The sequence below is a fragment of the Silene latifolia genome, chromosome 11 (assembly GCF_048544455.1).
Source record: "Silene latifolia isolate original U9 population chromosome 11, ASM4854445v1, whole genome shotgun sequence".
NCBI lineage: Eukaryota > Viridiplantae > Streptophyta > Magnoliopsida > Caryophyllales > Caryophyllaceae > Silene > Silene latifolia.
The window spans coordinates 180565124-180637212 of NC_133536.1; the positions used below are offsets into that span (position 1 = coordinate 180565124).

The 72089-nt window shown below is 37.5% G+C and overlaps 4 protein-coding genes across 7 annotated transcripts; 1 reads left to right on the forward strand and 3 right to left on the reverse strand.

Annotated features, from left to right (window-relative positions):
- Positions 1-21213: 21213 nt before the first annotated feature.
- Positions 21214-24334, reverse strand: LOC141612126 (mediator of RNA polymerase II transcription subunit 21-like). 2 transcript variants are annotated; one of them, XM_074430842.1, is made up of 5 exons: positions 24183-24333; positions 23804-24088; positions 22346-22423; positions 22209-22260; positions 21214-21594 (listed from the first exon to the last, which is right to left on the reverse strand). In XM_074430842.1, exons 2-5 carry the CDS (start codon positions 24068-24070, stop codon positions 21518-21520), a joined length of 474 nt encoding a protein of 157 aa, XP_074286943.1. In that variant the 5' UTR covers positions 24071-24088; positions 24183-24333; the 3' UTR covers positions 21214-21517. The 2 variants fall into 2 exon arrangements, with proteins under 2 accessions (XP_074286943.1, XP_074286944.1); XM_074430843.1 differs by lacking the exon at positions 22346-22423 and having other exon boundaries at positions 24183-24334.
- Positions 24335-24849: 515 nt separating this feature from the next.
- Positions 24850-38321, reverse strand: LOC141615217 (uncharacterized). 3 transcript variants are annotated; one of them, XM_074433679.1, is made up of 3 exons: positions 37880-38321; positions 37529-37647; positions 24850-26080 (listed from the first exon to the last, which is right to left on the reverse strand). In XM_074433679.1, exon 3 carries the CDS (start codon positions 26077-26079, stop codon positions 25033-25035), a length of 1047 nt encoding a protein of 348 aa, XP_074289780.1. In that variant the 5' UTR covers position 26080; positions 37529-37647; positions 37880-38321; the 3' UTR covers positions 24850-25032. The 3 variants fall into 3 exon arrangements, with proteins under 3 accessions (XP_074289780.1, XP_074289782.1, XP_074289781.1); XM_074433681.1 differs by having other exon boundaries at positions 37540-37647; positions 37880-38123; XM_074433680.1 differs by lacking the exons at positions 37529-37647; positions 37880-38321 and adding an exon at positions 26577-26720.
- Positions 31737-33333, forward strand: LOC141614438 (uncharacterized). Its single transcript, XM_074433185.1, has 3 exons — positions 31737-32051; positions 32621-32761; positions 33151-33333. The coding sequence occupies exons 1-3, from the start codon at positions 31737-31739 to the stop codon at positions 33331-33333; spliced, it is 639 nt and encodes a 212-aa protein (XP_074289286.1).
- Positions 38322-42211: 3890 nt separating the features above from the next.
- On the reverse strand, positions 42212-45387 carry LOC141612125 (mediator of RNA polymerase II transcription subunit 21-like). Its single transcript, XM_074430841.1, has 5 exons — positions 45245-45387; positions 44866-45150; positions 43407-43484; positions 43270-43321; positions 42212-42653 (listed from the first exon to the last, which is right to left on the reverse strand). The coding sequence occupies exons 2-5, from the start codon at positions 45130-45132 to the stop codon at positions 42577-42579; spliced, it is 474 nt and encodes a 157-aa protein (XP_074286942.1). The 5' UTR covers positions 45133-45150; positions 45245-45387; the 3' UTR covers positions 42212-42576.
- Positions 45388-72089: the final 26702 nt, after the last annotated feature.

A 72089-nucleotide genomic window follows, 5' to 3' on the forward strand; every position in this document is an offset into this window, starting at 1 on the left:
AAAGTGAAAGACGGGTCAAATACACTTAAAGAGATGACATTTTTGGGTTCCACCATGTAACTTATTGTTTGTCTTCTGCTTAACGTAGGTGGATATTTGGCCCAACTCAACCTCGTACCACGCTGAGAACCTCAGCCTGCTCTACAAATTGTGCCAAGGTCCACCCATGCATACGTAACATCCTATACCAGAGGAGATACGGTCTTGATTCCAAGCGGCATCGACTTTAATATCCACCAATTGACAAGCTTGATGAAAAATGGAAAACGATCTAATGATAACAAAAGCTTTCCCTGACTTCCTATGCTCGTCATTGATCATGACATCGACCCCAACCAGCTCTGTCAAATGCATAGTAGCACTTCGGCCAACGGAAAGGAATGATTCCTGCAGATTGAAGAGGCAATTATTCCTAGTAACTGAAATGGTCCGAAGCGCGCTTATTAAGGAAATAACCTGGAACTCTCAGAGGAGTTAGTCTTTAATAGTAAATTGAGCCAGTTGATATTCGAGGTTCGAAAGTCGACTAATCATCTCATGATGCGACCATCCCAAGCTGGCAACCCAACCACAATCTTTAAGCAAGAAAGCAATCTTAAGGCCCCTTGTACGGAATTCTTCCACAATAGGCATTGTTTTAACTTGTAGTCTGCTCTTGTCGAAGTCCGATTGCAATTTTCTTCCAATAGAGATTCCAACGGAAGGCTATACCCCGACTTAGTGTTGTAACTACCATTGTAAGAATGGGACCAGTAGAAGGTGTAAGAAGTGATCCGATGGCTCATTGGAATACTAAGGATATGAATATGATTCACCCACCTTGAATCAAAGATCACTTCTATCCTAACCTCCATGATTTTAGAGGTGTCTAGCTTCCAAATCGGTCAATAAAGGGAAATCAATGATCCTAAGATCATTCATTATAGGTTCGGGCTTTTTACCTTCTACCAAATTCGTCTCCAAATTTTAATGGTAGAATGAGGTCTCAGTTTCCAAGAAGAATAATACCATTTGGTGCATTCTCCCTAGTAGTACTGAGTAGTCTCTCATTTCCCAGACCATTTTAGCAGCTACAACCAAATAAAGAAGAGACGTAGGCTTGTAAATCAAGTGCGTGCGAAGTTCATAGCCAAACTAGGGCTAATCATGTCTAATAGAGTTAACTCTTGCATCTACGTTCTGTCCAATTCTTTCGTGTAATTCTAAGATATGATTAGCCCTAGTTACAGCAATAAAACTTAAAAGAGTGATTTGTTTGTGAGAAGCCCTATAATTTTGTTTAGATTAGAGATCGGCAAGTACATAAATTGAAAAGAAGCCTCCTTTAATTACTCCCCTGGATCAGTGAACAAGTACATTAACTATGTAGACTGTAGAGCATCAATTCATGCAATCCAATCCTCGTTTTGGATGGTAGAGCTCTATGAAATTAAGCCAAGCACAAGTAATCTGACCCAATTTTTAAAAACTATTTCAACGCCAATGGAGAATTCATAAAAAAATACCGGAAATAAATCTTTTACTGTCTAACACTGGCTTATAGGACACTGATTGAGATTTACTAGTTCCTTCACATTCCTAACCTCCTCTGATGGCTAATTCTCAGGCCTACTAAAATCAAGCTCCAGGCCATACTTGAGACTACACTACCACACTTTGGCCTAAATAATGGGAATCGTGAAAAGAGAGTCACATAATATACACATAATGACGGTTACAATCCCCTAAATGCTGGGTAAGATCATCTGTCTTCAATAAGGTTTCTTCATGTTTAAACACTTATCTAATGCTTGGTTGAACATTTTCTGCACTTGTTTTAGCTCCTCATCTACACAAAAAAGGGCACCACATTGAAAATTTAAACAGAATTACACCATTTTTCTTCCCTGGTGTTTACTTATTCTCCTCTTATTTTTTTGCACATTCGTGATTCTTCATCGAACTTTGAGTTGTAGAATTGATTTGTATCTATTTGTTCCTAATTTCTGTAGTTGTCTACAAATGTGTTGAATACGGAGTATATCACAAGATCTATCTAGGTTTTTTACTTGTTTGCCCTTCAAATTAGTAGAGATGGTGAGAGAATCAGTCTCAATACCTTTGCTTGTTGTGATGATGGATATTGCATGTGCAAAATGCCAAATGAGACCAAGAGTTCTGCTGTGACACTAGGGCTTCTGAAAGGTTTCTATCACGATCACTTTAGAGACATAGTGAAGGTGTTAGACTCCTACCATCTACATCTATCATATACTTTTATGGTAATGCTGACTGGGGTTTATTTACGCTCCTATTGATCCTTCAAGGCTTCAATCCCCAAAAGCACAGGAATTTGTTTGGATACAATACTAGGAGGGAGGGGAAGAGAGAGAATGGAAAAGACAAGGAGGGGATGGAGAATAAATATGAGATTCCTTAATTTACCCCTTTATTAAGAAAACAAGGGAGATTGTTTGCTTACCTCTCTTTTTCCTCCAAATCCGTCAATCCAAAATCCAAACATGGTGTGAGAAAGAAAAGTGAATGCACAATCTAATGTAGTAGTTCACATACTATTTTTGCTGTGGAAAATGTACACATGTTTCAAACATTCAGACAATTTATAGTGAACTGAAACCTTATCATCTGCAGGATGGCTTTCCACATATGATAGTTGCTCCAAATGTCGGCATTGCTGCTTATCCAAGCTAGAAGGAAACAATAGTATGTCTCGCACTACTCAAATTTAGATCAGCTGCGTCTTTTCCATCGCCATATTTTTTTGACATGCAGATTGCAGATCCATATTAAAATTGGGGATCCAAAGTCCAAACATGGAGCGTGGTCTAATACTCTAATGTATGCAACCTTGCCCATCTGCTGAAAAACACAGGGTGTCTGAGACACGGTGGCCTGTACTGAAAATTATGTAGAAAATTGCATCCATCGAGGGCTAACTCAGAGTCGTAGCATAGTAGTGAAACATTTTGCGTTATTTCAGCATATTTCAAGTCGTTAAGATTGTGAATTTCAGCTCCTATTAGAAATGGAATTTTTTTGGAAGTTATTTAGTTTTCGACCTAAATTATTTGATGCTCTCTTTGTATTGCAGATTAAGTTAAATCTATTCAGTCAACCACTCGCCGTTGAAGATAGTGTACTGCACCTCCCTTACTACTCTAATTGCTTCATGTTCGGGATATGAACTCATAACATCCATTTGACCTTTTGGCGCACACTTCGAGCTTTTCAAACCATCAATAAGAATTACAGAATTTTCCAACGACTCAAAACTGTATCAGGAATGGCGGTATCTTCTACACTAAGAAAAGCACTATAGCATGGGGTGCTGCTGCAAAGGCCACCATTGATGTCCCCTTTGCCTACATTCAGAGGGATATTCCTTTTTTAGCAGTCCCTCTTGCTATAGTGCTTTCCTAGTGTTGCCCGATTGAGCGACGGAGTTTTCACCAGTGCTAACGCCTATAGTTTCCATTCCGAAGTTAACTACGAAGATTTGCGTACCCGTAATGGACCTGGCCACAATAAGGTACGTACATATCTACCGACATACTCTTGATTTCCCTAAAAAACGCTCTTCCATATTTCACATTTTGAGTTTTTTCATAATATACTTTATTGTGTGAAATAATTAGGAGTTCTAATCTATAAATCAGAGAAGTTTCCAAGAGTGTTTTAACTTGTAATGGCTATTTTCAAATCATGCTTTCAAATATACTCCCATGATTCTTCTCAACACATGTCATTTGTGAACTTTTTTTTTTGTGACACCATGTACACCACTAATCTATGACTTTTTCAAACATGGTGTATACCTGTATTAATTACTCGAAACTCAACTAGTACTCTCGGGGTACCCATACTGCCATCGACAACGGTACGCGACTCATCGAAATATTAGTTCCTTAACACAAATATGGATATTCAAAATCATCCCAAAATTTGATATATCCTCTAATCTCCACTGTATTTTGAACCCAACCCAGATCATAATTCTTAATCCCCTGAAAAACCCAGAAATTAATTTTGAAAAAGACGAGGGGAAGTGATAAACTCACCCTCTTAATCATATGTATATTTGGGGTGAAATTAGGGTTTGGAGAAGTAATTGAAGTACCATTTAGAGTTAATGATGTTCTACCAGTATCACTAAAAGAAATATCATGGCCAGTTTTAAATAATTTGCATAGTGCAGTGGATTTGTTGTCTTTTGTGGGTTCAGTTACACCTAATAATTATGGTGATGATGAGAGTTTAAAGTGGAAAGGAGCTTGTTTTTATAAAATAGTGCTAAAATTGAGTTTATTGATGGTAAGAGTGATAGAGAATTTGGTGGTGGATGGAAGGGAGTAAGTATGTTTGCTTTTGAGACAAGTATAGTATGTTTGTTTGTTTGATTTTTTGTTTGATTAATTAAGCTTGTATATGTGTGTATAGATTCTATTTCCCGCTTCGTGTGCTAAGTTATGGAAAATTGTTATGATTCATTTGTAATGTGGTGGTGTTGTGTGAAGCAAAATGTGTGTGTGTGGTAGTTTTGTTGTTGCAATTTGTTTTGCATTTTAGCTTGGAAGCTTGGAAGCATGATTGATGAATTTACAAGCTAAACTTAACGCGAGTTTTCCTATTCAAAGATTGCAGCACTGGTGCTCTTCTGGTCGTAATAGGAGTAAAATCCAAAGGATGCTAATTGAGATGCTAGATTGATGTGCCTTACAGTAGAAAGGGATTTATGAGAATTGGTAGCTTTCTTGCATAGTTTAGAGTTTTAGGTCACCTATTTTTTTGTTATAATGGTTCAATATTAAAATGTCTGGTATAGGTAGCAGATCGTAAGGAAAAAAATGTTGTACTTAGAGTAGATTAAGCGAGGTTAAACTGCTGGAAACTGATATTCTTACGTGCTTGTTTCCTTTGCAGACATCTTCAGCACACAGTTGGACTTGTATGGATTACTAAGTTTTCGCAACTCCATACAGAGTTACCTGGGATTATTACTTTGCCTCCAGTGAGCATAAGCTAATGATTGAATCATGGGAGGAAGCTGCTGAATTGGAATATGTATGGTTTTAAGTTCTTCTGTCTGTTTCCAGTTTTGTTCTTATAAGTTTTAGATTACATAGATACAACAATAATATTTCAATGTGCCACGAAACCTCCCAGCCATGGGAGTAAGGGCGCTACCTCTACAGGGGCCCCCTCCCATTGCTTTAGCCATAAGCAATGGTAGCTCCAGCTCGCAACGAACCCGTGTCTTCGACATGAAAAGACGCGCGTATTACCCCACTGTGTTAGCGAGGACACAAAAAAGAGTGGTCAAAGCACTAACAGAAAAGCCATACCCTTCGGCCGTATCTTACGCAATTAATTTAAAAATGTGAAAAAATCCTGATTCTCTGAATAATAGGAATTTCGTACTTCTGTCGGATCGATTCCCGCGAAAAAGAAGAATTCAGTGATTGGCTCGCAATGCGCCTTCTTCGGATCTTCCTAACTTTCCCTCTGGCTTTGCTGCAGGCTAACCATGGTATAAGGTCTGATACGTTGGTATTAAAATTAAAGTAGTCTCGTCCGCCATTGATCAGGCTTTTTCCCGAAAATCGCGGGCTGGAAGAAAAAGTGTGCATGACTAAAAAGCTAGGTTGGAGTGAGTGAAGTCGTAGTAACGAACGGACCTGTCCCTTCCGATGCAAAAGACTCAGTTCTTTCATCAGGTGCGGTTGGCTTACGCAAAAATTGCAGTAACTAACTTTCACGTCATGACATAAGAAGAGTGCACACAGTTTAGTTAGCCATTTTATCAATTCCAACATACTCCATTACCAATTAGTGAGTCTTAAACTCCATTGGAAAAGGAAATAAAATTTGTATGGAACAGGTAAAGCAACATGGAAATTGGAATATCTGTATTTCTAATGCCATCCGGAATGCTGGGTACACTCCTTTCTATGGTAGATATCTGACCTCTATTTTCCAAACACTGCTTGGGGTCAGCATGCTAACCTAGCTTTTCTCGAGAGTCACATGGTTGCAACCTTTGAGAAGCGCCCTCAACCTTGGCAGGCAACCATAAATCCAAATGATATCCATTCTAGTGACTTTTTAGCTCTTTCAAAAATCCGGGGTCGTGGTGGATGATGCATTTGCTGGTCATACTGTTGTTTGTCTCAAAGTTGATGACATCAATCTTTGGGTCGCTGAATCGGGTAATGAGAATGAGAAGGTATGATATGAATTTACTGAGTTTGTTAGGAGATTTTTTTTTGGGAGTGTATTCACAATTCAATGTGGGATTAAGGCTCTCTAAATGGAATGTATGCTAGAATTCTAGAACGTCCGTCGAATAGTTACAGTAGTTTTACAGTTTGGTTTTCTTCATCTTGATTTGTATGTCATTCCCTATGTCTCCCACTCTCAGCCATTTGTTCACGTATTCACCTTCAGTCAGGATCAACCATTTGTGTACATTTTGTATTTATGTAATTTTTTTGATGTTGAAGGTTCTTACTTCTTAGGGCATTAGCAATAGAGGTTCATGAAGAGATCTGTAGGATGACATGTCCATCATTTTAGAGGTTTGTCAACAAACCTTCTATTGTTGGTGATGAGTGTTGAGGTTCATGGATGAGATGGTTACAAATTAGTAACCAGATTTGTGGAGAGAGAATGTGAGAGGAAAAAAAGTATAGTGGGTCATGATATAAACCTTGAAAAGGTTTATTTGTTGTTGGTAGGAGGATTGTAAGTAAATGAGTTTTGTACATAACTTATGTGGCATGAAAACAAACCTTTTAGAGGTTTGTCTATTGCTAATACCCTTAGTTCTTACCCATGTGTGCTTGCATATAAAGTTTGATCCAAAAGCAAACTTGTACCCATTTGTGTACATTTTGTATTTATTGTTGCTGCTAAAATTGATTATTTAAGACTTCTAACCTTGTTCCTACGAAAATGGGGCTTAATTCACTTGGTTTATATGGAGAAAAGTGGTAGTTGTTAAGGTTTGAGTAATAGCGGTGGCGGTGGCGGTGTTGGTGAAGTACCGTGGTGTGAAAAGTGATTAGCGGTGGTGGTCAGGTGTGACGGTTGAGTAATTGATTGAGGATGAAATTTGAGGTAATCAGCGAACACAGCGTCTTGCTTGTGACGGGCTAATTCCATCACAAGCTGAAGACCTCTCACAAAAAGGGAGAGGGGACAAGGTGGGGGTATCCCCATGTGCTTCCCCACTCACCTCTCATGGGTATTTTAAGAGAGGAAATGATATCCGTCACAAGCTTGTGATGGATATCGCCGTCTTCAATGAGATTTTGTGATCAGCGAAGGAGGGTGACTGTTAAGTGGTGTGGGGCACTGTATACATTTATTTGTTTGTTTTAATAATATTGTAAAAAGCCTTGTATGTGCCACATCGACTCCAAGTAGGCACCATGTCAATTTTAACCAAATATTACAAGTCAAAAATTGAGCAAGTCTATTTTGGAAGGAGAATATCAAAAATTGATTCATATCCTATATTTCGAACCGATTCATATCACTTACTGATGTTATTAAGTTATATACCTGAAAATTGTCCTCCCTCTGTCCCGGTGATTTGTTTTTTTTTTTTTCAATATTGGGGTGTCTCAGCGAGTTATTGTCCTTTCTATTTTAAGAATGAACTTGATGAATAATTTGATCATTCACACTCAATTTGTTCCACTTGCCATATAGTAATTGACCCCTTCCTCTTTCCTTGATTTTTGTGCCAAAATCAAAGGACAACAATTGACCGGGACAAAAGGAGTAATTGGCTTTCTTTTGTGGCTAAAAAATTTCTTATAGTAAGAAATTTAAAATTTTAACAAAGTCAACTTGGATTATTAACAATGAATTATGTTAATACGTATGTAACTATGTATATGGTTACGTTGGTAAGCATGAAAAATTAGGTCTTTGACCGACCACTGCGTGGCATGACTATTGTTCCTCAGGCTTGAGAGTGATAACCTACAAGTTTATATTATCATGGATGTATTATATACATTTTCTATTTTCAAATCATGCACTTAAATTTATTATTTCAGTAAGAAAATGTATGAGCTCATTATGTCTCATATCTATCATTTGCTCTTTTCTATTGTTTTCTTAACGAAAAGTATCAATTAATCAAACGTCATGAGTAGTGATGGATTCAAAGTTTTAAGTCAACGATCATTTGTTTGTCTATTCTATTTTGGGACGTCTCGATATTCGTTTGCGTTTCTATATTAGGAATATTTTTATTGGCAATTGGATCATCCATACTTAATTTGGTCCACTTATCATCTAATAATTGATTCTCTTATCTTTCCTCGATCTTTATGTCAAAATTAAAGCCAAACAAATGACCGGGATGAAGGGAGTATTAACCGCTTGTTATAACCTTACAATCAACCAACGTTAACTCAAATAAATATATCGTATTTGTTGTAAGTATACATTTTTTTTAACGACAGGAGAATGACCTTACAATGTTCTATCAGCAACATCGTAAGCTACTCGACAAGGTAGCACCAGAAACCCGACGGCTAAATCTAGCACTACAAAGCCATAACTAAGACATACATAATAGTTATTTGTTGTAAGTATAACGACACAATACATTGTATCACGAGTTTGGATTCTTTGTGTATTTCCGTGTTTCATTTTGTGTCCTACTAATTATCCATTTAACACATAAGCAGTAACTATTATTAAAAATAAGTGTATAAAATTGTGTCAGAAGATAAAAATAATGAGATATAAAATGGAACACGAAAACAAAACCGATGATCCAGGTTCAAGTAACACCCGCTTAAAACCCATTTTTATTTTTCTCATGTATCAACCCTTAGCTTCAACATAAAGAGCAAATGGTGTGGTAGCTTTTATTTATCATCCTTAATTATGAATTAAAGTATTTGACTTCTTCACTACTCCCCTACTATATAAACACACAAATTTCTTCATTGCCTAATTCATTTCCTAACTAAAGTTTACAAATCCCACCCACCCAACATAATATATATTTCCTCCCCCAAAACATTTGGTACACTTCCTAATTTGTAAGACCATTTTATTATAATCATACAAAAATATGGCCACCTTGGTTATTAGGAGAAATAATAGCTATGGTTACACTAAGATGGAGAAGGAAGACCCAAAAGAGAGAGCTCATAGAGAGGCTCAATTCTTAATTCACAAGACATTGAAGCAAGTACATGAAATCGCGACAAGGCGATCGTTAAGGCCTTGGTGGTTAAGATTGAGAATATGTAAATTGAAGGTTAGAATTGGTAAGAAGTTGATCCGACTTAGGAAGACCATGTTATGTAACATGTCTAAGACTAAAGTTGGTGTATGTAAGAACCTTATGGTTCACCTTAATAGCTTCAAAAGGTTATTTTAATTTATCAATTACCTTTCTTCATCCTTGTTCCCTTGATCAATATACAAATTATGGGGGAGTAGGTATTAGGTTAGTTATGTATTAGTAAGCTTGTTTGCAATGTTCTTCGAGTTGTATCATATTTTCCCTCTTCATCTATTAAAAACATTGTTGAAAGTTCAATAAGGTTACATGCCCGTCTAATAGCATGTTTAAAAGATTTTCAAACATGTAACCCAAATCTAATCATTTGTTTTTATTTGCTAGTCGGATGTCTGTTTGAGTAACATTACGTGCAAAAACTAAAGTTTTCTTATTAGATGAGGCCTTAAATTGCCTTTTAGGCTAAATCTCTCAAATCCATTTAATAGCCCTTATAATGTACTAGTACTTGTATAAACAAAATATATTGTTACCTTCACTTTAGTCAATAAATCACACTTAACTCTTAATAAGCGAGGCAAAACACTTAACATGTTAATTGACTGAACCAAGAGAGCATCACAATATTGTTCCAATGTCTCGATATATTGTTAAAGTGACCTAACCAATTCAAACAAGTGAATATGGGTCGATGGAATGGACGTAATTTTATCTCGTATGACACGAATGAGCAAATTGGCAATAGATGAATTATGGGTTGGTTTGTATTTGTTCATAAACAATGCAACTTGCTAAAAAAAATACTTGCATTATCACACACTGCATGACGAATCAAGTAGGTCAGACGACCATTTTTGTATGAAGATTCAAACAAGTTATATGTGACTATTTTATAATTAGATGTGATCATTTTAAAATGGTTATATTTTTAGGATCATTTTAAATGGTCATATTTGATCATAAGATGATCACATATTCACATGGCTTGTTTAAATACTTCAGACGAAAATAGTCGTTTGAAATGAGAATTTATGTTGATAGTATTAGTGTTAGTTTCAGCTCAAGCGATAATTAGTTTGGTCAATTATGGGATCAGGTGAATGTTGATTACTTTACCGTATCAAGTCCATTTCAATTTCGGATTCATAAAATATAGAATTGATCTCCGTGAGATCACTACACAACTACGATAACCAAAACAATAATATTGTGGTATATAATTAGTTTCACTAAAGACGGGTATATCCGTTTAAAGTGAAAGACGGGTCAAATACACTTAAAGAGATGACATTTTTGGGTTCCACCATGTAACTTATTGTTTGTCTTCTGCTTATTGTGGGTGGATATTTGGCCCAGTTCAACCCCGTACCACACTGAGAACCTCAGCCTGCTCTACAAATTGTGCCAAGGTCCACCCAGGCATACGGAACATCCTATACCAGAGGAGATACGGTCTTAATTCCAAGCGGCATCGACTTTAATATCCAGCAATTGACAAGCTTGATGAAAAATGGAAAACGATCCAATGATAACAAAAGCTTTCCCTGACTTCCTATGCTCGTCATTGATCATGACATCGACCACAACCAGCTCTGTCAAATGCGTAGTAGCACTTCGGCCAACGGAAAGGAAATATTTCTGCCAATTGAAGAGGCAATCATTCCTAGTAACTGAAATGGCCCGAAGCGCGCTCATTAAGGAAATAACCTGGAACTCTCAGAGGAGTTAATCTTTAACAGTAAATTGAGCCAGTTGATATTCGAGGTTCGAAAGTTGACTAATCATCTCATGATGCGCCCATCCCAAGCTGGCAACCCAACCACAATCTTTGAGCAAGAAAGCAATCTTAAGGCCCCTTGTACGAAATTCTTCCACAATAGGCATTGTTTTAACTTGTAGTCTGCTCTTGTCGAAGTCCGATTTTAATTTTCTTCCAATAGAGATTCTGTAACACCCCCATTTATTTAAGGGCCTGAACTAGGACTCCTCAGATAAATGACGGTGTTACCATCTCGGAAACCCGAGGCAGTAGATAACAAAGGAAAGAAACACGGTACTTTATTAAAGTGTTTATAGTGAGATTATAACTGGAATTAAAACAAAGCCTCCAAAAATATGACCAAAAGATACAGTCTGATAAAACTACTAATAAGACTAAGGTGGGCTAGGCACTAAGTCAGTCATCCAAGCTCTCTTCCCGGCCAGCTCCCATCAGTCTCTGAAATACCTGTCAATCTGCTCCCCAATAATCGGATCATCACAGGCGTACACGAATACACAGGGTCAGCCGCGAAGCTGAGTAGGGAAAACAATGAATCAATAAAATATGATATGCATGCTCCTCCGTCACCTCCATCTCCATCTCAACTCATATCTCATATCTCATAGCCCGGACAACCCAGCCATACCGATCCCCGGTAGACTATATATATATATATATCGACCGTAGCCGATCTGCCAGCTCGCAGCTGAGGACACCAGGGCAAGTCCTTCAGAACCCGCCTGGGCCTTATCACAACTCACATCGTATCTCAACATCGTCACTCCTACACCATCCTCCAACTCCAATGCATATGAGATACGATGCCAGTTACTCGATGTTGTGATATCATACTCAATACGATCAATTCAGTCAATCACCTTCCCGTATATGAAACATAACGTAAATCAACAACCACAAATCAAGTCAACACAATTAAACAACAATGATAATAAGTCAAGTGTATTTCCCTACCTCAAAGTGCCAGCAAATCCAATTAAGCAGTTCAAGCAGTCCAGAACATAAAGCAACGAATTTGGTTATCGATCCTTCACGAATCCGTCACCTAAAACAATTATAATATTTATAATTACTAACTACTAAATATAGAAATCTCCCAAAATAGAAACTTTCCCGAAATACAATCCCGACACCAAACTTATGCCCAACTGATAGCTAAATAACCCGATTAGTATTTGACCCAACTTCCCCATATAGAAGGTTACTAAAAATAGAATTTCTTAAAATGGAAACTTTCCCGATATAGTAGCTTTTCATTTTAACAAACCCGACTTGAATTACTTAACTGGCTCGGGAATTAAATTGAATAACCAATATGATAATTAAAAGATTAAACGAATTATTCGATTAAGAAAACCCGAATCAAACATTTGAACAATTCAACAACCCGACTCAAAACCCGTCTTTAATTATTTTAATTAACTCGGGAATTAAACTAATTAATTAAGCATACGACCAATTAACGAAACATAACGATTAAACTATGACAAAACCCGTTTCAAAACTAAAACAACCCGTCCACAACCACCGTCCCTTCACTCGCATCCCCACGCTCACACGCGCCACCTCTCCACCGTGTCAACCACCAGTCCCAACACCCACTCGACCCACCACCAACGACCACCCCCATCAAGGGTCGACTCCGCCGGCGAGACAAACCAGCGCCGCCATTTGGCCTGGTTCACCACCACGCCTCACCAAACACCTCTTGTTCTCTCCTTACCACCAAGCGCCAACACCTCCTACCCGCTAACTCACCACCGACCTGCTCGCCGTCGCCCCACGAACCTGCACACGGTGGCACCGCCTGTCTCGACCTCCCCTAGTCCACGGTGGTGCCACCCCAACCTAGCCATACTAAACCGCCCGAAAACCCCCTGTTTAAACCCGTCTGCTACCCCCTCGCCGCCACCTCTCTCTGCCACTACCACCACCCAAAACCACCATAACCACCACCACTACACTCGTCACTAACCACCCTACCCATATACCCCGACGCCAACCACCCTTATCCCCTCCCTAAGACACGAAACAACAACCAAACAACTCGACGGAAATGCGAAATCAGAGGAAAGGGTTGAACTCTTACATTTTTCGCCACCACCACAGCCACCAGGGCCACCCACAGTCGTCGTCAAACACCCTAAAGCCTTCCTTGCTGTGCCGCTAACACCCATACTCTCTCTCTCTCTCTCTCTCGTTTTGCGTGAAAGCTGATGATTGGTGTTGATGAAGGAGGGAGGCGGGTTGAGGGAGTAGGGTTGTGTAGAGCTAGGGTAAAAAGGTTAAAAGTTTAGGTTAGATGGTAAATGGGTCATGGGTAAACGTGATTGGGTAAGTGGGTAAATGTCATGGGTCCGCGTGGTTGTAAAAGAATTAGCTAACGTGACTTCGTTCAGTTAAACCCGTCTCACTTAACTTAGATCGATACAACGCGAGTCAAGTAAAATAATTAACGTAATTATCGACTCAACAATTAACCCGACTTAAATAGTAATATATAAAATGTATAGTAATTAATATATATATTAATATCCGTTTAATTGATTATATATAAAACACGGGGTATTACAGTCTTCCCCCCTTAAAATGAACTTCGTTCCGAACTTCGCTCCCGTACTTAAACAACATAAGGGTATTGTACATCGTACATACGGACGTCACGCATTTCTAACACGGTTAACACACACTTTTGACACATCAATTAACATAACAAACACGAAATGTTACATTCTGCCCTCCTAAAAGTAAACTTCGTCCCGAAGTTTAACTCGTCTTTACTTAACCCAACTAACTACGACTAATAACTACCTGAGAACACCAATGTATAAAAACTAAATATTCATCTGGGAACACCATCATCTTCCATCTAAATTCCAATCACAGACTCAAGTAACTCAATAACCATGGTCTCACTGGACCGTAAACGTAACTCGGCACAAAGGCCCCACAACTCATAACTCAATACCAGTAGTTTAACTATACTCTTCTTTTACACCTCAACCAACTAACAGAAGTAGGAGTCAAGCATATAGAACTCATTTGCATAGGTACCCCACAACGAAACATCTACTTGGTCAAGACTACCATCTACAAACAAGTGCAATATAAACATTAAGATTTTACAATCCTACCCGACTAGAAACAGGGTTACGTCCTCGTAACCTCTTTTCAATTTCCATATACATATGCAACAAAATCATTATCAACCACATGTGACAGGAAATAACATATGATAAAAGATTGCGCATTAACACTAAGGTCGAAACAAGGTTTTATTATGGAATTAACTGATTGTCAACAAGTAACATTTATTACTAGCTCATGCTTAACTTAAAAACACAACATCAAACTAAAGAACAACAAGAAAGGAACCAAGGTTTACACGGTTTCACCACTAAACAAAATTGATGATCAATTATAGACTATGAACGAGCGAGAGCAAAATCAACAAAACAATTTAAGAACTTCTCACATTGCAAACATATCACAGAAAATAGATCTACCACTACCATCCATCACACTCACAGGATCTTATTGACATGTCCGTACAACCATTTACTCACTCCCTGGTTTAGGTCACGAATTGGGTCGGTGAATTTAAGCAATCAACTACATACTCATAATTCATATTTTAAATTATTAAAATTGTTTGCACGATATCAATTCTGAAAACATATTTCCCAATAAAAGTAACTACATATGATCTATGACAACAACAACATCACGTTCATATCCCACATATGTTTCACATTTTAGCAATCATATCTTTCAATTGTGTCTAGCAACTTAGTATACTCATTTTCAGCAAAACAAAGATATCGTATAAGTAACTTAGACATATACATTTGCCATCATATACTTTGTAGAACACTAGCTATGATAAAAGATTAACAACTTGAACAGCTTCTCTGATTTGTACGGTTTGAATAATTAGGCAACTCGTAGGCTTAATTAAACGTAACTATAACGACTAATCGTTTAAACCAATGCATATCATGTGAATCATCAAGGGGTTATCCTATTATAATTGTCAACATAGTTATCATAACAATCTTTATTATAATATAATTGATAGTAACGACTCGAGAATATAGATATGCCAATTGTCGTGTTATATCAACTAGTTTCCTTTATATCACACCCATATAATTGCAAGAATCACTTTAGCATTTCATGACATTGTAATAACGAACATATTCAATAAGGAATAACAACACTGTTTATTATCATGTTATAGGTGTAGGTCCAACTGAAATAATTTAATGCGATGAAGGTAATAAATATAACTATGGGTACACAACTCATATGAAAGACATTATAACTCAGATGCATCCTACATGTGTGAACATTTAGACATACTCATTACTACCATCCATGTGTAAACATTTGGACATAATTATTATAATTATTCATGCGTGTATATTAGAACAATCAATTAACTTTTAACGCCATCAACTTACCAAGATATAACAATATAGTTTTATATTTACATATATCCGACCACTATGCAAATATGATGCACACACCAGAGACATTACAACATGCCAAATGTATATAAAATATGCAACAACTGGACTCGTATAAAATATTTCACCCTTGATTAAGAATCAATTTAAGCTATTCAATTTCACTCATACTATCATGCCAACAATGTTATCAACTAGACTTTAATTTTATCACTTGTTAAGATACACAACTACCGAACATGCGTGCTACTATCATCATATAAGGACATTACAAATTCACATTACTAAAGCTCATGAATTAACCAAACAATCGTATGAAAATTCAACATAGAACGCACATTTAAATGTTTTGATTCACGTTGTAACTTCCAAAATTCACGAATAAATAACCGTTCGATTAAAACTTGATTCATATTACTTTTATAAAACACGGAGAGTTAAAAACACAGGGGAAAAAGAATTAGGTCTAAAGCACAAGAATTTCATTTTTAAAGAATTTTACAACTCAGTTGGTCCAAACAAACATGTGACAGCACTTGGTCCAAAACTTGGGTCAGTTTGCAAAACCTACCGTTTAATATAGACATATCAAGAATTTTTTGTGGCTTATCAATTTGAAAACATATACGAATCTTCTGATCGATGGAGTTAGAATTATGCAAAATTTATTAATACGATTTAAATGAGGGTTTTTACAAAATCGTTGGTCAAAACATCACTGCACAGAAACTTCCTGGCCACAGCCCACTAAAATATTTATTACTCCCAATCCGTATATCCTATAAGCATGAAACTAACGCCAAATGAACACTAACTCGCGAGGCTATCTCCCATAAAATTTTCATCCATAGGCAATAAACAGAAAGGAAATGACAGTAACGTCAATTAAAGAGTAACATCAAACTAAACGAGTTTAAGCACTATGTCATTCATTTTCTATGTTCCAAACTCTTACAACCATACTATCGATACTAACCAATCCTAACTTAAATCTCACACTGTACTTACGTAAACATCTACCCCATAGAATCCCTTCGCATCTCGATCTACTCCTTACATCTAAATCACGATTGCTATGACTAAAACATGCAATTCAACAGTGTTTCTAATTACTATCGCAATACTATACTAGCATGGCTTCGGGATCACATAACCGCATATTACTAGGCATAATAGTACTATCAACACATCATTCAACATCCAACTAGGTAACTATCATCGACTCGCAATTATTTTCATACTCACGGCTACCACAACACTTCATTGATAATTAACCTGAACTCGAAAATTTTATTTCTCATTTCCACAACATCATATGATCACGTCATCATTCATACAAAATACTTACCGTAGCGTTGTCCTGCAGAAGGGTTAGAATATATGGATCTCAAGGTATACATCAACTCTTTTATGCAATAATAAATGTATCAATCAGTGAACACTTAGGCAATGATATAGGAATTTCATGTTCAACCTCAAGCAACTTTTCTACCCTTTCTCTCATATACACTCAGGGTTTCCGGGTCAAACTGAGAGGGCCGCTGATTCGGTGTGAGGGGGCCCCTAACTCATACCTTACCTTAGTGTGCTCCTAACAGTTCTATCCCGGGGTTCATTTTAATTAGACACACCCTATGTTCATTGGGCTCATTGGTTTAGGCCTGAGGATCGTTCGCTCTGATACCACTTTGTAACACCCCCATTTATTTAAGGGCCTGAACTAGGACTCCTCAGATAAATGACGGTGTTACCATCTCGAAACCCGAGGCAAGAGATAACAAAGGAAAGAAACACAGTACTTTATTAAAGTGTTTATAGTGAGATTACAACTGGAATTAAAACAAAGCCTCCAAAAATATGACCAAAAGATACAGTCTGATAAAACTACTAATAAGACTAAGGTGGGCTAGGCACTAAGTCAGTCATCCAAGCTCTCTTCCCAGCCAGCTCCCATCGGTCTCGAAATACCCGTCAATCTGCTCCCCAATAATCGGATCATCACAGGCGTACACGAATACACAGGGTCAGCCGCGAAGCTGAGTAGGGAAAACAATGAATCAATAAAATATGATATGCATGCTCCTCCGTCACCTCCATCTCCATCTCAACTCATATCTCATATCTCATACCCCGGACAACCCAGCCATACCGATCCCCGGTAGACTATATATATATCGACCATAGCCGATCTGTCAGCTCGCAGCTGAGGACACCAGGGCATGTCCTGCAGAACCCGCATGGGCCTTATCACAACTCACATCGTATCTCAACATCGTCACTCCTACACCATCCTCCAACTCCAATGCATATGAGATGCTCAACATAAATTAATGCAACACAATATATATATATATATATATAAATCACTGAACTGATAAATCATAAAATCATGCCAGTTACTCGATGTTGTGATATCATACTCAATACGATCAATTCAGTCAATCACCTTCCCGTATATGAAACATAACGTAAATCAACAACCACAAATCAAGTCAATACAATTAAACAACAATGATAATAAGTCAAGTGTATTTCCCTACCTCAAAGTGCCAGCAAATCCAATTAAGCAGTTCAAGCAGTCCAGAACATAAAGCAACGAATTTGGTTATCGATCCTTCACGAATCCGTCACCTAAAACAATTATAATATTTATAATTACTAACTACTAAATATAGAAATCTCCCAAAATAGAAGCTTTCCCGAAATACAATCCCGACACCAAACTTATGCCCAACTGATAGCTAAATAACCCGATTAGTATTTGACCCAACTTCCCCAAATAGAAGGTTACTAAAAATAGAATTTCTTAAAATGGAAACTTTCCCGATATAGTAGCTTTTCATTTTAACAAACCCGACATGAATTACTTAACTGGCTCGGGAATTAAATTGAATAACCAATCCCCCCTACTACTAAGAGAATAAAAATTCTCTTAGTTTTCCCTCCAAAAGGCATCTAGCTAATTAAGGTAACAAATTAATTTTTTTTTCATTACATTATTATCTTTTCAATTAATATATTCTTATAATTAAACTCTAATCTTTAAATTAAAATTCATATTTATTACTTATTCATCAAAATCCATAATTTATTATACAATCATTTCCATTTCCATAAATATTATTTTTCATCAGTTACACTTTAAAATTACGCAAACTTCTTCTTATGATTATTGTCATCACTTACACCCTAAAATTACATAACTCTGTTTCTTATATTATCCTTCATCAATATGGTGTATATTTTAAAGGACGTAACAATTTTTATGTATTTTTTTAATTAAAAAAAATATTAGTCTAATTATTCGTAAATCGTCTTTTTAAGTGCGTGGTATATTGTTTTTATCTGTTTTTGTTATAAGGTTTATACGCGTTTTAATTAAATTTTATGTTTTTACATCACTAAATTGTAATTTAATGTCATAAATTAGTTTCATGCAATGATATAGCATTATAGAGTTAATTTTTATAGTAAAGTAAAAATGGTTTAAGACAAAAATAACTTAACTTAAAGTGTCTTTTCATTGTAATAAACTTTTATTTTCTACTTCTTACTAAGATTATATTAGTACATTGTAACATTAAAGGTACAGTTAATTTATGCAATTAATTTAATGAGAATTTCTCTTTATAAAACAAAACTAAAAAATACCGTGCTGTAGCACGGGGATCTACACTAGTATGATAATTAAAAGATTAAACGAATTATTCGATTAAGAAAACCCGAATCAAACATTTGAACAATTCAACAACCCGACTCAAAACCCGTCTTTAATTATTTTAATTAACTCGGGAATTAAATTAATTAATTAAGCATACGACCAATTAACGAAACATAACAATTAAACTATGACAAAACCCGTTTTAAAACTAAAACAACCCATCCACAACCACCGTCCCTTCACTCGCATCCCCACGTTCACACGCGCCACCTCTCCACCGTGTCAACCACCAGTCCCAACACCCACTCTGACCCAGCCACCAACGACCACCCCCACTGGGGTCGACTCCGCCATGAGACAAACCAGCGCCGCCATTTGGCCTGGTTCACCACCACGCCTCACCAAACACCTCCTGTTCTCTCCTTACCACCACCGCAGCCAACACCTCCTACCGCCAACTCACCACCGACCCGCTCGCCGTCGCCCCACGAACCTGCACACGGTGGCACCGCCGTCTCGACCCCCCCTAGTCCACGGTGGTGCCACCCCAACCTAGCCATACTAAACCGCCCGAAAACCCCTGTTTAAACCTCGTCTCCCCCGTCGCCGCCCTCCTCTCTCTGCCACTACCACCACCCAAAACCACCATAACCACCACCACTACACTCGTCACTAACCACCCTACCCATATACCCCGACGCCAACCACCCTTATCCCCTCCCTAAGACACGAAACAACAACCAAACAACTCGACAGAAATGCGAAATCAGAGGAAAGGGTTGAACTCTTACCTTTTTCGCCACCACCACAAACCTACCAGGGCCACCCACGGTCGTCGTCAAACACCCTAAAGCCTTCCTTGTCAAGCCGCCAACACCCATACTCTCTCTCTCTCTCTCTCGTTTTGCGTGAAAGCTGATGATTGGTGTTGATGAAGGAGGGAGGCGGGTTGAGGGAGTAGGGTTGTGTAGAGCTAGGGTAAAAAGGTTAAAAGTTTAGGTTAGATGGTAAATGGGTCATGGGTAAACGTGATTGGGTAAGTGGGTAAATGTCATGGGTCCGCGTGGTTGTAAAAGAATTAGCTAACGTGACTTCGTTCAGTTAAACCCGTCTCACTTAACTTAGATCGATACAACGCGAGTCAAGTAAAATAATTAACGTAATTATCGACTCAACAATTAACCCGACTTAAATAGTAATATATAAAATGTATAGTAATTAATATATATATTAATATCCGTTTAATTGATTATATATAAAACACGGGGTATTACAGATTCCAACGGAAGGCTATACCCCGACTTAGTGTTGTAACTACCATTGTAAGAATGGGACCAGTAGAAGGTGTAACAAGTGATCCGATGGCTCATTAGAATACTAAGGATATGAATATGATTCACCCACCTTGAATCAAAGATCAGTTCTATCCTAACCTCCATGATTTTAGAGGTGTCTAGCTTCTAAATCGGTCAATAAAAGGAAATCAATGATCCTAAGATCATTCATTATAGGTTCGGGCTTTTTTCCTTTTACCAAATTTGTCTCCAAATTTTAATGGTAGAATGAGGTCTCAGTTTCCAAGAAGAAGAATACCATTTGGTGCATTCTCCCTAGTAGTACTGAGTAGTCTCTCATTTCCCAGACCATTTTAGCAGCCACAACCAAATAAAGAAGAGACGTAGGCTTGTAAATAAAGTGCGTGCGAAGTTCATAGTCAAACTAGGGCGAATCATGTCTAATAGAGTTGACTCTTGCATCTACGTTCTATCCAATTCTTTCGTGTAATTCTAAGATATGATTAGCCCTAGTTACAGCAATAAAACTTAAAAGAGTGATTTGTTTGTGAGAAGCCCTATAATTTTGTTTACATTAGAGATCGGAAAGTAGATAAATTGAAAAGAAGCCTCCTCTAATTACTCCCCTGGATCAGTGAACAAGTACATTAACTATGTAGACTGTAGAGCATCAATTCATGCAATTCAATCCTCGTTTTCGATGCTAGAGCTCTATGAAATTAAGCCAAGCACAAGTAATCAGACCCAATTTTTAAAAACTATTTCAACGCGAATGGAGAATTCATAAAAAAATACCGGAAAGAAATCTTTTACTGTCTAACACTGGCTTATAGGACACTGATTGAGATTTACTAGTTCCTTCACATTCCTAACCTCCTCTGATGGCTAATTCTCAGGCCTACTAAAATCAAGCTCCGGGCCATACTTGAGACTACACTACCACACTTTGGCCTAAATAATGGGAATCGTGAAAAAAAAGTCACATAATATACACATAATGACGGTTATAATCTCCTAAATGCTGGGTAAGATCATCTGTCTTCAATACGGGTTCTTCATGTTTAAACACTTATCTGATGCTTGGTTGAACATTTCCTGCACTTGTTTTAGCTCCTCATCTACACAAAAAAGGGCACCACATTGAAAATTTAAACAAGATTATGTCCTAGGTTCCCAGCTAAAACCTTGCAACAGGATACTCAGTTTTCAGAATAATACAGTACTTGGTGAGAGTATGTGCCTTTAAAAAAAAACTAGTATTTGACTACTTGGGCTGGTAAAACACAAAATAAAAGTTTCGAACGGCTGCACACTATAGTAGGTCAATCAACTGATATAACATACAGCCTAGGTTACTCGGCTTATTCATACTAACATATTGTATCCATATCGTACATTAGATACTTCTAATTTATTACGAGTAACATATATATCATATACCTAAGTTAATTTCGGTACCTAATGGCAAGTCTGCAGTTATAAGCAACCAAGCTACTTTCTAGCTTCTATGTAGCATACTAACACCATTGTTGCTATGCATGCATAAGATCTTATCAAAACCGTGACCATATCTGTAGTTCTAGGCTTCTAGCAGCTTAAAAAAGTCGTCAGATTCAGATTTATCTAACATATAGGAATAATATCAAATTTTCATAACTATTTTGACCAAGAAGTTAGACCATTGATGTTTTCAGGAAGAAGAAAAGTAAAAAAAGATTGTCCAAGTGTTTACCAGCAGCTTCCAGTTGCCTTTGCAATTCTTGTCCAACAACATCATTTTCCGCCTGGTGTACTTACGGAGTACCAAGTAAGCAACATGCAGATAATATAGCAGTTCAAAATGAACTAACAACTGTAATACACTAATACTTGAAGCTCTCCTATTCGTTTAAGTTGAGCTTCTTCACCTCCCTCGGTCAGTGGAAGGGCGTTAACCAATGCATCAAACTGAACAGCAAGGCGTGATTAGCTATTTAGTGATATATACACACAAATAAGAAGTTCCAGACTGAAGAGTGCACATGCATAGAGCTACACAACACGCCGCTTTGTGAGTTAAAATAAAAATCCTAGAATTAAACCAGTTAGTACATTTTACCAGTGAATATGCAGGCAACAACTTATGTGAACGCTTGGCAATCACTAATGTCAGTCAGTTGACAATATCTTCGAATATACATGATCCAATTGAAGTAACATAGCTATGACTTCGTGTTCATTGTTCATAAGGGTGACAACAAAATTCAAATTGAAGTTCGACTAAGACACAGACGCTCAGTACCACCCTAAAATAACTAAAAGTAGGAAATGTGGGCGTAAAATCTTTTTTGTTTATGGCTCACCACATTCCGCAGTCAAAGTTGTTGATCCAGTTCTACTTGTAAAAAGTATGGCATAGCATAAAATGTATAAGGCTTTCTTTTGAGATATTTATGCAACCAATCGTTCAACTACTTGAGACTAGAAGAAATAGGGTTTTTGAAATATTTGAACTTTACTACCATAATGTCAGTAAATCAAAGCATTGTACAAATACGACAATCACCAAAGAATTGTACCTTTAGGCATGACTCTGCATAACTACATAATATGATTACCTACATGCATGAAACCTTATCCTAAGCAATCAAAGACCCATAGAGACACATTTTCGAAACTTCCCAAGCCTTAATACCAACCACGTCATTAGTGAGTAGTGACAGCCTTTTAGTGCCCTTAAGCTGAACACAATCTTAGTCTCACCTCTAACTTGTTAATACTGCTAGAAGAGGCACTTTTGATCAATGACACTCATATCATCACCATGACCAACATACTACTAACAATTGTGATGCATTCCTGGGTGTGCACACCATCTTCGTTTCATTCCTAAATCCTAACTTGACAAGCATACTAAAAAGCCAATTTTTGAACATATAAACTCCCATCAGCATTCAACATATTCAACATTCAAATTCTGTTTGATCAGTAGTTCCGGTTGCCACCAACAAAAACATTGCCTTGTTTGTTAACGCACTCTCTTTTCCTACACTCCCAACACCTAACAATTTGTCTAGGCTACTAAAGAGATGTTTCCATAACATTCAAAGTTCCAAACATACCTTTCGCCTGTTCAACCACAACCACATTATCTTACACCGTGCAAAACGCAAAACGATCAATCATATCAAACAATCTTAAGACACTAGAGAAGAACACGATTCCAAACATTTCAAAACTAACACTGGCAGATTATTATCCAATTGATCAACAACTTTCCAATAACACATCTACACAAAATGCGGAAAAAAAAAACACTAGAATCACAAGAAAATAAAGGAGAGAGACCTGTTTGGCAGCCTTAACAAGAGCAGCACTCGCTTTTTTCGGCTCATCAGCGAAATCCTCCTGCGGCGCCGTCGCTTGAGGCGGTTGCTGCGGCTCTGACGGCGGTTGTTGCGCCGGTGGTTGAGAATTATGGTTTAATGGAGTAGGTTCGGGATAATTAGGAGAAAGACGAACAGGAGGAGCATCTCTTTGCAAAGTTCCAAAAGTGTTGAATGCTAAGGACGCTATCAAATTCACTTGTTCTTGCATTTGTGATATTATATCCATCTTTTCTTTTATTATTCACTTTAATTCATGCAAATTTAATCAATCAATTGGATAATTTTCAAGCTAAATTTGAAGTCGTATGAGTAATTTACAAGAGATTGTAAATGATTACCTTAGCTGAGAAGGAGGATTATCGTCTATGGAAGATGAGCGACTTGAGTGCAATGGCGATGACTGAAAGGAAGGAAGGAACGAACGAGGGATAAAATAGCGGAAAATGGTTATTTGAAATTTCCAAAACGATTTCTGGGGATTCGAACTTGCAATCTTTTGTTTTTAGTATCTTCGTCTTGGACCCGTCTAAAAATAAACCCAACTTATAAATGGGATAAAATAGCGGAAAATGCAAATTTAAGGGATATAAAATTAATTTATAAAAGAAACTCATATATTATAAGTAACCAAATTTGATTTTACAATTGCAATTAAAATATTAATTTTATAACCTATGTAGTCTGTCTCGATCAATTCTTTACGTTTTTCTTATTTGAGTGTCTCAGTCATGTAATTTATTTCTATAAATAAACCGACAGATAACCCGTGGGTAGTATTCTACTCCAGCTGTATATCAAGCCGGACCTTACTGCCCGACCAGTTTGACAGTCACTGATTAAGCAGTAACTATTTTTTAACCGCGTTTATTCTAATGGCAGTTTCCTTCCAGGATGAATAAGGAGTAACTAATGTATGAACAAAGGCTACCCTCTGGATTCCATTTGAGAGAACTGGCACAAGTGATTTAAAGTACATATTATGCAGAGAACATTCTATCATCAGTCTTGAAAAAGAAGAGGGTACTTATTAGATTTGAATAATGCATCAGCATAAAAGAATCACTAACTAAATGAACGAGTATCCAATGCCTAAAGTTCAAGAAAAACAAAACGCTACATTGAAAAAACCCTGTTAATAGGGTATGACTGTAGTTCAGTAATTGGCATTTGCAGTGAACTTCTGCTTAATCATTCAGTCTCCATTGCCGTAACCTCGCTTGGTTGTTCAGTCAATAAACTATCACCGTCTCCATTCTCCATACTAATTTGAAATCCAGAACTATCGCAAATTTCCTTCAGAGAAACTTCACATCCATCTTCCTCTTTTAATGGCTGCACATTTGAGCAAGCCACAGTAACTTCGTTTGTCTTCCGCATCTTTAATGGAATCTCAGATAGGTCATCCAGATCTGACCTTCGTGATGAATCTTCCTTCTCTTTCACTTCTATCGGAGGGTCATTTCTGTCTTTCTCCACCTCTAATTTATCTGAAAGGGAAACATTAACATTTACTTCTCCCATTCCAATCTCATTACCATTCTCAGCAGGCTCAATAGATGGTTCCTTTTCAGCTTGTTTCTCTTCGGGTTGATTTAGAACATTTTCAGAAGTTTCCGGGACATCCTCTTTCTCTCTCTCTTCTCTTTTTCCTTCAACAATTCCCGTTGGTTTCTCGAACGCAACAGTTAACTGGTGGTCAACAGTTTCTGTCTTTGTCTCTTTCTGCTCGGCATCATATATAGTAGGCGAGTGTGGTAGTACCCTTCCTACAGGCGAATGAGATTGAGGAGTAAATGAGGTAGGTATTGGTATATCCCGTCTCGTGTACATCTTAGCATTCGGGGCAATATCATTCTCAGGAGTGACAGGAACAACACAGCCTTCCTTAAACACTACACCTCTCATGTACATGTCACTGTCCCCTACTCTCACTCTCAGGAAGTATCCTGCATCAAAGGCACACTCCAGAACACCTGTCACAACCTGGCCCACCATCTCATCATTGTTATAATCATCATCTGTCGACAGTGACAAGTCAGCGTCTACTTGGATCGTGTCGTTGCCTTTAAAAGCACCAGATGAATTTCCTAGTGTGCAGGAAACAGACCTTAAGATCGGTCTGCTAGCAAGGGATGGTTTCTCTATTGCTGGAGTTTCGTCTTTACGTGGGCGCCCACGCCTTCTCTTCACTGGTGGATCTGATGCTGATGCAGCTTGATTCATCAACTGGCTCATTCTGGTAACAAAGAAATTTAACGTTTAACATGTGATGACCAACAACAACAATAATAAAAGCGTTGATATTCAAAATGATTTTGGGGTCGACTAACAAGAATTCCAAGAGATCGTTTTTAAGTATCATGACATTGTGGCACATAAACTGGTCTCCCCTCTTGATCAGTATATAGTAGTTTTCTAACTAAAACAATTTAAGTAGGTATACAAATTCCAAGAAACAAATAAAAACAATCACTTGCCCATGTAATCTTGATTAATGTATTTCTTACAAACAACAGAAATGTTAAAAAAATAATTGGGATGAACGGAGTATATGTCGTAACTTGTAATAAATCACACATCACAGTCAATTTCTCATCATGGGATTGTATACGTACATTACCTATCAGAAGTTTTCAAGATCAATAGGTGGGTGAACTATTATTATTATTCATAACACATGTAAAAAAGGGAGATTAAAAAACATAAATTAGAAGGGTTAAATCTTGAATTACCTGATAAATTCCACGGTTTATTTTAATCTACTATGATGATGATGTTGCTGTAAAGATTGGTATTTACAGTAAGGAAAGATTCACAAAAAAGAAAGTTACTGTCAGGGGACGAGGCGAAATGTAACGCCGTGTATTGAACAGCCCTTTTGTTGTTTTATGAGTAACTATTTTGTCCTTTGATTTTCCAGTGGGTAAATCATAGTAAAAGATGAATCAATTAATTGCTTAATGAGGTTGATTAAGATTTTGGCGTAGTTCAATAGGCATTTAGCTACTTTGAATTGTTATTTTCAGACATGGTAAATGGGTTAACTTGGTGGGGTTTGGATCGGGTTACTTGAGTCAGATGTGCAAAAACTAAAGCCCACAAAACAAGTTGTCAGCAAAAAAGACAATAGCTTCGAGTAATGCACAAGGAAATTTAGGGCTGTGTATCAGTCCACAATCGGACCAGTTCGGAACTGAAATCGATAAAATTTATGGATCGGTAATAGACCTGGTAAATGGGTCAATTGGGTCAGGTTCGAGTCAGGTCAGTTCGGGTTTTTCATTGATTTCGGGTCAATTCGGGTCAGGCCGGGTCATTTCGGGTTTGTTTCGGGTCAAACGGGTCGGGTCAATTTACAGGTCAAGAAAGTTCGGGACATGTTCAGGCCGGGTCGGGTTTTCGGGTCACATTCGAGTGATGTATTTCGGGTCAGCCTTTTCGGGTCGGGTTAATTGAGTCGGGTTGCTTTTGCCAAGTCTAATATTCGGTACCAGACTAGATTATAAAAATTTTGGTTCAAGACCGTACCGGATCGGTTGGACCGGAATACTACATGCCTACTTTTTCAAATTTCGGTCCAAAAATTCTAGTCCATTGGACCAAATTAAAATATAATTTTAGGAAAGAAAATCAAATTCGAATCTTTTCGGTCCACACCGATCCTGGACCGATCGGGCCGAAAACCAAACTCACAAAAAATGTTCGATTGGAGACTGGGCCGAAATTTTTAATTTTGGAAATTGCACACCCGTAGAAGCTACAAGGCATGACATGAAAATGACTGGACATGGAATTGTGGTAGGGTTTTGCGTGTCTTTGTATATATAGCAACCTCAATGTAATAATACATGATTAGAGAAGAGGAAAGAAATACCGCATAATCTGCCGCAAAAGACAACTCTAGGTTATGGACCAGGCTTTTGATGATCATTGGGTTGTCTTTTGCGGCTGATTCTGTTGTATTTCTTTTCTCTGATGGTGTATTACATTGAGGTTGCGCAATCCAGGTTGATTCTGTTATTTACAATTGAAAACTATCGAGTTTTAGGTAAACTTTGATTATTTTTTTTTCCAGTTTATCTTATTCATTGAGTAATTCGCCTCAATGTAAATCCTGGCTCCGCCATCGTATAAGCTGTGATGATATTCTTTAAGTTGGTAATAACCAATTTCAACGGTTTATAGCTACTCATGAGAATGGAGTCTCGTTGTAAAGTTGTTTGTTTGAGGAGTAATATTTGGTTCAAAATTTCAGTAATTCTTAGTAGATGCTAAACTTTTATCCTCTGATTCGTATTTTGCTGTTGATTTTCTGACTCTTTTTATTTATTTATTTATTTATTTTTCTTGATTAACCCAACTTGAATAACTCCACACTCTGATTCCATTAATATTTAACAAAATCACTTTACAGATATGTTGATATCGTGAATGGAGTTGGTTTCACCCAGGTGCAAATTATGCACAATATACTTCTATGGAGTTTTAGAAGTTCAAAATTGTCCCCTGATCCGACTCCCATGTATCAAAAAGTGTTTTTGCTTTGCACCCTGAATGTATTGATATAATATAAGCTTACTTGATTGTCCTTTGTATTAGCATTACCGTTAAAAACGCTTAATTCATACTACCAAGTGTCTATGGTCAATTGAGATCCTTGTACAAGAAAGTGGTAGACCTGGTTCTTTCAAAGTAATATCATTTGTTATAGATGTTATTTTTTGGAACCCATCCTACTTTCTGTGATAATAGTCAACTGCCACATTAGTGACGAAAGAGAACACGGAAACTTTGACAATGGATCCTATCGCAGTTTCGGCTCAAAACAAACCTTTGAAGCTAACTAGCCTATACCCTGTAGTATAGGAAGTATTATCCTAAAAGTTTTTTTTTTCTCGTTCATTTGCGGGATGAGACTCTTTAAACTTGCATGATAAATTATGGTTATTATGAGTATTTCCCTTTTGTATAGTACCTTTTCACTATCACTTAAGCTCGTGCTTCAGTGAAAAAATGAACTTATATCCATAGGACCTGATAAAGAGCTTTTTCATGCTGCTGCATTCGGTGAACTACTTGCCCTACTCCCACGTGCATATAAAACTTGTCGGAGTTGCAGTGCCAGAGCAAAGGTCAGTGACTTGAATTACCTCCACAACAACCTTTGGCTAATCATTGCCTCTGAAATGAACAATTGGCTAATCATTGCCTCTGAAATGAACAATTTTTTGAGAGTGGTCAACAGGAACGTCTAGCTCTGTACACTAACTCTGCTTCTGGACCTAGACCAGGAGATAGGAGCTCTTTCCAGAAGTGAGGTTGTAGTTGGGGCTAACTATCTACCGCCCCAAAAGACGTATCACATGGAAGGATATATGAATGAGATTGGGAAAGTTTCCCTTTGAGATGCTTCTAGACTTCTAGTCATTGTCAAGTATCGAAAGATTTTTGTTGTTGCTTGCCAATCAAGTTATCAAACTATTAGTAATTGTGGCTGAAATGCATCAAGATAAATTTACCATCCCTTCTACTTAGTGAAGCGGACATTCTGTCATCTTTTTCTTCAGCTGCTCAATTGATTTTTACTCAAAACGTTTCAACAGCTTTTATTCCTTCACCATGTATCCAGTGTGGAAAATTGCGGACAACATGCAGTTGATCATGTTAAGATTGTTAGTCTCTTATTCCTTCACCATGACGGGTTGTATATGGCTGAAGTAACAGAATTACACCATTTTTCTTCCCTGGTGTTTACTTATTCGCCTCTTATTTTTCTGCACATTCGTGATTCTTCATCGAACTTTGAGTTGTAGAATTGATTTGTATCTATTTGTTCCTAATTTCTGTAGCTGTCTACAAATGTGTTGAATACGGAGTATATCACAAGATCTATCTGGGTTTTTTACTTGTTTGCCCTACAAATTAGTAGAGATGGTGAGAGAATCAGTCTCAATACCTTTGCTTGTTGTGATGAGGGAGATTGCATGTGCAAAATGCCAAACGAGACCAGGAGTTCTGCTGTGACACTAGGTCTGAAAGGTTTCTATCACGATCACTTTAGAGACATAGTGAAGGTGTTAGACTCCTACTATCTACATCTATCATATACTTTTCTGGTAATGCTGACTGGGGTTTATTTACGCTCCTATTGATCCTTCAAGGCTTCAATCCCCAAAAAACACAGGAATTTGTTTGGATACAATACTAGGAGGGAGGGGGAGAGAGGGAATGGAAAGGACAAGGAGGGGATGGAGAATAAATTGGAGATTCCTTCATTTACCCCTTTATTAAGAAAACAAGGGAGATTGTTTGCTTACCTCTCTTTTCCCTCCAAATCCCTCAATCCAAAATCCAAACATGGTGTGACAAAGAAAAGTGAATGCACAATCTAATGTAGTAGTTCACATACTATTTTTGCTGTGGAAAATGTACATATGTTTCAAACATTCAGACAATTTATAGTGAACTGAAACCTTATCATCTGCAGGATGGCTTTCCACATCTGATAGTTGCTCCAAATGCCGGCATTGCTGCTTATCCAAGCTAAAAGGAAACAATAGTATGTCTCGCACTACTCAAATTTAGATCAGCTGCGTCTTTTCCATCGCCATATTTTTTTGACATGCAGATTGCAGATCCATATTAAAATTGGGGATCCAAAGTCCAAACATAGAGCGTGATCTAATACTCTAATGTATGCAACCTTGCCCATCTGCTGAAAAACACAGGGTGTCTTAGACACGGTGGCCCGTACTGAAAATTGTGTAGAAAATTGCATCCATCGAGGGCTAACTCAGAGTCGTAGCAAAGTAGTAGTGAAACATTTTGCGTTATGTCAGCATATTTCAAGTCGTTAAGATTGTGAATTTGAGCTCCTATTGGAAATGGAAATTTTCTGGAAGTTATTCAGTTTTCGACCTAAATTGTTTGATGCTCTCTTTGTATTGCAGTTAAGTTAAATCCATTCAGGCAACCACTCGCCGTTGAAGATAGTGTACTGCACCTCCCTTGCTATTCTAATTGCTTCATGTTCGGGATATGAACTCATAACATCCATTTGACCTTTTGGCGCACACTTCGAGCTTTTCAAACCATCAATAAGAATTACAGAATTTTCCAACGGCTCAAAACTGTATCAGGAATGGCGGTATCTTCTACACTAGGAAAAGCACTATAGCATGGGGTGCTGCTGCAAAGGCCACCATTGATGTCCCCTTTGCCTACATTCAGAGGGATATTACTTTGTAGCAGTCATTCTTGCTATAGTGTTTTCCTAGTGTTGCCCGATTGAGCGACGGAGTTTTCACCAGTGCTAACGCCTATAGTTTCCATTCCGAAGTTAACTACGAAGATTTGCGTACCCGTAGTGGACCTGGCCAGAATAAGGTACGTACATATCTACCGACATACTCTTGATTGCCCTCAAAAACGCTCTTCCATGTTTCACATTTTGAGTTTTTTCATAATATACTTTATTGTGTGAAATAATTAGGAGTTCTAATCTATAAATCAGAGAAGTTTCCAAGAGTGTTTTAACTTGTAATGGCTATTTTCAAATCATGCTTTCAAATATACTCCCATGATTCTTCTCAACACATGTCATTTGTGAACTTTTTTTTTTGTGACACCATGTACACCACTAATCTATGACTTTTTCAAACATGGTGTGTACCTGTATCAATTACTCGAAACTCAACTAGTACTCTCGGGGTACCCATACTGCCATCGACCACGGTACGCGACTCATCGAAATATTAGTTCCTTAACACAAATATGGATATTCAAAATCATCACAAAATTTGATATATCCTCTAATCTCCATTGTATTCTGAACCCAACCCAGATCATAATTCTTAATCCCCTGAAAAACCCAGAAATTAATTTTGAAAAAGATGAGGGGAAGTGATAAACTCACCCTCATAATCATATGTATATTAGGGGTGAAATTAGGGTTTGGAGAAGCAATTGAAGTACCATGTAGAGTTAATGATGTTCTACCAGTATCACTAAAAGAAATATCATGGCCAGTTTTAAATAATTTGCATTGTGCATTGGATTTGTTGCCTTTTGTGGGTTTAGTTACACCTAATATTGATGGTGATGATGATAGTTTAAACTGGAAAGGAGCTTGTTTTTATGAAAATAGTGCTAAAATTGAGTTTATTGATGGTGGGGGTGATAGAGAATTTGGTGGTGGATGGAAGGGAGTAAGTATGTTTGCTTTTGAGACAAGTATAGTATGTTTATTTGTTTGATTGTTTGTTTGATTAATTAAGCTTGTATATGTGTGTGTAGATTCTATTTCCTGCTTTGTGTGCTTAGTTATGGAAAATTGTTATGATTCATTTGTAATGTGGTGGTGTTGTGGGAAGCAAAATGTGTGTGTGTGTGTGTGTGGTAGTTTGGGTGTTTCAATTTGTTTTGCATTTTAGCTTGGAAGCTTGGAAGCATGATTGATGATTTTACAAGCTAAACTTAACGCGAGTTTTCCTATTCAAAGATTGCAGCACTGGTGCTCTTCTGGTCGTAATAGGAGTAAATTCCAAAGGAAGCTAATTGAGATGCTGGATTGATGTGCCTTACAGTAGAAAGGGATTTATGAGAATTTGTAGCTTTCTTGCATAGTTTAGAGTTTTAGGTCACCTATTTTTTCGTTACAATGGTTCAATATGAAAATGTCTGGTATAGGTACGGAAAAAAATGTTGTACTTGGAGTAGATTAAGCGAGGTTAAACTGCTGGAAACTGATATTCTTAAGTGCTTGGTTCCTTTGCAGACATCTTCAGCACACAGCTGGACCTGTATGGATCACTACATTTTCGCAACTCCATACAGCGTTACCTGGGATTATTACTTTGCCTCCAGTGAGCATAAGCTAATGATTGAGTCATGGGAGGAAGCTGCTGAATTGGAATATGTATGGTTTTAAGTTCTTCTGTCTGTGTCCAGTTTTGTTCTTATAAGGTTTAGATTACATAGATACAACAATAATATTTCAATGTGCCACGAGACCTCCCAGCCATGGAGCCATGTTGAGGTAGGAGAGATGCAGGTTCAATACGACCTATAGTAAAAACTACGCAAAAATTGCAATAACTAACTTTCACGTCATGACATAAGAAGAGTGCACACAGTTTAGTTAGCCATTTTATCAATTTCAACATACTCCATTACCAATTAGTGAGTCTTAAGCTCCATTAGAAAAGGAAATAAAATTTGTATGGAACAGGTAAAGCAACATGGAAATTGGAATATCTGTATTTCTAATGTCATCCGGAATGCTGGGTACACTCCTTTCTATGGTAGATATCTGACTTCTATTTTCCAAACACTGCTTGGGGTCAGCATGCTAACCTAGATTTTCTCGAGAATCACATGGGTGCAACCTTTGAGAAGCGCCCTCAACCTTGGCAGGCAACAATAAATCCAAATGATGTCCATTCTGGTGACTTTTTATCTCTTTCAAAAATCCGGGGTCGTGGTGGATGATGCATTTGCTGGTCATACTGCTGTTTGTCTCAAAGTTGATGACATCAATATTTGGGTCGCTGAATCGGGTAATGAGAATGAGAAGGTATGATCTGAATTTACTGAGTTTGTTAGGAGATTTTTTTTTTGGGAGTGTATCCACAATTTAATGTGGGATTAAGGCTCTCTAAATGGAATGTATGCTAGAATGCTAGAACGTCCGACGAATAGTTACAGTAGTTTTACAGTTTGGTTTTCTTCATCTTGATTTGTATGCCATTCCCTTTGTCTCACACTCTCAGCATTTGTTTACGTATTCACCTTCAGTCAGGATCAACCATTTGTGTACATTTTGTATTTATGTAATTTTTTTGATGTTGAAGGTTCTTACTTCTTAGGGCATTAGCAATAGAGGTTCATGAAGAGGTCTGTAGGATGACATGTCCATCATTTTAGAGGTTTGTCAACAAACCTTCAATTGTTGGTGATGAGTGTTGAGGTTCATGGATGAGAGGGGTTACAAATCAGTAACCAGGTTTGTGGAGAGAGAATGTGAGAGGAAAAAAAGTATAGTGGGCCATGATATAACCTTGAAAAGGTTTATTTGTTGTTGGTAGGAGGTTTGTAAGTAAATGAGTTTGTACATAACTTATGTGGCATGAAAACAAACCTTTTAGAGGTTTGTCTATTGCTTATACCCTTAGTTATTACCCATGTGTGCTTGCATATAAAGTTTGATCCAAAAGCAAACTTCTACCCATTTGTGTACATTTTGTATTTATTGTTGCTGCTAAAATTGATTATTTAAGACTTCTAACCTTGTTCCTACGAAAATGGGGCTTAATTCACTTGGTTTATATGGAGAAAAGTGGTAGTTGTTAAGGTTTGAGTAATAGCGGTGGCGGTGGCGGTGGCGGTGAAGTACTGTGGTTTGAAAAGTGCTTAGCGGTGGTGGTCAGGTGTGACGGTTGACTAATTGATTGAGAATGAAATTTGAGATAATCAGCGAACAAAGCGTCTTGCTTGTGACAGGCTAATTCCGTCACAAGCTGAAGACCTCTCACAAAAAGGGAGAGGGGACAAGGTGGGGGTATCCCCATGTGCTTCCCCACTCACCTCTCATGGGTATTTTGTGAGAGGAAATGATATCCGTCACAAGCTTGTGATGGATATCGCCGTCTTCAATGAAATTTTGTGATCAGCGAAGGAGGGTAACTGTTAAGTGGTGTGGGGAATTGTATACATTTATTTGTTTGCTTTAATAATATTGTAAAAAGCCATATATGTGCCACATCGACTCCAAGTAGGCACCATGTCAATTTTAACCTAATATTACATGTCAAAAATTGAGCAAGTCTATTTTGGAAGGAGAATATCAAAAATTGATTCATATCCTACATTTCGAACCGATTCATATCACTTACTGATGTTATTAATTTATATACCTGAAAATTGTCCTCCCTCTGTCCCGGTCATTTGTTTTTTTTTCAATATTGCGGTGTCTCAGTGAGTTATTGTCCTTTCTATTTTAAGAATGAACTTGATGAATAATTTGATCATTCACACTCAATTTGTTCCACTTGCCATATAGTAATTGACCCCTTCCTCTTTCCTTGATTTTTGTGCCAAAATTAAAGGACAACAATTGACCGGGACAGAAGGAGTAATTGGCTTTTTCTTTTGTGGCTAAAAATTTTCTTATAGTAAGAAATTTAAAATTTTAACAAAGTCAACTTGGATTATTAACAATGAATTATGTTAATACGTATGTAACTATGTATATGGTTACGTTGGTAAGCATGAAAAATTAGGTCTTTGACCGACCACTGCGTGGCATGACTATTGTTCCTCAGGCTTGAGAATGACAACCTATAAGTTTATATTATCATGGATGTATTATATACATTTTCTATTTTCAAATCATGCACTTAAATTTATTATTTCAGTTAGAAAATGTATGAGCTCATTATGGCTCATATCTATCATTTGCTCTTTTCTATTGTTTTCTTAACGAAAAGTATCAATTAATCAAACGTCATGAGTAGTGATGGAGCCAAAGTTTTAAGCCAACGATCATTTGTTTGTCTATTCTATTTTGGGACGTCTCGGTATTCGTTTGCCCCTTTCTATATTAGGAATATTTTTATTGGCAATTGGTTCATCCATACTTAATTTAGTCCAGTTATCATCTAATAACTAGTTTTTGAACCCGTGCCCGTACGGGCGATCTTCAAAATTGTATTATAGATAATGCTTATATTATAATTGTATTTTTCATAATTTGTTTATAAATAAAAAAGAATTCATGTATGTGCCTTTAATCGAGTATAAACAAATGACTATTTGTATATCCAACATCATATGATAAATAATATTTATATTATAAATGAATTGAATCGACTTGAACTCAACTGAACTCGTAAGGCCTGACTGACCATTACACCTCTTCTAATTACTTAAACCTTCATACTATAATAGTCAACTCCTCAGGGACCCAAATCTGATTTTCTCCTCCTCCAAGTTTCTCAACATACCCCCATAAAAGCCATAAATACCTAACAATGATCGGACAACTTCCAGCCAACCCCAACGCGTCCGTGACCCACCAATGACCATCCAGTCATGACATGTGTCCACCAGCCACCAGTCATGACTCACGACTCACGACCCACCATTAACTGCTCATCACGTATAACTCCCACAAGTCCACAACTCGGCTCTCATTTCTCCCTTTTCAATTTTCGAGTTTCCTCTCCCTTTGTGGGTGGTGCGTGAGTCGTGAGCCGAGTTTACGTCGTTGTGGTTTATTTTGTTTTAAAATCTCGAAGTTGGCAATTAACCCCCTAAGAGCAATAGCAATAGTAGTTCTTAACATTGGGGTTATCACTAAGAACCTTGTTTTTAAAGTTCTTTTATTGTATTGAAAAGTTGTTCTTATTTTTAAGAATAAAGTTCGAAAATAAGAACCAAGTTTTTAAATATGAGAACGTGTATAACCAATAAATTAGCTTTGTAAAATGTGAAAAACACTTCAACATTGTCCATTTTTAAGTAAATTTCATTTAAGAACTTTTATATTAAGTTCTTCCGTTGTAAACAAAAGTTCTTAAGTATTGAAATTGACGTAATATGACATGGCATAGAAAGAACTTTATACTCCCTCCGTCCCGGTCATTTGTTGTCCTTTTCTATTTTGGGGTGTCTCAGTCATTTGTTGTCCTTTCTATTTTAGGAATGCATTTGATGAACAATTTGTTTATTCACACTCAATTTGGTCCACATGTCATTTAGTAATTGACTCTATCCTTTTTTCTTGGTCGTTGTGCCAAAACAAAAGGACAACAAATGACCGGGACAGAGGAAGTATAAAGTTCTTCTACTGCTATTGCTCTAACATTGAACAATGGTGAAATTAGGCTTTGTATGTTTCATTTATACCAATTAAGGCCCATAAATTTAAACTAAAAGTCAAATACAACCCAGTTTTTTTATTTCTCATTAACTATCACAAAAATTTATTTTATATTGATACTATACAAAAATTGTCGATTACTTACAAGGAAAAACATACTTTCACGGTTTTACTAACAAAATTGGGAACAAAAATTATACCTTCATAGTTACAAAAGCACGGTACAATCGTATCAAATCTAGCTCGGTTGGCAAGACCCATCGTCCCACTCACAAATAAATCTTAAATCATTTTGTGTAAAAAAAGTAAAGCATGCATGTAGTTTGTTTCATTTACGGCTTTTACGATTGTAAGTATAGATGGCGAATATTTTATGCAAGCTTTTATTTATATAAGAATTATAGCTTAACTTCTTGGTCCTCATACGCATAAACATAACTTCAACCTGTCTATCAATAAATCAAATATAAAAGGGAAAAAATAATACCTCGGTGTTATATCTATGCATCTAACCTCCCTATAGTATGAAAAAAAAACTGATTTTAATGTGAAAATTCTTCATGTTATATTAAAACTCATAACTTGTATGGAATAAATATGAGTCCATCAACATATACCGAGACTATACAACACTTTATATTGTACTTCTGACCATAGACAGTAACATTTTATATTCAACCTCCCATCCTTCTTGGTCTTCCAATTTAGTTTCATAAAATGAGATTTTCTTTAAATTATTTGTTCTAAAATGTTCTAAAATATGCATTGTATTTCATTAATCTAAAAAATTACGGATACACATACCTTGTACATACATTTCTTTTGGTTGGCTTGTCTTTGAATGATTCAAACTTTCATCCAAAAGCTTCGACTTTAACCAACGTCTTACTATACTCTGTTAACCGTGATACGTCTCCGTTAAACTGAGAACAATTATGGAAAATGTCAAATGTCACGATAATGATTAAAAATAATAATTAATCACTTATTGCCAAAAAAGCGAAAAAGAAATATTAATATTTGTATTAAGTCATGTTTTGTCACGTAAATTTACTTTGATTACAAATTAATGCATGAGAATGTGTAATTGAATAAAGAAGATCATAGAAAATGTACTTGAAAAACAATTGTATAAAACAAAAGAGATTGGTGGACCTTCTCTTGTCACGAGGGCCATTAAACACTTCCTTTGACATCTTGAAATCAAGTATGAAATGAACTTTGCTTGTTTAAAAAAAAAAAAATCAACCAAATTTATGGAACATTAACGAAGATTTTTGTGTTGATATAATAATAACTTCCTCCTATAATGATAACCCAATCTCAGTTATTATGGCAATTTTTGATTTGATATTTTTTTTTTGAAGAAGAAGAAGATTTGATATTATTAATTATTGAATATTAATTATGGCAATTTTTCAATTTAATATTATTGATTTGATTTGATAAAGTTGTTTATTTATTATTTTATTATGGTTTTGAATCCGAAATAAGTGGCTGATTTGTAGCTTTTAGAAAGTTGACTTATTTAGGCAAAGATGGCATATTTTGTGCCTAAACTCTTTTCTTTTTCTGTTATTTTGTGCCATTTAACTATGGATATTGATTTAATTGCTTTTTTTTTTTAAAGTCAATCAATCGAGGATTTTGATAGTTGATTTAAGATGACACGTGACATGTTATTAGGCTATTGACACGTGGCATTTTATTAGGCTGCTGGTTTCAGCTTTAATATAATATATGATTGATTCTCTCATCTTTCCTCGATCTTTATGTCAAAATTAAAGCCAAACAAATGACCGGGATGAAGGGAGTATTAACCGCTTGTTATAACCTTACAATCAACCAACGTTAACTTAAATAAATATATCGTATTTGTTGTAAGTATACATTTTTTTTTTAACGACCGGAGAATGACCTTACAATGTTCTATCAGCAACATCGTAACCTACTCGACAAGGTAGCACCAGAAACCCGACGGCTAAATCTAGCACTACAAAGCCATAACTAAGACATACATAATAGTTATTTGTTGTAAGTATAACGACACAATACATTGTATCACGAGTTTGGATTCTCTGTGTATTTCCGTGTTTCATTTTGTGTCCTACTAATTATCCATTTAACACATAAGCAGTAACTATTATTAAAAATAAGTGTATAAAATTGCGTCAGAAGATAAAAATAATGAGATATAAAATGGAACACGAAAACAAACCGATGATCCAGGTTCAAGTAACACCCGCTTAAAACCCATTTTTATTTTTCTCATGTATCAACCCTTAGCTTCAACATAAAGAGCACATGGTGTGGTAGCTTTTATTTATCATCCTTAATTATGAATTAAAGTATTTGACTTTTTCACTACTCCCCTACTATATAAACACACAAATTTCTTCATTGTCTAATTCATTTCCCAACTAAAGTTTACAAATCCCACCCACCCAACATAATATATATTTCCTCCCCCAAAACATTTGGTACACTTCCTATATTTGTAAGACCATATTATTATAATCATACAAAAATTTAGCCATCTTGGTTATTAGGAGAAATAATAGCTATGGTTACACTAAGATGGAGAAGGAAAACCCAAAAGAGAGAGCTCATAGAGAGGCTCAATTCTTAATTCACAAGATATTGAAGCAAGTCGATGACATCGCGACAAGGCGATCGTTAAGGCCTTGGTGGTTAAGATTGAGAATATGTAAATTGAAGGTTAGAATTGGTAAGAAGTTGATCCGACTTAGGAAGACCATGTTATGTAACATGTCTAAGACTAAGGTTGGTGTATGTAAGAACCATATGGTTCACCTTAATAGCTTCAAAAGGTTATTTTAATTTATCAATTACCTTTTTCCATCCTTGTTCCCTTGATCAATATACAAATTATGGAGAGTATCAAAAGCACTGTTTTGTTGCATTTTTGTTCAATATCGTATAGATTAAGTTAATAACTACTCCCTCTGTCCCAATAAATAGTTTACATTTACTTTATTTTGTGAGGAGAAAATAAAGGAAATATAAACTATTATCTGAAAATGGAGGAGTAGGTAGTAGGTTAGTTATGTATTAGTAAGCTTGTTTGCAATGTTCTTCGAGTTGTATCATATTTTCCCTCTTCATCTATTAAAAACGTTGTTGAAAGTTCAATAAGGTTACAGGCCCGTCTAATAGCATGTTTAAAAGATTTTCAAACATGTAACCCAAATCTAATCATTCGTTTTTATTTGCTAGTCGGATGTCTGTTTGAGTAACATTACGTGCAAAAACTAAAGTTTTCTTATTTGATGAGGCCTTAAATTGCCTGTTAGGCTAAATCTCTCAAATCCATTTAATAGCCCTTATAATGTACTAGTACTTGTATAAACAAAATATATTGTTACCTTCATTTTAGTCAATAAATCACACTTAACTCTTAATAAGCGAGGCAAAACACTTAACATGTTAATTGACTGAACCAAGAGAGCATCACAATATTGTTCCAATGTCTCGATATATTGTTAAAGTGACCTAACCAATTCAAACGAGTGAATATGGGTCAATGGGATGGACGTAATTTTATCTCGTATGACACGAATGAGCAAATTCGCAATAGATGAATTGTGGGTTGGTTTGTATTTGTTCATAAACAATGCAACTTGCTAAAAAAAATACTTGCATTATCACACACTGCATGACGAATCAAGTAGGTCAGACGACCATTTTTGTATGAAGATTCAAACAGGTTATATGTGACTATTTTATAATTAGATGTGATCATTTAAAAATGGTTACATTTTTAGGATCATTTTAAATGGTCATATTTGATCATAAGATGATCACATATTCACATGGCTTGTTTAAAGACTTCAGACGAGAATAGTCGTTTGAAATGAGAATTTATGTTGATAGTATTAGTGTCAGTTTCAGCTCAAGCGGTAATTAGTTGGTCAATTATGGGATCAGGTGAATGTTGATTACTTTACCGTATCAAGTCCATTTCAATTTCGGATTCATAAAATATAGAATTGATCTCCGTGAGATAACTACACAACTACGATAACCACAATAATAATATCGTGGTATATAATTAGTTTCACTAAAGACGGGTATATCCGTTTAAAGTGAAAGACGGGTCAAATACACTTAAAGAGATGACATTTTTGGGTTCCACCATGTAACTTATTGCTTGTCTTCTGCTTAACGTGGGTGGATATTTGGCCCAGTTCAACCCCTTACCACACTGAGAACCTCAGCCTGCTCTACAAATTGTGCCAAGGTCCACCCAGGCATACGTAACATCCTATACCAGAGGAGATACGGTCTTAATTCCAAGCGGCATCGACTTTAATATCCACCAATTGACAAGCTTGATTAAAAATGGAAAACGATCCAATGATAACAAAATCTTTCCCTGACTTCCTATGCTCGTCATTGATCATGACATCGACCACAACCAACTCTGTCAAATGCGTAGTAGCACTTCGGCCAACGGAAAGGAATGATTCCTACCAATTGAAGAGGCAATCATTCCGAGTAACTGAAATGGTCTGAAGCGCGCTCATTAAGGAAATAACCTGGAACTCTCAAAGGAGTTAGTCTTTAACAATAAGTTGAGCCAGTTGATATTCGAGGTTTAAAAGTCGACTAATCATCTCATGATGCGACCATCCCAAGCTGGCAATCCAACCACAATCTTTGAGCAAGAAAGCAATCTTAAGGCCCCTTGTACAAAATTCTTCAACAATAGGCATTGTTAAAACTTGTAGTCTGCTCTTGTCGAAGTCCGATTGCAATTTTCTTCCAATAGAGATTCCAACGGAAGGCTATACCCCGACTTAGTGTTGTAACTACCATTGTAAGAATGGGACCAGTAGAAGGTGTAAGAAGTGATCCGATGGCTCATTGGAATACTAAGGATATGAATATGATTCACCCACCTTGAATCAAAGATCACTTCTATCCTAACCTCCATGATTTTAGAGGTGTCTAGCTTCCAAATCGGTCAATAAAGGGAAATCAATGATCCTAAGATCATTCATTATAGGTTCGGGCTTTTTTCCTTCTACCAAATTCGTCTCCAAATTTTAATGGTAGAATGAGGTCTCAGTTTCCCAGAAGAATAATACCATTTGGTGCATTCTCCCTAGTAGTACTGAGTAGTCTCTCATTTCCCAGACCATTTTAGCAGCCACAACCAAATAAAGAAGAGACGTAGGCTTGTAAATCAAGTGCGTGCGAAGTTCATAGTCAAACTAGGGCTAATTATGTCTAATAGAGTTGACTCTTGTATCTACGTTCTGTCCAATTCTTTCTTGTAATTCTAAGATATGATTAGCCCTAGTTACAGCAATAAAACTTAAAAGAGTGATTTGTTTGTGAGAAGCCCTATAATTTTGGTTACATTAGAGATAGACAAGTAGATAAATTGAAAAGAAGCCTCCTCTAATTACTTCCCTGGATCAGTGAACAAGTACATTAACTATGTAGACTGTAGAGCATCAATTCATGCAATTCAATCCTCGTTTTCGATGCTAGAGCTCTATGAAATTAAGCAAGCACAAGTAATCTGACCCAATTTTTAAAAACTATTACAACCCCAATGGAGAATTCATAAAAAAATACCGGAAAGAAATCTTTTACTGTCTAACACTGGCTTATAGACACTGATTGAGATTTACTAGTTCCTTCACATTCCTAACCTCCTCTGGTGGCTAATTCTCAGGCCTACTAAAATCAAGCTCCGGGCCATACATGAGACTACACTACCACACTTTGGCCTAAATAATGGGAATCGTGAAAAGAGAGTCACATAATATACACATAATGACGGTTACAATCTCCTAAATGCTGGGTAAGATCATTTGTCTTCAATACGGCTTCTTCATGTTTAAACACTTATCTGATGCTTGGTTGAACATTTCCTTCACTTGTTTTAGCTCCTCATCTACACAAAAAAGGGCACCACATTGAAAATTTAAATTGGATTATGTCCTAGGCTCCCAGCTAAAACCTTGCAATAGGATATTCAGTTTTCAGAATAATACAGTACTTGGTGAGAGTATGTGCCTTTAAAAAAAAAAAACTCATATGTGACTACTTGGGCTTATAAAACACAAAATAAAAGTTTCGAACGGCTGCACACTATAGTAGGTCAATCAACTGATATAACATACAGCCTAGGTTACTCGGCCTATTCATACTAAGATATTGTATCCATATCGTACATTAGATACTTCTAATTTATTACGAGTAACATATATATCATATACCTAAGTTAATTTCGGTACCTAATGGCAAGTCTGCAGTTATAAGCAACCAAGCTGCTTTCTAGCTTCTATGTAGCATACTAACACCATTATTGCTATGCATGCATAAGATCTTATGAAACCGTGACCATATCTGTAGTTCTAGGCTTCTAGCAGCTTAAAAAAGTTGTCAGATTCAGATTTATCTAACCTATAGGAATAACATCAAATTTACATAACTATTTTGACCAAGAAGTTAGACCATTGATGTTTTCAGGAAGAAGAAAAGTAAAAAAAGATTGTCCAAGTGTTTACCAGCAGCTTTCAGTTGCCTTTCCAATTCTTGTCCAATAGCATCATTTTTCGCCTGGTGTACTTACGGACTACCAAGTAAGCAACATGCAGATAGTGTAGCAGTTCAAAATGAGCTAACAACTGTAATACACTAATACCTGAAGCTCTGCTATTCGTTTAAGTTGAGCTTCTTCACCTCCCTCGGTCAGTGGAAGGGCGTTAACCAATGCATCAAACTGAACAGCATGGTGTGATTAGCTATTTAGTGATATATACACACAAATAAGAAGTCCCAGACTGAAGAGTGCACATGCATAGAGCTACACAACACCCCGCTTTCTGAGTTAAAATAAAAATCCTAGAATTAAACCAGTTAGTACATTTTACCAGTGAATATGCATGCAGCAACTTATGTGAACGCTTGGCAATCACTAATGTCAGTCAGTTGAGAATATCTACGAATATAACATGATCCAATTGAAGTAACATAGCTATGACTTCGTGTTCATTGTTCATAAGGGTGACAGCAAAATTCAAATTGAAGTTCGACTAAGATACAGACGCTCAGTACCACCCTAAAATAACTAAAAGTAGGAAATTTGGGCGTAAAATCTTTTTTGTTTATGGCTCACCACATTCCGCAGTCAAAGTCGTTGATCCAGTTCTACTTGTAAAAAGTATGGCATAGCATAAAATGTATAAGGCTTTCTTTTGAGATATTTATGCAACCAATCGTTCAACTACTTGAGACTAGAAGAAATAGGGTTTTTGAAATATTTGAACTTTACTACCATAATGTCAGTAAATCAAAGCATTGTACAAATACGACAATCACCAAAGAATTGTACCTTTAGGCATGACTCTGCATAACTACATAATATGATTACCTACATGCATGAAACCTTATCCTAAGCAATCAAAGACCCATAGAGACACATTTTCGAAACTTCCCAAGCCTTAATACCAACCACGTCATTAGTGAGTAGTGACAGCCTTTTAGTGCCCTTAAGCTGAACACAATCTTAGTCTCACCTCTAACTTGTTAATACTGCTAGAAGAGGCACTTTTGATCAATGACACTCATATCATCACCATGACCAACATACTACTAACAATTGTGATGCATTCCTGGGTGTGCACACCATCTTCGTTTCATTCCTAAATCCTAACTTGACAAGCATACTAAAAAGCCAATTTTTGAACATATAAACTCCCATCAGCATTCAACATATTCAACATTCAAATTCTGTTTGATCAGTAGTTCCGGTTGCCACCAACAAAAACATTGCCTTGTTTGTTAACGCACTCTCTTTTCCTACACTCCCAACACCTAACAATTTGTCTAGGCTACTAAAGAGATGTTTCCATAACATTCAAAGTTCCAAACATACCTTTCGCCTGTTCAACCACAACCACATTATCTTACACCGTGCAAAACGCAAAACGATCAATCATATCAAACAATCTTAAGACACTAGAGAAGAACACGATTCCAAACATTTCAAAACTAACACTGGCAGATTATTATCCAATTGATCAACAACTTTCCAATAACACATCTACACAAAATGCGGAAAAAAAAAACACTAGAATCACAAGAAAATAAAGGAGAGAGACCTGTTTGGCAGCCTTAACAAGAGCAGCACTCGCTTTTTTCGGCTCATCAGCGAAATCCTCCTGCGGCGCCGTCGCTTGAGGCGGTTGCTGCGGCTCTGACGGCGGTTGTTGCGCCGGTGGTTGAGAATTATGGTTTAATGGAGTAGGTTCGGGATAATTAGGAGAAAGACGAACAGGAGGAGCATCTCTTTGCAAAGTTCCAAAAGTGTTGAATGCTAAGGACGCTATCAAATTCACTTGTTCTTGCATTTGTGATATTATATCCATCTTTTCTTTTATTATTCACTTTAATTCATGCAAATTTAATCAATCAATTGGATAATTTTCAAGCTAAATTTGAAGTCGTATGAGTAATTTACAAGAGATTGTAAATGATTACCTTAGCTGAGAAGGAGGATTATCGTCTATGGAAGATGGGCGATTTGAGTGCAATGGCGATGACTGAAAGGAAGGAAGGAACGAACGAGGGATAGAATAGCGGAAAATGGTTATTTGAAATTTCCAAAACGATTTATGGGGATTCGAACTTGCAATCTTTTGTTTTTAGTATCTTCGTCTTGGACCCATCTAAAAATAAACCCAACTTATAAATGGGATAAAATAGCGGAAAATGCAAATTTAAGGGATATAAAATTAATTTATAAAAGAAACTCATATATTATAAGTAACCAAATTTGATTTTACAATTGCAATTAAAATATTAATTTTATAACCTATGTAGTCTGTCTTGATCAATTCTTTACGTTTTTCTTATTTGAGTGTCTCAGTCATGTAATTCATTTCTATAAATAAACCGACAGATAACCCGAGGGTAGTATTCTACCCCAGCTGTATATCAAGCTGGACCTTACTGCCCGACCAGTTTGACAGTCACTGATTAAGCAGTAACTATTTTTTAACCGCGTGTATTCTAATGGCAGTTTCCTTCCAGGATGAATAAGGAGTAACTACTGTATGAACAAAGGCTACCCTCTGGATTCCATTTGAGAGAACTGGCACAAGTGATTTAAAGTATAGATTATGCAGAGAACATTCTATCATCAGTCTTGAAAAGAAGAGGGTACTTATTAGATTTGAATAATGCATCAGCATAAAAGAATCACTAACTAAATGAACGAGTATCCAATGCCTAAAGTTCAAGAAAAACAAAACGCTACATCGAAAAACCCCTGTTAATAGGGTATGACTGTAGTTCAGTAATTGGCATTTGTAGTGAACTTCTGCTTAATCATTCAGTCTCCATTGCAGTAACCTCGCTTGGTTGTTCAGTCAATAAACTATCACCGTCTCCATTCTCCATGCTAATTTGAAATCCATAATTGTCGCAAATTTCCTTCAGAGAAACTTCACATCCATCTTCCTCTTTTAATGGCTGCACATTTGAGCAAGCCACAGTAACTTCGTCTGTCTTCTGCATCTTTAATGGAATCTCATATAGGTCATCCAGATCCGCCCTTCGTGATGAATCTTCCTTCTCTTTCACTTCTGTCGGAGGGTCATTTCTATCTTTCTCCACCTCTAATTTATCTGAAAGGGAAACATTAACATTTACTTCTCCCATTCCAATCTCATTACCATTCTCAACAGGCTCAATAGATGGTTCCTTTTCAGCTTATTTCTCTTCGGGTTGATTTAGAACATTTTCAGAAGCTTCCGGGACATCCTCTTTCTCTCTCTCTCTTCTCTGTGTCCTTCAACAATTCTCGTTGGTTTCTCGTACGCAATAGTTAACTGGTGGTCAACAGTTTCTGTCTTTGCTTTCTGCTCGACATCATATGTAGTAGGCGAGTGCGGTAGTACCCTTCCTACAGGCGAATGAGATTGAGGAGTAAATGAGGTGGGTATTGGTATGTCCCGTCTCGTGTACATCTTAGCATTCGGGGCAATATCATTCTCAAGAGTGACAGGAACAACACAGCCTTCTTTAAACACTACACCTCTCATGTAAATGTCACTGTCCCCTACTCTCACTCTCAGGAAGTATCCTGCATCAAAGGCACACTCTAGAACACCTGTCACAACCTGGCCCGCCATCTCATCATTTTTATAATCATCATCTGTCGACAGTGACAAGTCATCGTCTACTTGGACCGTGTCCTTGCCTTTAGATGCACCAGATGAATTTCCTGGTGTGCAGGAAACAGACCTTAAGATCGGTCTGCTAGGAAGGGATGGTTTCTCTATTGCGGAGTTTCGTCTTTACGTGGGCGCCCACGCCTTCTCTTCACTGGTGGATCTGATGCTGATGCAGCTTGATTCATCAACTGGCTCATTCTGGTAACAAAGAAATTTAACGTTTAACATGTGATGACCAACAACAACAATAATAAAAGCGTTGATATTCAAAATGATTTTGGGGTCAACTAACAAGAATTCGAAGAGATCGTTTTTAAGTATCATGACATTGTGGCACATAAACTGGTCTCCCCTCTTGATCAGTATATAGTAGTTTTCTAACTAAAACAATTTAAGTAGGTATACAAATTCCAAGAAACAAATAAAAACAATTACTTCCCCATGTAATCTTGATTAAAGTATTTCTTACAAACAACAGAAATGTTAAACAAATAATTGGGATGAACGGAGTATATGTCGTAACTTGTAATAAATCACACATCATAGTCAATTTCTCATCATGGGATTGTATACGTACATTAACTATCAGAAGTTTTCAAGATCAATAGGTGGGTGAACTATTATTATTATTCATAACACATGTAAAAAAGAGAGATTAAAAAACATAAATTAGAAGGGTTAAATCTTGAATTACCTGATAAATTCCACGGTTTATTTTAATCTACTATAATGATGATGTTGCTGTAAAGATTGGTATTTATAGTGAGGAAAGATTCATAAAAAAGAAAGTTACTGTCAGGAGACGAGGCGAAATATAACGCCGTGAATTGAACAGCCCTTTTGTTGTTTTATGAGTAATTATTTTGTCCTTTGATTTTCCAGTGGGTAAATCATAGTAAAAGATGAATCAATTAATTACTTAATGAGATTGATTAAGATTTTGGGGTAGTTCAATAGGCATTTAGCTACTTTGAATTGTTATTTTTAGACATGGTAAATGGGTTAACTTGGTGGGGTTTGGATCGGGTTACTTGAGTCAGATGTGCAAAAACTAAAGCCCACAAAACAAGTTGTCAGCAAAAAAAAGATAATAGCTTCGAGTAATGCACAAGGAAATTTAGGGATGTGTATCGGTCCACAATCGGACCAGTTCGGAACTGAAATCGATAAAATTTATGGATTAGTAATAGACCTGGTAAATGGGTCAATTGGGTCAGGTTCGAGTCAAGTCAGTTCGGGTTTTTCATTGATTTCGGGTCAATTCGGGTCGGGCCGGGTCATTTCGGGTCAAACGGGTCAGGTCAATTTACGGGTCAAGAAAGTTCGGGACATGTTCGGGCCGGATCGGGTTTTTGGGTCACATTCGAGTTATGTATTTTGGGTCAATTTCGGGTTTCGGGTCAGCCGTTTCGGGTCGGGTCAATTGAGTCGGGTTGCTTTTGCCAGTTCTAATATTCGGTACCAGACTAGATTACAAAATTTTTGGTTCAAGACCGTACCGGATCGGTTGGACCGGAATACTACATGCCTACTTTTTCAAATTTCGGTCCAAAAATTCTAGTCCATTGGACCAAATTAAAATATAATTTTAGGAAAGAAAATAAAATTCGAATCTTTTCGGTCCACACCAATCCTGGACCGATCGGGCCGAAAACCAAAATCACAAAAAATGTTCGATTGGAGACTGGGCCGAAATTTTTAATTTTGGAAATTGCACACCCGTAGAAGCTACAAGGCATGACGTGAAAATGATTGGACATGGAATTCTGGTAGGGTTTTGCGTGTCTTTGTATATATAGCAACCTCAATGTAATAGTACATGATTAGAGAAGAGGAAAGATATACCGCATAATCTGCCGCAAAAGACAACTTTAGGTTATGGATCAGGCTTTTGATGATCATTGGGTTGTCTTTTGCGGCTGATTCTGTTGTATTTGTTTTCTCTGATGGTGTATTACATTGAGGTTGCGCAATCCAGGTTGATTCTGTTATTTACAATTGAAAACTATCGAGTTTTAGGTAAACTTTCATTTTTTTTTTCCAGTTTATCTTATTCGTTGAGTAATTCGCCTCAATGTAAATCCTGGCTCCGCCATCGTATAAGCTGTGATGATATTCTTTAAGTTGGTAATAACCAATTTCAACGGTTTATAGCTACTCACGAGAATGGAGTCTCGTTGTAAAGTTGTTTGTTTGAGGAGTAATATTTGGTTCAAAATTTTATTAATTCTTAGTAGATGCTAAACTTTTATCCTCTGGTTTGTATTTTGCTGTTGATTTTCTGGCTCTTTTTATTTATTTATTTATTTATTTTTCTTGATTAACCCAACTTGAATAACGCCACACTCTGATTCCATTAATATTTAACAAAATCACTTTACTGATATGTTGATATCGTGAATGGAGTTGGTTTCACCCAGGTACAAATTATGCACAATATATTTCTATGGAGCTTTAGAAGTTCAAAATTGTCCCCTGATCCGACTCCCATGTATCAAAAAGTGCTTTTGCTTTGCACCCTGAATGTATTGATATAATATAAGCTTACTTGATTGTCCTTTGTATTAGCATTAGCGTTAGAAACGCTTAATTCATACTACCAAGTGTCTATGGTCAGTTGAGATCCTTGTACAAGAAAGTGGTAGACCTGGTTCTTTCAAAGTAATATCATTTGTTAAAGATATGATTTTTTGGAACCCATCCTACTTTCTGTGATAATAGTCAACTGCCACATTAGTGAGAAAAGAGAACACGAAAACTTTGACAATGGATCCTATCGCAGTTTCGGCTCAAAACAAACCTTTGAAGCCAACTAGCCGATACCCTATAGTATAGGAAGTATTATCCTACAAGTTTTTTTTTCTCGTTCATTTGCGGGATGAGACTCTTTAAACTTGCATGATAAATTATGGTTATTATGAGTATTTTCCTTTTGTATAATACCTTTTCACTGTCATTTAAGCTCATGCTTCAGTGAAATAATGAACTTATATCCATAGGACCTGATAAAGAGCTTTTCCATGCTGCTGCATTCGGTGAACTACTTGCCCTACTCCCACGTGCATATAAAACTTGTCGGAGCTGCAGTGCCAGAGCAAAGGTCAGTGACTTGAATTACCTCCACAACAACCTTTGGCTAATCATTGCCTCTGAAATGAACAATTGGCTAATCATTGCCTCTGAAATGAACAATTTGTTGAGAGTGGTGAACAGGAACGTCTAGCTCTGTACACTAACTCTGCTTCTGGACCTAGACCAGGAGGTAGGAGCTCTTTCCAGAAGTGAGGTTGTAGTTAGGGCTAACTATCTACCGCCCCAAAAACGGGACGGGAAAGGGTTTAGAGTTTTATTAGGCGGACCGCTACTGCGGATCCCCCTAATCAAACCCTAAACCCTTTCCCTTGCTTCTCATTTGAAGGCAGCAAGACAAAAAGACACCCTAGAGGGGCCGAATGAACCGATTTTTGGGGGGCCGGGTATCCTAAAACGGGACGGGAAAGGGTTTAGGGTTAGATTAGGGGGACCGCTACCGCGGATCCGCCTAATCCAACCCTAAACCCTTTCCTTTGCTTCTCATTCGAAGGCGGCAAGACAAAAAGTCACCCTAGAGGGGCCGAGTAAACCCTTTTTTGGAGGGTCGGGTATCCTAAAACGGGACGGGAAAGGGTTTAGGGTTTGATTAGGTGGACCGCTACCATGGATCCGCCTAATCCAACCCTAAACCCTTTCCCTTGCTTCTCATTTGAAGGCGGCAAGATAAAAAGACACCCTTGAAGGGCCGAGTGAACCCTTTTTTGGGGGGCCGGGTATCCTAAAACGGGACGGGAAAGGGTTTAGGGTTTGATTAGGCGGACCGCTACCGCGGATCCACCTAATCCAACCCTAAACCCTTTTCCTTGCTTCTCATTTGAAGGCGGCAAGACAAAAAGACACCCTAGAGGGGCCGAGTGAACCCTTTTTTGGGGGGTCGGTTATCCTAAAACGGGACGGGAAAGGGTTTAGGGTTGGGTTAGGTGGACCACTACCGCGGATCCGCCTAATCCAACCCTAAACCCTTTCACGTGCTTCTCATTCGAAGGCGACAAGACAAAAACAACACCCTAGAGGGGCCAAGTAAACCCTTTTTTGGGGGGCCGGGTTCATTTTTACAAATGTATAATAGAAATGCTATGTAAATTTATTATTATTTGTAATTCTGGAGTTTCCTCAAGACGGTGCCATTCGGAAAAGTGTTCCGATCAAGACGGTGTTACCTTGGGAAGCGTGCCACTTGAAATTCAAGGACCAATGGAGTTGGTTTCCGAATTTGTAAATACAATATTAGTTTTTCTCTTCTAGGAAGGCCATACTAGGAAATTTATTTATTGCTTTGCATTTTTTCATTATATGTTGCATGCATTGCCTAATCTCCATAAACTAAACATGCATATCATATCGAGTATTCGACCGTGTCAATTATAATTATCGTTAGTTCACTTAAAAGTGATAGATAATAAATTGACTCGACCTCACACATTTTAAAGAATGAGACTTAGCCTAACCAAATAGTAGGAACTCATGAATCTCAATTTCATAAGGGTACAATACGATTTTTCGGGGTAGTTTCAATTGACGTTGGGTAAGTGGGGTAATAAATAGTTATTACACTTCGAAATTTGGTTGATCTCAACGGAAGTATTAGCGACCGTAGCCGCAATAGGTCCGGGCTAAAGATGAACTTAACGTAATTTCATCGACCGAGAGTTCCAAGTGTAGAATCGGTTAAAGAGTTAACCCACCAAGTCATATTAAAAAGGTTGTAGAAGGCCCGTTGTTTCACTATCGAGTTAGTAAGGATTTGGATCTCGGAATCGTTTATATAATTGGGTGGAGGTCATTATATAAATGCTAAAACATGCTAAAATATTTTCATATATTAACGATTAATGTTTCGTTTCCCACTATTTCGTTGTTTTATGTTGTTCTTTATCATTTCTCCTATTAATATACGATATCAATTAGATTGTAACACGAGTCTCCGCTAAACCACTATTACTAACGACAAATAGAATCTCTTTCTAAATCCTCAAATGAACTGTATCATAGGTAATGGACTAGCTCCATAGGAATCGTTCTATTCTATAGAACTCCATAGGAGTTGTCCTATGTCATATAAGATTAACATCTTAAATTCCTTACATACCTATAAATAATTTCTTATGAAGAAGTATGATTAGAAGTGATAATTAGTCAAAATATGTTTTGATAATTTCTTCTTTGCATTCATGGTTCAACAATCTTATTGCTCAAACTAAACACTTGTCATCAAGCACTTAAGTTATTAAGAACATGACAATGTTAAATTGGTAAATTGATTTGTTAGAAATTTTGATTAACCAAATACCACAATAGAGTTAACGCTTGTGAAGGATTAACTAGGAATTTATATGAAGATAAGTCTTCATCAAGAAGAAATTCTTAAAGTCAGTGAGAGCAATAAGAAGTAAGTATCTATCTTAATTGTAAAGGATAGAACTAGGCTCGAAAGAGAAGGTGATAGACACAAAAATAGATACAAACCCCAATAAGTAAAGATCAAGGAAGTTGGTTGTGTGACCCCAACATATTCCTTCTTGAATATCTACGACATTGACATTGCATTCTTGCCAAATACCACATCATTAGTATTTGATACAAATTTGTGGATTTCATCATATTTGGAATTATCGTGTGACGACTAGCATGAATGTTTTAGTATACTCATTTTAGTTTTGTATTTAGAAGTGTACCTCACTAATTGTATAAAAACAAAGGGGTTTCACTATTATGCAATTAAAACAAGCGTTGTGCCCTTACATACCATGATTAAGTTTATGGCGAGACCATATAAATCAAGGTAATTATATTTAAACTAGGAATAAAATGTCATATATACAAGACTCAAGTTGGTGACCGCAATCATTTCTCAATTCTTGATTGAAATCACATTTAGAAACTAGTTTTTACTAGTCTCCCAAACCATTTGATTGGGAATCTTTTGGTGTGTACGAATCTTGTATTCAAAGCAAGTTAATTCATGACTTTTTCTGGAAAAGGATTATGAATAGAGCAAGATATTCACCTTATTTACACTTTGAAGTGTATGGTCGAATACAATTTCAATCAGACAAGGTTATTACTTCTTCATCTCTTTTACCAACGAATTAGGTAGATACTTGATATCCACTTAATGAGGCAAGAAGAAAAATTCGTTGAATAAGTTCAATGAATGTTTAAAAAGTATCAAAACCTACATATTATAAAACCAAAGTATTAGTACTTTGTTCAAATGGGGAACAATAAAGTGATGACTTTTATCTGCGCCAAAAAGAGTGTGATATGGTATCACAAGTTCACTTTCATTACGATATGATTGGATCTTTACAATATAGTTGGAAGTAGTTTCTGTTATAAAATTTGTCGGGCATTTAAATTTTTCACTAAAACAAAACATGGTTAAAGCAATCATCTACTTTTCATATGAGATATGGTTAGGCATGGTCCCTAAATTTTAGCTTGTTTCGATAGTAAAAATGTGCTCTCTCTTCCTACATGATCACGAGAACAATGGGTTTGTGGCTCGTGATGCTGTCTATTAAAGAAAAGAAGATTATTTCTTAAAGACAGAGTGGGAGAAAATGTAATACTACGGTTTTACGAGTCTTTGGGTACTCTATCGAGTGGGGCTTACTCTGTCGAGTAAGTATGTTTGAGTAACGAAACAGTAGTCTGCCTGTAGGGTACTCGATCGAGTAGCCTTGGCACTCGATCGAGTAAGTGGCACTCGATCGAGTACGAGACTTACTCGATCGAGTAAGTCGGTATTTGGGTGATATTTGTCGGGTTTTGTTAATAAGGCGGATTAATATTTAATAACCTTTCGTCATCTTCCTATACACTTTTGCAAACCTAATCTACTGATAAAGAGAGAATTCATCCTACGTTGCTTTGTTCTTCCGCTTTATTGACAAATTCCGGAGCTAGAGGAGTCGGTTTCATTCGTTCTTGATATCATTGTGATCCTTGCGTCAAGGGTAAGTCTTACGTATCATTTATATAGCATTTGGGTAGTTTTGGTTAAACCCAAATTTGGGAATTGGGGGTTTTATAATTATATTGTTGTGGTAGTGATTGTATGAATATGTGTATAGGAGGAGCGTTCGCAGAAGAAAGATTTTGAGATAGCTGCTAGATCGTCTGAATAGTGATTGCATTCCAGGTAGGGTTTCCCTACCCAGTATTAGTTACATGATGTGTGTGGTGATTGTGCCGTAGTTAGTGATTGTTGATTGATTCAGACGATTGTGATTTCATATTGTTGATTGTTTCAGACGGTTGTTGATTTTGTGTTGTGGTTACTGTTTATCTATCTGTGTTCTTCGGGGTGCGTCCTTGGCTGAGTGGAGTCACTTGCGGGAGTGGCTTCACGCCCTTGATTCGCCTCCTGTGGAACCCGCCACATGAGGGATGTGCACATTAAGGAACATGGGTTTATCGCTCGATGAGATGAGCGGGGCTTAGGTGGGAACGGCTGCGGTCCCCCACTGGCGGTGTGGAGTACCTGTTGCGATGGGTACTCTAGCAGGGCTACACACTTTAGTGTGTAGTCAGTTGTGTGGAGATTGATGATGGAGACTGGGGATTGATGTGTTGATTGAGCTGCTTGGTATTGCTTCATGTTGGTTTGTATCGTGTAATTAGTACTGACCCCGTTTAAATGTTTTAAAAACTGTGGTGATCCATTCGGGGGTGGTGAGCAGTTATTGAGCAGGTATAATATGACGCATATGGGATAGCTGGGATGAGTCATCACGTGGCAGTTAGAAGTCTTCCGTGTGTCGACGATGTTTTACACTTTGATAGTTTTAGCGCGATGAGACCGTCCGAGAATCTTGTATTTCAGTTTAACAGTTTTGGTTTTGATCATGTAATCAATTTAAACTATATTGTTATTTAAATTATGTTTCTTCATTGTCATTTGATTATCATTGCCTCGGGTAACCGAGATGGTGACATCCTTATACCTAAGTGGTCCTGGTAAGGCACTTGGAGTATGGGGGTGTCACAAAGTGGTATCAGAGCGATGATCCTGAAACCTGTAACCAATGAATCTAAGGAACCTAGGGAGTCTAATTAAAATGAACCCGGGGTAGAAGTTGTAGGAGCTAATGCAAAGACTTGGGAGACGTCCTAAAGTCGCGAACTCGCCCTACAATTTTGAACCGGTCACCATGGGATATGAGTCGGGATCTCTATTTGTTTATCTTGTGAATTGTGTATCTTTGTAGTAAAGTGTGGTATAAATTGGTTGATGTATGTATGTGGAGAATGGGGAATGTGTAGAGAAAGATGATAATGAAGTGATGTTATACATTATTGATTGAAAGCATGATAGTTGTTTTACGATATGGCATTATAGAAATACGGAAAGAAAATTTGTTTGATTTGAGTTATACATAGAGTTATGCATACATATATGTTGTTGGTAGTGCTGTACGAGTTTATATAGCTAAAAGTTTGAGTGAGAGCATGAATAATTGGTGGAAAAAGATGATAATTGTTGCATGATAATATGATTTTTGATAAAGCATGTTGTATGATGGAAGATATTTTATAATGTTGTTATGCTAGTAACATGTGAATAGGAGACTTGATGTTATATATTTGTGATTTTGTTTACGTAAAGTTATAGAATAAAAACATGTAGGTAATACATGCTTGGTAAATTGAATGATGCATGTGCATAATGGATGTTGTTGCTTGGCTTTTGAAGATAGTAACATGTGGTTAAGGATACTGGTTTTATGAGCATCGAGTTGTTTTTGTTTACCATGTTGTCGTTTAAGTTGTTTGGAAGTAAACTCAAGTAGTTGTGTTTTCGATTATAGAGAGGTTGTCTTTAAATTGTTATAACTTGTGATAAATAAATGATTTTAACGTGATTCCAATTGGAGGTGATAGCTTGTTATTTTACGATTCTAACGATAGGTCACAAGCCAAAAACGACCAAGAAACGAGTGAGTTATGACCGTTTTACGAAAACTGGACAGTGCTGAGAAATGCGTAGGGTACTTGATCGAGTGGCCCTCACTCGATCGAGTGCACCTTGGTACTCGATCGAGTATCCCTTACTCGATCGAGTAGTCCTGGTAATTTGTTTTACGTGCTTCTGACCTTCACCTACTCGATCGAGTAAGTCACGTACTCGATCGAGTGACCTGTACTCGATCTAGTGACCCCTATTTTGGGTCATATGCCTATCTTTTGACGTCGTTGCATATTATGTTTAATTCAAAGGTGTCATTTTGCTTCTTTATGCATTGTTTTACATGTATGTTGGTCCTGATGCGTAAGTTACCCAATCTTATGGTGTAATGAGTGGCACTTATGGTGAGTATGAGTTCGGTTGTAACACCCCGTAATTTCGGACCGTTATTATATTGCGAAAGTAATTTATTAATCAAGTTGAATTTAATATAAATGTATTTGAAGTAATAATAATTCAACGAAATGTAATTCTATTATATTTTGAAGTAAATTAATTAATTTGTTAGTTTCGAAATGTTTAAAAATAGTTTAAACCATGTAAAAACCTTTTATTTCGAAATAAGGGCATATCGGGAAAAATGGCAATTCTTTTGAAAATTGGGCAAACGATTTTGGAAATGGGTCATATGAGTACTCAATATTCTTGTAAACTCGTGTTTAAGAATTTTGGCAATGTCGGAATTTGCAATTGACAAACGGTTCTAATTATTGTCGAAACGAGCCAAAACCGACTAATAAAATTTCGCCGAAAACCCGTCTTCTCTCCCCTTCCCACGGCTCACCTCCCCTTCCTCCTTCCCTTTGGATTTTTCTTTTGCCACTTCATTCTCCTTGAACTTTCTAACATGTTCTAAACCTAAAAACACCATTTTTATATCAAACCTAAGCTTTCTCCGCTAATTTTCATCGTAATTTACTCGTTTCTACTCCAAATTTCATAAGGATTACATATTTGGAATCCTCTCTTCATTTCCAACATCCTAGTATGTTCTAAATTCATTTTCCCTAAATTTATTTTGTCCACCATTTTTAGGGTTTTGATTATTAGTGCTTATAATTGTGTTTTTATTGTTTATTTAGGTGAAGATTTAGAAGACGAGTTTGGAGACTCGTATATAGTTGAAGATAGTGGCTAGTTGGCATATTAGGGTTTGGTGTTCAAGGTGCTAATTGCTCATTTTGTTGCTAAAGGTAACATATTTCGAGTTACTCGACGAATTAATGTCACATTCTTTGCTTTTTTTGTATGATTTTGTGAATGTTATTTGAGTGGTTTATTTCACATGAAAATATGTGTTAAATTCATGTCTTTTGTATGTTTAAGTTCACATATTAGTATGGAAATGAAATGGGAATGATTAATTGATGCTTAAAACGATGTTAAAATGAACAAAATTGGAGAAACGGAGGGTTGGGGGTGGCGGCCCGGCGAGCCGGCAGCCGTGCGTGCGAGCCCACGGCAGGCCCGGGTTGGCCCGGGTCGGCCCGTTGCTTGTTTTCGCGATTTTTCATGCGTTGTTCGTCGTTTCGGGTGTATTAATGTTATATTTAGTATAAGTAACATATGGGTAGTTTTATGAAAAAAATAATGTTAGTAGTAAATATAATGTTGATGGTAAAGTTATGCTTATATTGGTAGTTGGCACATGTTAGGATAGGTTATGATATGAAATTGTAATGAATAGGCTTAAAATGTATTCTATAGCGATAATTGTAATGTTTGGGTGATTATGCCGAAAACTGAGCCCTTAGTCCCTTTGACTCAATCGATGTCGATCAATTGTGTGATTGGTCACCATGATTGAACCCGCACTGCCGCAGGTGGGGTTGCGGGTAAAAATTCGGTTGGATGAAATTATAGTGTGAATTGGATAACTGGCCTTACTCTTGTTTTAGGCCATTTGTTATGTTTTACTCTTGTTTTAGGCCATTTGTTATGTTTTTATTTCACATATGTTGTTGGTTGATTTGAATGGTTTCTTATGTTGTAGAAACGGCCCTAGATTCCCTGAAACCTTTAATATTGTTAATATTGCTTGAAATGGAATTTGGTATTGAATACTTCTTGCAGGTTGTTTTGTTTGTCATAGATAGGCCTTTATAGTCTTTGACGAGTATATGTTCACTGCTTAATAGCCTTTGTGTTCCTGACTTGGTGGGATTATATCCAAGTTGGGGCATGACCTCGTTACTTATTTTGAGGGTAAGTGGTCAGCTTAAGTACTAGCCAACCCTTTGGTGGACTCCTTAGGGTACTCACTTTGTTTTAGAAAAATTGTGGGTCTTGGGTGCGGTGGTGTGTATCTGCATGTCTAGGTCTGCGCAGATTTAGGACTAGGGTTGTGTTGTGTCTTGGCCATGTTTTGATAGAACCTCTGAGCCAAGATAACGGTTCGATTACCTTCCCTACCTCGTGGTATAGACTCGAGTTACAGAGTGACTATTGACGGTGCTAAGAACTTATGCCTGTCTTTGATATATTGCCCTTTCTTGTATGGTGATTTTATGAATTGTAATAGGTGAGATGCAAGCCGGTTACAATTGATAAAGTTTGGATTACTGCTTGTTATATGTTTCACATGATAGTTAATTTGGTCAGTTTAGTGTTCATATGTTAGAATATTCGATAATTAGTTTATTTATGATGTTGTTTACATGTTATATTACATGTTACATTAAATATGACAATTCGTGGCTGGGAGGACTCGAAGTTACTCCCCACTGAATTATGGCTTTCGTGTTTGTATAAAATGCGATTGACAGGTTGATGATGATTAGATGGGGTACACGGACGAGCTAGTGAGCAAAAGAACCTTGGACTTAGTTTGGTTATATTTTGTAGTAAACCTTTAAACATTTGGTTGTGTTTATATTTTGAAGGGACATATGTCTCCCTCTCTTACTTTGGTTTGTATCACGTTATTCTCGTGACTTTAGTTATGTTATGTAAATTAGTATGTTAGTATTTGCAGGTTTTGGCACTCTTCATTTGGAAATGTTTGTGAATGGTTTAGAAAAGTTTTTAAAATTACAGGTTTTATCTAGTTGAACCAATTACAAACATATCCTGTCAGTTTTTCTGTAGAATTTACGTGTTTATTTAACGCTAAAAATGAGGGTGTCACAGTTGGTATCAGAGCTTGTTGCTCCCGACGCACGTTTGTGCACCCCACTTAAAATCACTTGACTTTTAAATAATAAACTTGAGAGATGGGTAGGACGGGTAGGTTTAGGATTTTATGTGGTAGCCTGTTTGTGATTGCTAATTGTTAGGTACTAATTAAATTTTCTCTTTTACAAGATGGCTCCGCCAAGAAGAGTTGATGATGCTATTTTACAAGCTCTTACTCTAATTCTCCAAAACCAACAAAATCAGCAGAATCAACAAGCTCCTTCTCCTCCCCCGCCTCTTGAGGGTACTCCAGGCACCTATACTTGGGTGGCTAACCAATTAACCCGAAACAACACTCCCACTTATGGTGGAGAAATTGATCCAGTTGCTCTTGCGGGGTGGTTTCGAGAGTTAGAGAAAAGCTTTTCGTTGTATGATGTCCAGAAGGAACATAAGGTGAAGCTGGCATCTCACTTCCTAGTACGAGAAGCGATCGATGGTGGTCTATGATCGGGCCTACCGTTTCATCTGAACCGGGTTTTGACTGGGAACGTTTCAAGGAATTAGTGGAGGCCCGATTCTATCCGCAAGAACTTAAACAGCAGAAGTTGAAGGAATTCATGGAATTAAAGCAAGGAAGCCTTCCTGTTCTCGTGCCTTCACCGATAAATACAACGAGTTGGCTCATTATGCTACTAGATTGGTGAAGGATGACAATGAAAAAGCTTTCTTTTATCTTGAAAAGCTCTCTCCTAAAATCAAAAGCATGGTCCGACGGGACTCCACCAGCTTTGTTTCAATTTACAATGATGCTTTATGGGCTGAGAATTCCCTGAAAGACATTGAAAATGAAGCTCGTGCAACCAGTTCCAGTCTTGGCAAGAGGCCTTTATATCCATCTTCTAGGCCCTATACTCCTTCACCCAGTTCACCTCTTCTCCCTCGACTCAAACAAGAGGAGATTTGTTCCTCTTTGTGCAAGTTAACCGGGGTGGTCAATCTTCGACTTTTAACAACAATAAAGGTGCTAAAGACCGAGTGTGTTATAATCGCAAGAAACCAAAGACATCCTGGTAAATGCTTCGTTGATCCTATCATATGCTTTTCTTGCAACAAACCGGGCCACAAGGCTAATGTTTGCCCGGAGAAGAAGGTGACGGCTCCTACTACTCCTGCTGCCCCAGAGAGGCCGAAAGGCCGGATTTTTGTCATGAGCCGAGCGCCGAGGCACACCCCGATAACATTACTGGTACATTTTCTATTTTTGATGTTCCTTGTTTGGTACTATTTGATACGGGTGCCTCTTTATCTTTTATTTCAATGAAACTCTCCGATAAGTTATCACTTGAATCATCACATGAAGAAAGCACATCTATATCCTTACCCTCTGGTGATGTCTTCTCCTGTTCTAAAATCTATCCGAGAGTTCCTATTTCTATCGCGGGATCAATATTTCCAGCAAATCTTTTCCGATTTCCGCTTGAAGAATTTGATGTCATCTTGGGCATGGATTGGTTACATACTTATCATGCTCGATTTGAATGTCGGGACCAGAAAATAATTCTTACAAGCCCTTCAGGTCACCGTGTGTCTTATCAAGTGGTTAAAAGACAAACCGGTGCTAAATTAATTTCTGCTATGAAGTTTGTCAATGCGATGAAAAAGGGTCATCAAGCCTTCTTGTGTATGGTGACTCCTTCAGATTCTTCCTCTTTGCCTTCTAAAGAGAACGTTCCGGTGGTATGTGAATTTCCCGATGTTTTTCCTGATGAGCTACCGGGAATTCCTCCTGGAAGGGAAGTCGAATTTACTATTGATCTTATTCCTGGTACCGGCCCTATTGCTAAAGCTCCTTATAGGCTAGCACCGTCTGAAATGAAAGAGCTGAAGACTCAGCTGGATGATTTGATTGCCAAAGGTTTTATCCGACCTAGCTCTTCACCTTGGGGTGCTCCTGTTCTCTTTGTAAGGAAGAAGGATGGATCTATGCGGTTATGCATAGATTATCGTGAACTTAACCGGGTTACTATCAAGAATAAATATCCTCTTCCTAGAATTGATGTTCTTTTCGACCAACTACGAGGTGCTTCCACTTTTTCTAAAATTGACCTTCGTTCGGGCTATCATCAGATTCCAGTCCGAGAAGCTGACATTCCTAAAACCGCTTTCAGTACGAGATATGGTCATTTCGAGTTTACGGTGATGCCATTCGGATTGACCAATGCTCCAGCAGTATTCATGGATCAGATGAACCGTACTTTCAGAGAACACCTTGACAAATGCGTTGTGGTGTTCATTGATGACATCTTGATCTATTCTAAATCTGAAGAAGAACATGCCAAACACCTTCGTGCTATTTTGGAGATTTTGCGCCGTGAAAAATGGTATGCTAAATTCTCTAAATGTGAATTCTTGTTATCTAAAGTGACCTTCCTTGGGCATGTTATTTCGAAAGAGGGCGTTATGGTAGATCCTGCCAAAATCGAAGCCGTTGTTAATTGGAAAAGTCCGACCAATGTTTCTGAAATCCGTAGTTTCCTTGGCTTGGCGGGTTACTATCGGCGGTTTGTGAAGGATTTTTCAAAGATTGCTAGGCCGATGACTCAGTTGCTGAAGAAAGAGTCTAAATTTGTGTGGTCTGAGGGGTGTGAAAATGCTTTCCAGGAATTGAAAAAGAGATTGACTACCGCTCCGGTGTTGACCTTACCTGACGAAGGAGTGGACTTTGATGTTTATTGTGATGCTTCTAAGCATGGTATAGGTTGTGTCTTGATGCAAAAAGGGAAAGTCATTGCATAGCCTCTCGACAGCTTAGAGTTCATGAAGTTAACTACCCGACTCATGACCTTGAATTAGCTGCGGTGGTGCATGCTTTGAAGATTTGGAGACACTACCTCATTGGAGTTCATTGCAACATCTACACCGACCACAAAAGTCTGAAATACCTCTGATACGTGCATTCTATATAGTCTTTTTAGCCTATTTCATGCACGTATTTCTATGCTTTTATCGTAGTTTTTGCTACGAAATGCCCCGAATATGCTACTTTGGTGTATTTTGTCTTATTTGCAGGAATGGACCATAAAGTAGTAGATTCAAGCCTTTTACCATCCTTTTAGCATGCATTTGGAGGAAGAGTGAATTTGGAGCGAGAATGTAGCTATTTTGGGATGCGCAAAGAAGTAAAATAGCTAGGCGAGCAAAGGAAGAACTTCAAATTGCTAGTGCTTACTTTGGAGAGCCATATCTCGAGTTCTACAACCGATATTCAGGTGATTCCAATTGGAGATGAAAGTTTGTCCTCTTAGCTTTCCAACGCCACCGGAATCGCCCTGTTTGACCAAGTAACGAAGAAATGGCAGCCGTTTGAAGTTCAGTGCGCAAAGCAGGAAATGCGCGCTGGAAAGTACTCGATCGAGTACAATTAGGGTCGATCGAGTACTAGCTACAGCGAGAACAATAGTGTCGAGTACAATTAGATTTATCTTATGTTTATCTTATATCTAATTAATAATAAGGATACTACTTAGTATAAATAAGAGTAGTTTAGACCTAATAACACATCATTCATTCTCTGGAGTCAGTAGAGGGGACGGACGACGCTTCTTCTTTTCTCTCTATTTTTCAGAACTTGACTGTAACTCTCTTCCTTAACCTTAATATTTTTGTTTTCAATCCTTAATCTCTCTAGTAATCTCTGCTTTATTTCTTCTCTTTGATTAGCATCTCTAATTAGTTATTAGCTTATGTTAGTTAGTTTCCCCATTAACTACAATATGTCATCTACTCTATTTAATTCTCCTGTTATTGTTATTATTAGCATTAATATGAGTAGCTAATTCCCCTACGCTAAGACTATAGGGGATCCATAATTATGAAGGGAGAGTAATCGATTTATCGGGTTAATGCCAGTACTGTCTTTGTTGGTTAAATGCTACAATTAATTGTATCTTTCTAATTGAGTCGACGCAATTAGATCTATAATTCTTAGTGATCCTTGACCTGGACCGAAAGGTTGGAAAAGGCGAGACTAGTAGCGAACAATAGAGTATTGCAGTGAGGGCGAAAGTTAAGCTGTTTACACTTTAGGGTGAATTAAGGACCGAAAGGTGACGTTCGTTACCCCTTAGACCATATTTGCATTGACCTGAGACCTAGATTACTTGACCGGATGATTATGGTGAACCGTCTGTCTTAGCCAGTCTTTCTCTATCTGTTTTAATCCCTTTCTCTTATTCTCTTTTCCTTACTCTTTTAGTTTAGAAATTCACATTTAAAACCCCCACTTTGTGACATTCAGACAGACCAAGTTGAACAGATAATTAGCAAAATAGCCTCCCTGTGGAGATCGACCCTACTTACTGCTAGCTTCTGTTAGTTGTTTTTAGGTTTATTTTTGGTACAGAAACGACCGTATCAAATTTTGGCGCCGTTGCCGGGGAGGCGACGCTTTTTAACTGTTTAAATTTTGTCTGTTTTTCCGCCTCAAGGGAAGACTGAGTACCTTGAGGCCGCTCTTATCTTTTTCTTTAGTGTTGTTTTGATAGGTCTTACAGGTCTATTAGACAGATTTTAGAAAGAGATTGTCGAAGGGAAGGCTTGAGTACCTTCGACCCTTTTGCCAAGATGACGTCCGTCTCTCGACTTATTGCTCAGTTTGAAGCTCAAACTGAAAGATCTACTAATTGGGAGAGGAAAGAATCTTGGGGTTGTGGTAATCACTATGAAGCTGCTCCTCCACCGAGGCCTAGACCACAACCGTTGCTGCAACAAGGCTACCCACCGCCTTGTTATTCTTTCTCACCGCAACCAATTCCTCCACTTGCTAGGAATGATGAGGCTGAAGAAGTTAAGTCACTGATATTGGCACTTGCACTACAGTGTCATAATTCTAGTGCGGAATTTGATAGCAGTATGAAGAAGCTAGAGGCTCGGTGTGATCAATTAATTACCGAGCAAGAGCAATGTGAGACAAAGTATGCTATCAACACCGACACCATTCCGTCTCATGAAGAACCCGTGTCACCCAATGTTGAGAATGATTTCTATGACTCGGACGACGAATTCCTATCGTACTTCAAGAGCCAATGCGCAGATTTAAGCCCTGTACAAGAGGAATCACTCGATCGAGTGACCAACATTGGTCGATCGAGTGATTTTCCAGGAGAAACTGGTCGATCGAGCAACAATTCTGCTCGATCGAGTGAAGACGAAGGGGAAGTAGTTCGATCGACCAATAGACATGCTCGATCAACCCCAGAAGCTGCGGAAACTGTTAAATCGTCACCAACGCCTATTCCAAGTGACGATACAAAGGAACGTACGGTTGAATCCTATTCTGTTCGAGTTCCTTTATCAAAATCGTCGCTACCATACCGTGACTGCAATTTCTTGGACCGTATCCGAGATCTTAATGTCGCTGATCATTACAATGCAGTGATTGCTCAGGTACCCTCTTATTCTGAATTTTTTGATCAAATTGATTGGTCTAAGAGGGATGTTAGTAATGTTAAGACGGTAATGAATGTTTCTATGACTGAAGAGTGCAGCGCACTTCTTCGAAATGGGACTCCACCCAAATTGTCTGGCCCAGGTCGTTTTTCTATACCATGTTCAATAGGGACCCATTCGTTTGATAATGCTTTATGTGACCTCGATTCTAGTGTCAACATTTTACCTTTGTCTCTTGCCTTGAAATTGGGTTTGACTAAGTTTACACGCGCTAGAACGACTGTTCACTAGCCGATCATTCTTATGTTCGGGTCAAAGGAGCTTTACATGAGGTACCTGTTAGGATCGGGAATTTCTTTATTCCCGTAGATTTTATTGTCTTAAATATACCCGAGGACCGTGACATTCCCGTTATTTTGGGAAGACCATTTTTGTGCATCACTTGGCGCAATTATCGATGTCGGGGTTGGGACACTTACCTTTCGTGTCGGAGGGGAGGACTTGGTGTTTACTAAGCCTGATGACCCTAGGGAACCCATACACATCACGCCATGTGATGATGTCCCTCATGAAGAGTCCTTTGATATACCGTCCGATAGTCCTTTCCGAGTCACATATTGTTGCTGCCGTTATGACACCTCCGCCCCATTCTGGGAGCAAATTGGAGGAACATTTGTTTGTTTCTCTTTCTACAGGTCGCGACGAGTTCAAAGACCAGGGAGGTGAGATGGGTGCTCCTAGTTTGAAATCCGGAACTGCCTGGATAGACGACCCAGGAGGAGGTGTTGATAAAGCTACACCGTCTAGGAAAAAGTCACGTGATGAGGTGATAGATTGGGACCCGGATCTTTGTGGGAAGTCATTTTGTTCTTACATTGCCAAGTCAGTGGAGACCGGATGTCCGTTTGACGATTCTTTGAAGCTACCGCGTCCGGTCGAGGCCTAGTGGTGGACCAATGATTTATGGTGTTGGGTGAGAAGAAGAAGGTCGAGCCGGGACTGATCAAGCTAGCGCTACCCGGAGGCAACCCTTGCGATTTTATTCTGCATTTTATTTAATTTCAGTTGAATTCTACTCGTTCGAGTTACTCGATCGAGTAACTTTCTACTCGATCGAGTAAAAAAAAAAAAAAAAAAAAAAAAAAAATTTAAAAAAAAAAAAAAAATTTCCTCGATCGACCGCTATTTTGCTCGATCGACCACAATTCTCTTCGATCGAGCTGATTTTGGGTGCCCTTTCACGTGTTGACTTGGATTAGCTTCCTGAGACGGTTTTCCGGGCCTTTAGCAACCTCCCATGTTCATGGTCGGTTTGGGGAGGTCCCTTATTCGCGCATTTTGTGAGTTTTTCCGTATTTACTCTCTTTCTCCTTTAGTTTGCATTTTCCTTTCCATGTTTTGGTACAATGGGGGCATTGTACGGTTTGGGTTGGGGAGGTTATGCATCCATATCTGTGTCTGCATGTTTTCATTGCATTTCAGTATCACATTTAATTTATGTTTGCATTGTTGTTTATTTTCGTTAAAATTCAAAAAAATTCAATAAAAATTTGAAAAATTGTTGAAAATTTGGAAAATTTCATGTTTATTTTAGCATATAGGTTGAGTCGGAACGGTAGATTTCCGTGATGAAATTGCACTTTAACTTGTCTTTTTACTTGAGCCTTGCACTTTATTGACAGTTATTAGCCGAGTCTTGCGTATATCTACGAGTTTTTGTTCAATATAGCTGACCGTGTAGACTTGACCTGATAAATTGGCAACCTACTCTACAATTTCTGAGTTTTAGAGCCTTATAACTGGTGACATTCATGACCGGTTCATGTAGGAATTGAGAGTAGTACTCCTTGCATAGCATGTTCATTATTTTTGCACTTTTATGACATTCGATTTCTTGTCAAATGCATACATTCGGGTTTGTGGTCGGCGTCACATGCAGGGAGGTGCTTATAAATCTTCCCCTTTTCTTATATTTTTCACCCATTTAGCTCCACTTAAGCCAAATCTTACCTTTTTGACCCATTAGCTACATCCAAAACTGAGCCTGCCTAGTCAAGCTAGTCTAGTTTGTCTTTTGTGGTATATTTTATCGTCTGCAGTTTGGCCGTGTGTATTTTATTGGAGTTGGTGGAAATAAAGGAAGGAGAAAAGAAAAAGAAAAAAAAAAAAAAGAATTGAAAAAGAAAAAAGTGAAAAACGTGAAAAGAAGAAAAAAAAACACATGATGAAAAATGAAAAAATCAAAGAATCACGTGTACAGTGATGAGAAACCAGGATGAAAAGTTGAAGAATTGAGCTGGTTTGTTTTTGAGTCCGTATGTGTTCACTTTTATATTGTGACGGTCTCACTTCTCCGTTTTATTCCATATTTTTGAGGAGATGGTGTAAATGGGTGGTGAGTTGTGTGCCAAATGAAGGGCACTTGTGTTTATTTTACAGTCAGTTGAGATTCAGATGGTCTTACATGGCCTTGTTTAGGAACTAGCTTGACGCTTTTACCTCCACATTTCCATAACATGTTTTGCCCTTTCTCACCTGAACCTCACTGTTCCCAAATTATTTGTAAGCCCTCGGCTGTGACGGACATTATTGGTTGGAGTATGTGCATTAGTACTTGAATTGTCTTTCATTTTTGTTGCATGCATGCTATGTAGGTCGCAGTTAGGTGAGTGACTGTCCTTCCTTCTCTCTTTTACATATAAACATTCACCCTTTGCTTCATGAGAGAAGAGTGACCACGAGAGAGTCCGATTTTGTTGGTCTTGCAAGGTCGATAGGTTGGCTATATTTCTGAACAGCTTATAATTCGTTTGCGTATTGACTGCTTAGCTTAAACTGTTAATCTTTGTTGCATTAAATTGGTTCAAGTAGACAAGCTAAGCTAGCTCTGAGTTATCACTTCCGTTCCATTAGTTGCATTTTAGTTTACTCGAGGACGAGTAAAGGTTTGGTTTGGGGAGATTTGATACGTGCATTCTATATAGTCTTTTTAGCCTATTTCATGCACGTATTTCTATGCTTTTATCGTAGTTTTTGCTACGAAATGCCCCGAATATGCTACTTTGGTGTATTTTGTCTTATTTGCAGGAATGGACCATAAAGTAGTAGATTCAAGCCTTTTACCATCCTTTTAGCATGCATTTGGAGGAAGAGTGAATTTGGAGCGAGAATGTAGCTATTTTGGGATGCGCAAAGAAGTAAAATAGCTAGGCGAGCAAAGGAAGAACTTCAAATTGCTAGTGCTTACTTTGGAGAGCCATATCTCGAGTTATACAACCGATATTCAGGTGATTCCAATTGGAGATGAAAGTTTGTCCTCTTAGCTTTCCAACGCCACTGGAATCGCCCTGTTTGACCAAGTAACGAAGAAGTGGCAGCCGTTTGAAGTTCAGTGCGCAAAGCAGGAAATGCGCGCTGGAAAGTACTCGATCGAGTACAATTAGGGTCGATCGAGTACTAGCTACAGCGAGAACAATAGTGTCGAGTACAATTAGATTTTATCTTATGTTTATCTTATATCTAATTAATAATAAGGATACTACTTAGTATAAATAAGAGTAGTTTAGACCTAATAACACATCATTCATTCTCTCTGGAGTCGAGAGGGGGACGGACGACGCTTCTTCTTTTCTCTCTATTTTTCTAACTTGACCGTAACTCTCTTCCTTAACCTTAATATTTTTGTTTTCAATCCTTAATCTCTCTAGTAATCTCTGCTTTATTTCTTCTCTTTGATTAGCATCTCTAATTAGTTATTAGCTTATGTTAGTTAGTTTCCCCATTAACTACAATATGTCATCTACTCTATTTAATTCTCCTGTTATTGTTATTATTAGCATTAATATGAGTAGCTAATTCCCCTACGCTAAGACTATAGGGGATCCATAATTATGAAGGGAGAGTAATCGATTTATCGGGTTAATGCCAGTACTGTCTTTGTTGGTTAAATGCTACAATTAATTGTATCTTTCTAATTGAGTCGACGCAATTAGATCTATAATTCTTAGTGATCCTTGACCTGGACCGAAAGGTTGGAAAAGGCGAGACTAGTAGCGAACAATAGAGTATTGCAAAGAGGGCGAAAGTTAAGTCTTTTTACACTTTAGGGTGAATTAAGGACCGAAAGGTGACGTTCGTTACCCCTTAGACCATATTTGCATTGACCTGAGACCTAGATTACTTGACCGGATGATTATGGTGAACCGTCTGTCTTAGCTGTCTTTCTCTATCTGTTTAATTCCTTTCTCTTATTCTCTTTTCCTTACTCTTTTAGTTTAGAAATTCACATTTAAAACCCCCACTTTGTGACATTCAGACAGACCAAGTTGAACAGATAATTAGCAAAATAGCCTCCCTGTGGAGATCGACCCTACTTACTGCTAGCTTCTGTTAGTTGTTTTTAGGTTTATTTTTGGTACAGAAACGACCGTATCAACCTCTTTACCCAAAAAGATCTGAACATGAGGCAAAGAAGATGGTTAGAATTGGTGAATGACTATGATGCCGATCTAATTTATCACGAAGGAAAAGCTAATGTGGTGGCTGATGCTCTTAGCAGAAAATCCTGTCATTCTTTGAATTCTTTTCGGGAATTACCTCCTGAACGTGCTCCAGAACTTCAAAAATTGGGAATAAGCCTTGTAAAAAGGGGCTCTAATCATCTTAATGCCATGTCAGCCGAACCTGACTTCTACCGTGAGATCCGTGCTTGCCTTCCCGATGATCCTACTTTCAAATCCATTCGAGCTAAAATTCAACTTGGGCAAGCTAAGGATTGTAAGATTGATGAAGATGGGTACCTTCATTATCATGGTAGAATCTATGTTCCGAGTGCAGCTGATTTGAGAAAAAGAATTCTTGATGAAGCACACCTCTCTCCTTACTCCGTTCATCCGGGAGGTACCAAAATGTACAAAGACTTGAGATTACAATTCTGGTGGCCTAGGATGAAGATTGAAGTTGTGGAGTATGTCAAGAAATGCCTCACCCGCCGAAAGTAAAGATAGAGCATCAAAAGCCCGGGGGTTTGCTTCAACCCTTGGATGTTCCTCTTTGGAAATGGGAGTCTATTTCCATGGATTTTGTGATGGCCTTACCCAGGACTTCCACTGGGAAGAATGCTGTTTGGGTGGTTGTGGACCGATTGACTAAGTGTGCTCGGTTTATTCCTATCAAAGAGACCTGGAGTTTAGAAGTTCTAGCTCGTGTCTATGTGGATGAGGTAGTGCGCTATCATGGGGTTCCTAAAGATATAGTTTCAGATCGGGACCCTCGATTTTGTTCTCGTTTCTGGACTGCATTACAGGAGGCCTTCGGTAGTAAACTATTAATGAGCACTGCTTTTCACGCCGCCACTGATGGTCAAACCGAGAGAACAATTCAAACTTTAGAGGATCTTCTTCGTGCCTGTGCCTTAGATTTCCAAACTTCCTGGGAGAAATGTTTACCTCTGGTTGAGTTCTCTTACAACAACAACTATCAAGCGTCCATTAAAATGGCACCATATGAAGCTCTGTACGGTAGAAAATGACGTACTCCAGTCTGTTGGGATCAAACCCAAAATGTTCCAATGCTAGGACTTGATTTGGTGACCGAGTCCATTGAACAAGTTAAAATCATTCGGGAGCGGATGAAAGCCGCTCAGGACCGTCAAAAATCATATGCTGATGTCCGTCGTCGACCACTTTCTTTTGAGGTTAATGATCAAGTGTTCCTTAAAGTGTCACCTATGAAAGGGGTGAAACGGTTTGGCGTAAAAGGGAAGCTGAGCCCTAAATATATTCGACCTTTCCGGGTGATTGAAAAGATTGGTCCTGCTGCTTACCGTTTAGAATTGCCCCCAAATCTGAGCAAGGTTCACAATGTCTTCCATGTTTCTCAGTTGAGGAAGTACATTAGTGACCCTAGCCATATCATCCAAGAAGAGATTCCTGAATTGGAGCCTAACTTGGCGGTTGAAGAAAGGCCAATCCGGATTCTCGAAAAAGCCAACAAGCAACTTAGGAGCAAAGTTGTACCTCTAGTCCGTGTTCTTTGGCGTTGTGGAAATGTCGAAGAAGAGACTTGGGAGACTGAAGCTTCTATGTTAGCTAAATATCCTGAATTATTCTCGTAAGGTATTCCTTTTTCTTACTCTTTTTCCGCGTTACTAAGCCGTATTTAATCATAATTAGTAAAGATATTATTCTTGTTATAGAATTTTAAACTAAAATTTTGAAAATGCTTTTATGATTTTTAATGGTTTTAACATTAATGAGTGTTAAATCTCGTTATTGGTGACGTCCCAATAATGGGTTTTCTCATTTATTGGTGTAGAAATATTTATATATCTTGATATGAAATGTGGATGTTCTTGTCTGATCAACAAGAGTATCACCGTTTCATTGAAAAGATACCTATATTTTTCTTATGATTATATTATTAAGATGTTGTTTACTATAATTTCTCCTTCTAAGTTTCGAGGACGAAACTTTTTAAAAGGAGGGGTGATTGTAACACCCCGTAATTTCGGACCGTTATTATATTGCGAAAGTAATTTATTAATCAAGTTGAATTTAATATAAATGTATTTGAAGTAATAATAATTCAACGAAATGTAATTCTATTATATTTTGAAGTAAATTAATTAATTTGTTAGTTTCGAAATGTTTAAAAATAGTTTAAACCATGTAAAAACCTTTTATTTCGAAATAAGGGCATATCGGGAAAAATGGCAATTCTTTTGAAAATTGGGCAAACGATTTTGGAAATGGGTCATATGAGTACTCAATCTTCTTGTAAACTCGTGTTTAAGAATTTTGGCAATGTCGGAATTTGCAATTGACAAACGGTTCTAATTATTGTCGAAACGAGCCAAAACGGACTAATAAAATTTCGCCGAAAACCCGTCTTCTCTCCCCTTCCCACGGCTCACCTCCCCTTCCTCATTCCCTTTGGATTTTTCTTTTGCCACTTCATTCTCCTTGAACTTTCTAACATGTTCTAAACCTAAAAACACCATTTTTATATCAAACCTAAGCTTCTCCGCTAATTTTCATCGTAATTTACTCGTTTCTACTCCAAATTTCATAAGGATTACATATTTGGAATCCTCTCTTCATTTCCAACATCATAGTATGTTCTAAATTCATTTTCCCTAAATTTATTTTGTCCACCATTTTTAGGGTTTTGATTATTAGTGCTTATAATTGTGTTTTTATTGTTTATTTAGGTGAAGATTTAGAAGACGAGTTTGGAGACTCGTATATAGTTGAAGATAGTGGCTAGTTGGCATATTAGGGTTTGGTGTTCAAGGTGCTAATTGCTCATTTTGTTGCTAAAGGTAACATATTTCGAGTTACTCGACGAATTAATGTCACATTCTTTGCTTTTTTTGTATGATTTTGTGAATGTTATTTGAGTGGTTTATTTCACATGAAAATATGTGTTAAATTCATGTCTTTTGTATGTTTAAGTTCACATATTAGTATGGAAATGAAATGGGAATGATTAATTGATGCTTAAAACGATGTTAAAATGA

Excerpts from the sequence above, each read along its gene's own strand:
- LOC141612126 (XM_074430842.1), bottom strand. The coding sequence starts at position 24,070 with ATGGATATAATATCACAAATGCAAGAACAAGTGAATTTGATAGCGTCC. Across the intron at positions 22,424-23,803 it reads TTGTTAAGGCTGCCAAACAG|TTTGATGCATTGGTTAACGC; the intron begins GTCTCTCTCCTT and ends CTTGCTGTTCAG. Across the intron at positions 22,261-22,345 it reads AACGAATAGGAGAGCTTCAA|GCGGAAAATGATGTTGTTGG; the intron begins GTATTAGTGTAT and ends TAAGTACACCAG.
- LOC141612125 (XM_074430841.1), bottom strand. The coding sequence starts at position 45,132 with ATGGATATAATATCACAAATGCAAGAACAAGTGAATTTGATAGCGTCC. Across the intron at positions 43,485-44,865 it reads TTGTTAAGGCTGCCAAACAG|TTTGATGCATTGGTTAACGC; the intron begins GTCTCTCTCCTT and ends CATGCTGTTCAG. Across the intron at positions 42,654-43,269 it reads AAGGCAACTGAAAGCTGCTG|ATGAGGAGCTAAAACAAGTG; the intron begins GTAAACACTTGG and ends TTTTTTGTGTAG.
- LOC141615217 (XM_074433679.1), bottom strand. The coding sequence starts at position 26,079 with ATGAGCCAGTTGATGAATCAAGCTGCATCAGCATCAGATCCACCAGTG.
- LOC141614438 (XM_074433185.1), top strand. The coding sequence starts at position 31,737 with ATGAGGGGAAGTGATAAACTCACCCTCATAATCATATGTATATTAGGG. Across the intron at positions 32,052-32,620 it reads TTGGTGGTGGATGGAAGGGA|ACATCTTCAGCACACAGCTG; the intron begins GTAAGTATGTTT and ends GTTCCTTTGCAG. Across the intron at positions 32,762-33,150 it reads AAGCTGCTGAATTGGAATAT|ATATCTGACTTCTATTTTCC; the intron begins GTATGGTTTTAA and ends TTTCTATGGTAG.